Source organism: Cryptomeria japonica, chromosome 3, assembly GCF_030272615.1.
Source record: "Cryptomeria japonica chromosome 3, Sugi_1.0, whole genome shotgun sequence".
Taxonomy (NCBI): Eukaryota; Viridiplantae; Streptophyta; class Pinopsida; order Cupressales; family Cupressaceae; genus Cryptomeria; species Cryptomeria japonica.
In genome coordinates this window covers 417,866,558-417,938,646 of record NC_081407.1, presented here as the reverse complement: position 1 = coordinate 417,938,646, position 72,089 = coordinate 417,866,558, and the positions used below count along the sequence as shown (strand labels likewise).

General features: G+C 36.7%; 1 protein-coding gene across 1 annotated transcript; it reads left to right on the top strand.

Moving 5' to 3' along the window:
- The first annotated feature begins 24,827 nt into the window (after positions 1-24,827).
- Positions 24,828-68,871, top strand: LOC131070463 (nucleoside diphosphate kinase II, chloroplastic). Its single transcript, XM_058006025.2, has 7 exons — positions 24,828-25,208; positions 25,459-25,515; positions 27,619-27,705; positions 27,874-27,954; positions 28,057-28,169; positions 28,315-28,364; positions 68,395-68,871. The coding sequence occupies exons 1-7, from the start codon at positions 24,957-24,959 to the stop codon at positions 68,460-68,462; spliced, it is 708 nt and encodes a 235-aa protein (XP_057862008.1). The 5' UTR covers positions 24,828-24,956; the 3' UTR covers positions 68,463-68,871.
- Positions 68,872-72,089: the final 3,218 nt, after the last annotated feature.

Genomic DNA, 72,089 nt, shown 5'->3' with positions numbered 1-72,089 from the left:
CTTCATCGTCAAGAATGATAGGAATGTGAAGTGTTGGGATCTAGGTTGACTTAAGAATAATATCATATCTTTCTTCCATTTTTTATAAGATTGAAAAAGGGCATCGCTCCTTGATGGAAGAGATTGAAATTGCTTAGGCCAAAAGAAATCAATAGGAACACTAGGGATTCTTTCGAATGGTTTAAATAAGATATGGTTCACAGTTATGATTTTTCCGTTGTGAAGAAATTTTAAACACTTATGGATTGGAGAAGAAATAGTCTTCATGGAAGATAGCCAAGGATAGCCCAGCTTCACACGGAATTGCTTAGAAGAAGGAATGATAACAAAGTTAACATCCATAGATTTAATATGAACTTCAACAGGAAGGGTGATAGAGCCAATGATAGGACAAGAGAATCCATCAAATAACTTCACAACCACATTAGAAGCATCATATGTTGGTTTATGCAGTCATAAAGTGAAAAGATACTCCTTAGTGATGACATTAACCATGCAAGAGGGATCACTAAGGGCACCACGGAAAGGTATATCCTTAACCTTCACAACTATGTATAAAGGACCATCGGGTGCTCTAATGGTCTCACTAGGGTCAATTGTAATACAAGGATCCTTAGGCGTATCTTGTTTTTCTACCATATTTACCAAGTTCGGAGCCATAAAGGTGAATTCCTTATAAGAGAAAGAAGTAAGCACAATCTCAATCACGTTAGAGGTATGAGAAGGTAAGGAATCAATGAAACTCTTAAGATTTTGATTAGGAGGAGCTACTAATTTATTCCCTTTATCATTCACACTTGCCGTAGATATAGTATTATTATCAATCAAATATTGAATCTTATTTTTCAATGCGAAACATTTCTCAGTATCATGACCAGGCTGACGATGAAATTCACAAAATGAATTGTTATCAAAATAAGAGGATGCAAGTTTAGAAGGATCATCTGGTTTTATAGGACGAAGTTTGATAACATTTGTTTGCAACAACTGAGACATAATACTATGTAAAGATTCATTCAAAGGAGTAAATTGTCTTTCTCTTTGGAAAAATTTAGAAATAGAAGGCAAACCTATTGTAGCATTCACATTGTTGTTGTTGATTGTATCATGTAGCATTCACATTGTTGTTGTTGATTGTATCATTGAACTTGATGAAGATTTTTGTTGGTTTGAACTTCGCAAATGGTTGTTGAACACTCTCCCCCTTATCACTCGGAGCCATAGGAGTGGATTGCTCCATTTGACTCACAACCAGTTGATAATTGTGGAGTGTTGCGCACAACTGCGGAAAGGAAGTAAAAACAGACAAAATAAGCTTTTCCCTAATATCTTTTTGCAAATTATAAATGAAAATTCTTTGAAAATCATTATCTAGTATAGGAAAAGAAATTTGAGCACACAAATGCTTATATCTACCAATGAAATCAATCACTTTAAAACCTTGTTTACAATGCATTAAATCGGTCAAAGTGGTTTTAGGACCAATGTTGTTTTGAAATTGTTGGATGAAAGCATTTGCCAGTTATTGAAAAGAAGTGATATAATAAGAAGGCAAAGAGAAATACCATTGTAAAGCCTTATCTCTTAGTGTTCTCGTAAACAATTTTGCAAACAATCTTTGATCATAAACAAAGTCAATACACAAGGTTCAGAATATTTTGACATGTGTAAGAGGATCACCTTTTCCATTATAGAGTTCTAATTGAGGGACCTCAACATGTTTAGGTGACATGACTTTAACAATATCAAGAGAAAGTGGGCTCACAACATCAAAGGTGGGCACACTAAACTTGGATCGACTCGTAGAAACAATTTGTTGTTGTAAGGAAGACACAGTCTGAGCAAGATTGTTAATTGTTGCTTCGGTAGAAGAATTGATGTTAGACATTGTTGATTGAGAAGGTGGTGTGATGTTATTAAAAGAAGGCATGGACTGAGAATAAGGTGGTGGGACATTATGATAAGTAGGTATAGGTGATGATTGGGTAGGAAAAGGGACACTTAAAGGAGGAACAAAGTTATTGAAGGAATTGCCCCCTTGTATCACATTAATTGGTTGAGAGATAATAGGAAAACTCATTGAAGACATAGGTAAAGATGGAGGATTTAATGAAGAAGAGGGATTTCCCCCATGACTAATTGTTGTAGGGATGAAATTTTGAGTTGAAGTAGCCATGATGTTGGAGGTAAAAGTAGGAATAATAGTCATAAGAGTAGTCAAAGGAATAGAAGGATTGACTTGTGTTGAAGGTTGTGAATAACTTAGGATTTCGGTACAACTCTTGATAGGCATGACATTAGAATCAACAATATGTGCAATGCCACACAATATATCAATTCCATTATTATCACTTTGAATCAGGCGCTTAAGGCCCTCAATTAAAGGAAGAGCTTCACTATTAGGGTATTCTTGGGACATCTATTATTGAAAATTATCAAATTGATTGTCCAATGTGGAAAGTTGATCTATAGAGACCCTAGTTAAAATTTATTCTTCATCATGGGATTCATCAATGGGGTAAATAGGTACATGATTAGGATTGGAATAATTAGCATGATCCTCATTAAAGAAGTCACCCAAATTAGGCTCCATCTCCTCAGTAATTAAACCTTGGGAGGCCTTAATTCTAATGCTTCATCTAATAGGGATAGTATAGGTAGGAATAATAGTGGTAAAACTCATGCACTAGAGGAAAAATTTGAATTTTGAATTATAGGAACAAAGCTTACAAAATTGAGTAATGCAAAATTTAAGAAAATAATGATTACACAATTTGAACTTTGTTGGAGAAAGAAAAAGACACACTTTCCAAAGATAATTAATCAAAGGAAATTGGAATTTTAAAAATTAGGGCCAAAGGGATACCACTTTATTTTAAATTTAACAAAAACAAATTTTTTAAAATTAGGGCAGACTATAATTAACCTCTAAATTTTAAAAAAATTATTGAAATTTGAAATGTTGAATTTTGGAGGTATTTTCAATTCTAGAGGGATAAAAAATCAACAAAATCAGCCAATCTTCTAGATTTAGGCTATTAACTATAGTTATAACACTCTCAAAATTTTGGGAAAAAAGTCGAGGACCATGGCGGGAATGCACATGGTCCGACCAACTTTTTTTTATTTTTTTAGGGATGAATATTACGATGATTTCAAATCTAACCCCCAAAACTTGGCAAATTTTATGATTTCTAGATGGGCAAAATTAAGGTTCAAATTTAAAAATAGGACCATATTAGGGTTTTGAAGAAAAAGAGGAATTGAATTGCAAATTTGGAAAAGGTCAAACCTAATGGATAGGGACACCTTGAAAAATGTTTAGAAATCTGAATTTGAATGAAATTGATTAAAATTTGCACAAAATCCAATTAAATTTGAAAATTAGGGAATTGTGACCTAACCACTTAATTTTGAAATTTGAATTTTGGGAAAAAGGAGGGAAATTGAAAACAAGTCTGAGAACAATCACAAATCTAAAAATTAAGTGGAAATCCAAATTTTCCAGAACTTCAAGATGATTTTTGAAAATTAGGGTTTTAACAAGTAATCGCTTATTTTATAAATTTGATTTGCAAATTGAACAAGACAATGAGGAAATTGAATTTGACAAACAAAGCAATTTTTAGATCTAAGATAACCACAAGCAATTTTTACAAATCACAAGTTCAATTCTTTTTTTTTTTTAAATTAGGGTTTTGAATGAATGAACCACTAAGTTTGTAGAAAAATTAAACTTGTAAATGAAAAATATGCAATTTTGTTCAAAGGAAAGCATGCAAGACGTCAGGTTCACCAAAATGTAATGGTGGGTGAAAAATCTGTGAATGAGAGATCAAGAGGGAAGCTACCCTTTCCCTCCAAGGACAGATGAGAGTTTTACTACGGATTTCCCTTCCAACACTTTTCATGCATTACATTGGAAGAGGGGGGGAAATTCACTAGATTCAATCTCCAAAGAAGAAGATAGAATTCTGATGGAAATGAGAATGATAAACCAATCCCTTCTTCTACTCAGAATGGAAAGGAATTGATTGAATTATGTATTAAGACTAAGTGAAAAGAGATGAAGAAATGATAATAACTCAAGATCGGAGTGTGGGATGAAGTTGTGCACCTGGATTTGGCAGTAATATGTCGAGATGAAGCTGCCATACAAATTTGAGGAAAAGTTGTCCGGACCATGGCGAAAGTGTAAACAGTCCTCCGAAAAATCTGTGAAACAGAAAGGGTTTTCCACCTTTGCAAATGGAGTCTGAATCTAAAAGTACTATTGCGCACCTACAACCTACATACAGAAAAGAGAGGAAAAGGGGTTGGGATTGGGGGTTTGCCTTCAAGTCAAATCTCAATTTTGGAATTAACCAAGTAAATGAAAGAAAGTACTTGCAAGTAAATGTAAATGGAAGACTGAAATGTAAATCACCTCAAGGGAGATTATGATAGAAATGTTGATAGAAATGCTTGTATGAAGTTGAATATTGAAATGAATCTCCTCTTCAATGGTTGAATCCTTGACTTGAATGCAAAACCTAGCCTTGAAGGGAGACTTGAGACGCTCAATGCTTGAAAGGGATGCTTGAATGCTCTTGAACGCTTGATCGTAAATTTTCACCTTCTTGAACTTATGCAAATGAGAGAGAAAATGCAACTTTTATACTTGTCAATTAGGGTTAATGAAATTGATTTTCGTCATAGCCTAACATCGAGGAAGTTTTCCTGCTCACTACACAACCTTCAATGCAGACTTAGGAAGGGTCCTGCCCCAAAATAGGGCATGGGACAGGGGTGCCACGTGCTTGTCCTACCCTTTTTTGTAGGACATGATGCAAGTCAGGTAGTGTAGAGGGCAAGGGAGATGCAATTTTTGGGGGTTAAGCAGTCTCTAGTCTCTGATCAAGCTAGGGGATTCAATTTCACATGTGTGAGGACCCTAATGTGGTCAAAAATTGCTAGGGTCGCAATTTTATGACACTACAGAGTCAAATTCTGAGATATAAAAAACGTCAATGTAGTTAGCAACAATCACTAGATATGTCTTTGTGCCTAGTGTCCTCTTCTCCACTAGATGTACTTCTCATCTCTTTCAAACAACTTTGAACATGCCTTAAATCAATGCATTGTGTCGAACCCCAATTTTGTCGATCTATCCTCTCTATATCTTCACTTTTAAGCTTGTGATCATCCACTTTAAAAGTGTTATAAAATATCCTAACATGATTAAAACTTATCAACTCTTCTCCTAAATCAAATCTCGTTGATCACTAAATAAAGGATTTACTAGCTTTTTGTTGTTGTGGATGTATTCCTGGTCATGCAAACCTATTAAATTGCAACCATTGGATAACCCACTTAGTCTCCACCCTTCCCAAGGAATTTGATATCGAATACCTTCTATTGAACAATAGTCCATCAACATAAGTTGTCTTCTTCTACTATCCCCTTCTAAGGAATGACCAATAATAGGTCCCAAATTATTTTCCACATGTCTCTTCCATAAAAATTCTATTTTCTCTCATTATTGATGAACAAAATTTACATTGAACCTATTGCATGTTGGATGAGAAACCACAACTAAACGAGGAAGCCTTTCATGTAAAGGGTTTGCAATAATAACATGTGCATAGTGGCCAATAACATTATTCTTAAAAGAATCTATTATCATATCATATCCTACAACTCCCTCACCAGTTGTCACCAGGAAATGTGATTGACATTGGTGTTCTTCTTTATTTCCACAAAAACCCACCAACGTATCACTTTTTGCTACCCACCTAACATACTTTTTTACAACAATTTCATCTTTAGCAAGTTACACAGGAATTGGGCCATCTATACCATGTTTGGTTTTAAGAGAAGCATACACTTTTTGTATTGCCTAAAAAATGTAGTCATGCTCCCCGGGATGTATGCTAATGACTTTCTAAATTGCCTCAAAGTTGCAAAAATTGAAGGACCATCCAGATTCAAGCTAATAAAGCTATGTACTCGAGGACCTCCCCATAACTTGATCATCTCAAAAAGGGATTTACTGGATGTACTATACCTTCTCCCTACCTTTGGATGCATCAGGTTGTGAAAGATATCCTTGAAAAAATCCAAAAATGCATCTTTACCTTGTAATTTTCCTTGTTTATGTGCCTCACACACATCCTTGCAAAACCTAAAGACATCATTCCTTTCTGTTGATTCAAACAACTTCTCCTTTAGGGATCTCATTCTAATAGATAGTATAGAAACCTTTGTCTTTTTCCACCAAAGAGCTCACATTGTTGATCTTTGGCTAGCATTTGAAACCCTAGTAGTTATTCTGAGTTCATTTTGAGTCAAATAGTCTAGTCTTCTCCCCCTCCCTGTATCCCTCCCATGTCTTTTATTGGCACACCTTGATTCATGATGTAAACGCATCCTAAAGTCATTTCATTCAAGAATCATCTTACAAAAGCTACATGCCAACGATTCAAATGGGATCCCTAACTCAAAAGCCCTCTTGCAATGAATATGCCTAAATGTTTCATCAATACGATATTCATTACCCTCGTAACATAACATCATCTTGGTATGCTTCTCTATGGTCCATAATTTTCCACCCGTTTGATCATCCATTAGGACCTTTGTGTCTAATCTCTCCCTATTTTTATTAATATGGGAATACCAATACCCCCAATATTGCAGCATCAATGGCAATGAATGACCTTTAATGAGATGGTAAAACAAATAATGTACAAATTACAACAAATCATATTCAAAATAAATTTAAACTTGGGTAGTTAACACTTGAAGCAAAAGGATCTGCATTTGTAGAACCCCTATGCAATATAGATGGTGATGATGGGACCAAGAACCTAGTAAAGCTTTGTTGGGACTTATCATTGGTAGGCTTCTTGGGTCTCCCAGCCATGCCACTCCTTAAAATAATTGTATCATGTGAAGCCTCATCTATAATAGTGGTGTGGTTCTTTGATTTCATGTGTTCTTTTAGAGAACTGACAATATTACCACTTGCTAGCACCAAACAAAACCATTTATTGCATAGTGTACATTCCACTCTTACTTCTTTCTTGTCCTCATAGCCTGCAAGTATTGCTTCCACCACCTTGAACAAATTAGGCTCTTGTGTCTTGTTGAAATCATCTTGAAGTTTAATTACTCGATCAATCTCAAATCGATCTCTAACCCTTGTTGTCTTCTTTTCTATGCTACTTGAATGATTTTCACCACTACTCTCCACTAAAATGTGACGTTGATGGGACATTGTTTTCATATGATTATTTATGAAGTTACAAATTGTTTGCACTGCCATGGATACTTCCCATATTCCATAATCATTGCCACAACTTTCACAATAGATCTTTATTTTAGGTTCTCCCTTTTCTAAATATACTTTGAGAGTAAGCTTCTCCTTGACAAATTCGTCCATTAAACTATTCACTTTCTGATTTCAAGATGCCAATACATCAGGATCAACAACTATGCTTTGTTCCATCGACTCAGACCTGTCTCCAACTCTTAGTTGTTTATGCATACCTTCCTCCACACTCTCTCTATTGTGTTGAGGGTATAGTTTAATTTCCACTATATTTGACTCCAATGTATCAACATCCACTGTGCCATGTTTTCTCTTAATGCTTATAAGTGTTGTTGTAGTTTTATTTTTTTGTTATTGCTTTATATTTAAAGGATGTCCAAGCCCACTAACAAAATCAAAAGGATATTCAATGAGTTCATCATCCACAATTTCATGACAGATGTTAACAAGTGTACAACCATTTCGATAAATGATTGTGCCAACAACAAAATTTTCTAACAATTGCATATTTCATATCCACCACTAGATGCATTTCAATCCACATGTACCTATCAGTTGGTTAAGTAATGGATAAAACTATAATAAAAAATTCAAAAGATTGGTTATAATATTGCTATGAAATGATGTGTATGTTCATCCCGGTGCATCCATGAGTAAATGGAAAAAGAAAGCAAGTCAAATTTACACAAGAAGGGGTAAATTTGGAAATGGGGAAATTAAGAATCAATGAAGGTGTTTCTTTTCCTTGGCAATTGCCTCGAGGAACTATTTCTTTTCCTTGCTATTCCAAATGGGGTTATTGAGGCATTATTTATGGGATCTTTTGGTTTGAGATAAGTGTAAATCAACATTGGTTACTTGGAAAGGATGGCATGGCTTTACATGGAACTACAATTGCATTCTGTAAGATTGCAAATCTCCATTTTGGCAGTAGAGTCTACCATCTGTGAGGCCACAAAAAAGATAAGTTTTTTTTTACAATGGAGCTCGATGAGTCAATTTTCTACCATAACTGAAAAGTAATTGATCAAATTCTTTGATCGTATCTATTTTTGTAATCAAAGGTACAAAATTCAAGTTTAAACATAACACCCATGGTAAATGGATGAAAGGGTCTTATCCTTTCAAACAAAATGTTAGTGATCTGCCTAGAGAGACAACAATTGACTGAATATTTGGGTGCACATTTTAGAAATAGATCCCCAAGAGCTATGTTTTGAGATTTATTTTCATTGTTAGGATATGAAGGATATAAAGTAGTTATTCCTTCATCAAGTATGTGTACAAAAAATGGCAAACTCCTTTGGTTTTAAGTGTTTGTGTGTATGCACGAACAATCTCAGAGAATCCCTGGAGGAGTAGATTGTCCGCCTATTCAATGAAGGGAACGAGGAGAAGATGTTTGTGATAAAAATTTTAGGGATAAATTTTTGGGCTAATGGGCATATGTACATGATGGAATTATCTATGAGAACCTGTTCTCCCCCATCGTCTAGATTTTGGGATATACCATTAACGTCTATGGTATTATGCATTGCACAATGAAGGAGGAGAATGTTGAAGGTGTCAATACTGCATTTGGGACCCTTGAGATTGTGTCATAGTCAAAGATCATGCTTAGTTTCTTTGATCTTAATGCAGAAGGCAAAAGGACCAAAATGGCTAAAGCATAGAGGTTATTCAAAGTTGGGGTAGGCTAGAAATACAAGTTGGATGAGTTTGAGGCCTTCATGAGAGATAATGGCGATATGTTTTCTAAAGAGATTGTATAAAGGTTGAAAGTGACTGGAAAGGAGATTGGTTATCTATATCACTGATCTCCCCTCTTATTATCTAAGTAATTTTCTATTTTTTAATATATGGGAGTTGCCCCCTTATGGCAGTTTTTATGTAAAAAAGAACCTTATAGTTTTTTAATATATTATGTTGTTGTGACATTTTTTTTCTTTATTTGAGGTCTCCATACTCTCTCATGTGTATTTTTTCTATGGGTATTGTTAGATATTGTAAAATGTAACAAGTCTTCAATAGCTCTTGATTACATATTAGATGATGTTTCTTCATGTGTTCTTCATCCTAGTTTACTGATTGTTTTGAAAAACAAAATAACGCTTTACATGGTCGACATTACTAATTTAAAATAAATGAATGAGAAGAGTATTTTAATGGAGGGGATACGATTTTTCTAAGTACCTGTATAAGTATTGTTCCATGGTCCTCTTAGACTGTAAATCTTGATAATGGCTTGAAGTTGTAGGTTTCCATGAGTTTTCCTTCCACTTTGTTGCTTAGCCACTTCCTGCCTTCTAAATGAACACTATTTGACTTGAAATGAATATTATCTAAATTCAAATACACATTTATTGCATCCAACTTGTCCTCCATGCTGCCAATTCGTGGCTATGTTGAAATTATTCTTTATTTTTGTCCATATTTTTGAGTGAAATACACTCAACAAAAGAAAGCTCATCAGTGAGTATCTGAGTTTTGATAATGTTCAAATCTCATCTTGCCGACTTGATTATGCATAAGTGGATGCACAAATAAGAAGGGATGACCATTAACAAAATCTTGTGCTATAGCTAAAGCTTTTGCAATACCTTCACGACCCAGCGAGAAGGTTGCAAGTGACTTGGTTGTAGAAAGAGAATCCCACATGGATGTACACATGCACATAGTAGATGGTGAAGATTATTCTCGAAATGTCGATGATGCTTCTCACACGTCCCAATGAATCAACGATGGAGGAGGTTGCCTGACCATGACATACATGTAGGATCCACGTCACCAAACAATGCAAACAAAAGAATGATGTCGAGGGATCATTGTAAGAGATTTTTGACTCTCACAATCCACCGATGATCACATGTGGAAGTCTTGTGTCCAACCCCTACTTTTGACATTTGTCAAATAAAAAATACCTCTTAATATTTATATTTCGATGTTAAATTTATAAAACCCCTGCACCCTTAATATATTTGCAATATATTGCTTTAGAATTTTGAGATGTTAAACCCCCAAATATGAATGCACGTGATATAATATTTCCTAGCCAGTGAAGCCTCCATGGTAGAGACATGTTATTTTCTCATAAAGACCCATTATCATGAAGCCTAGAAGACTCCTATGTTTGAAGGTTACATGAATTTTGTGGCTTGGAACAAGGTAGTGAAGAATGGAAAAGGGTATGGTGGAATAATGGTCTTAGTGAAAGAGAAGAAGGGAGAATCATTTAACTAGAAAGAGAATATTCAAATAAGTAATTTATTTGGTTAAAATTTTAGTAGTGCAAGTTACATTAGAATTTCAATGTGTTATTTTGCTCTAGAAGTTTCAAAATCTTATAAAAACAACGGGCTAGACATCAAGGACCCTTATGTAGCCTTAAAAAAGGATATTACAATGTATTCTTAGCAGGGAGAAGTCATCTCAATGAGATATTTCAATTTTAGAATTTCTAATGAAGAAGCTAGCATTCTATGTGGTAAAGAGGATATCAATCCTATTTTTCTTACGAAAGAAAGAAATCATCAATGGTTAAAATGTTTAGAAGACAACAAGGATGATAAGCATTTTGGGTAAGAATTGCTTACTTTATGTGGTGCATTTGAATTAATTATTTATGATGATTTGGATAAATGGAAGAAGTCTAGAATTCTACCTATAATACCTACAATGGAGTGCGTCATTAATTATGCAATTTACTCACAAAACTTGATTGAAATGAGAGAGGAACTTATGATCAATAAGCATATTTGTGATCGAAAATCAAGCCATAAACTAATTTACTTAAGTTTGTCTTGGGCAGAAAAGAGGTAGCATCAAAAGAAAACATAGTGTTTTCAACAACCACCTTCAAAGGGCTTGAAATTCTTGTGACTTAAGAAAATTGTAGTATCTTTAAGGTAACTTTAGAGAGGCTACTTAAGAAGGAGAAAAATTGATTTCAAGGCCTCAATAGTCATGAGTTAACAAATTTAATTCAAGGAGCACTCAAAAAGTGCAAAAGACGAAGACTAAGAAATAATAAACAAATTGCTTTTCAATTAAATTTTTGGTTTGATGAGGAATGCAAAATTGCAAAGAGAAATTTGAAAGAGCCAAGCAACAAAAAGATAAATGTTAAGTTGTACAACCAGATTTTAAGAATGAAAAAAAGCTGATTTCATGAACACAAGGTATGAAGAGCTAATCTACCTAGGAAAGAATAACACAAAGGTATTTTAGAAGGAACTTTAACTGGGAAAGAAACAAATTGAAACTAACATTACAACTAATCAATGGTTTAAATATACAAGACAACTTTATGAGAAAGAATCAAAGATTGACCCCCCTTGGTCAACATCGCAACAAAAAACTTTTTATTGCATAGGAAGTTGAGATTGGTATTAAGAAATTCATCGAAGGAAAAACAAAGGACTTGATTAATCTTCAAGTAGAAATTATCACATGGGGGTAAAATTTTTGGCATCACACATTATGAAAATATTTAAAAAACATCATTCAACAAGGGTTACCAAGAGATTAAACAACTGACTTAGTGATGCCTCTTTTTAAGAGTGGTGATGTTAATCATCATTCCAATTATAAAACCATATTGATCAACCCTTTGTTTGAAAAAATATTTGGCAGCATGATAGAAAATGGAATCAACAAGTGGGTGGAGGAAAAAGAAAAGTGTGCAAAAGGGCAAGCAAGTTTTAGGTTTAAGCACTCTACAATTGATCATGAAATTACTTTGGAGAACATTATTAAAAAAGTTTAGGGCAAAAGAGAAAAACTTTTTTGTATTTTGTTGATTTCAAAAAGGCTTTTGACATAGTCCTTAGGGTAACTTATGGTATAGAATAGAAGAACTTAGGATTCTTGTGCATCTTATAATGACTGCCAATATGCTTTATGAAGAAGTCAAAATCAAAATTAGAACTTCAAGAAACATTTTAGTAAGAACAACATTGGGTTCAAGAAAACTTGCCCCCTATCCCCTATTCTTTTCAATTAATATATTAACAAACTTGAAGAATGACTAAATTTGCAAGGCAAATATAGTATCCATTTGGGAAAGTTTGTGATAAGGCTTCTTCTTTATGGTAGAGATCTTCTTTTGATTGCTAAGTTGGCTCATGGGTTGCAAGAATATTCATATGCCCTTGAACATTTTTGTAGAGCGACGAGGATGCGAGTCAGTATCAAAAAGACTAAAGTCATGGTTTTTTTCCAATAGAAGAAAGAAAAACCTACATAAGTTCTACTTTGAAGGCAATGCTATTAAAGAAGCAATGGAGTATAAATACCTAAAAAATGATTTCAATAACAAGCTTAGTTGTGAGGGCTGTAAAAAGAAGAGAACTTTGGGAGGATGAAAAATGCCATATGCTCTTCAAAATAGATGTAGAGAGGCAAAGCTATGGGATTGAAAACTACACATTTTTTTAAAGGCTTTTAGTGCTTTCGGTTATGCTTTATGTATGTAAATTTTAGGCCAGCAACACTTCATACTCAAAGTGGATTTTTTTTGAGAAAATCCAAAAGCACTTTCACAAGCAAGTTCAAAATAAAAACTTTGGTTCCTTTTGGTATTATGTTGAGTGAAACAAAAGCAATTCCAATTGAAGTAATTGCTATGATGCGTCACATAAGATGTTTTTTAAAAATTAAATAAATAATAGTAGGTAGATGGCCTAATGTTGTTCTTGTAGACACCTAAAATTGTCATGTCTAATTAAATAAATATTTTATTTATTTAATTATCTAAGCCTAATTCATCTATTAATTAAATAAATCCTTATTTATTTAATTAATTCATTTATCCTCTTCTAGCCTTATTTCTCATTTAAATAAATACATTTATTTATTTAAATTATCATTTTCCTAAATTAAATAAATATCTTATTTATTTAATTGATCCCACTTCTTCTATTAATTAAACAAATCTTTATTTATTTAATTAATTCATTAACCTTTTCTACCCATGACACATGTCATTCATCTCTTAATTCATACACTACCTAGCCCTTTCATTATTTTATTATTTCTTTTACCTACCCTCTAATCATAGCCGACCTCCTTTTACACCTCTCAATCTTATCCCTCCATTTCATATAGTGTCTTCTATATAAGGAGATGCTTCCTTCATTATCAAACCCTAATCATTCGTTCTAATCATCTTTTATGCAATTGACTATACTACGATCCTACTTACAACCACATTCCGTTCTTTGTTGAGCTCTTGTGCACATAAAATCTAAGAGCAAATATATCAAGCAAGATCAATGGAGATAGGAAGAATGGAGATCAAAACCCTATTGGACATGTGATGGTTTAATCTTTGTGATTTCATTTGATTTGCATTGTCTTAGGTAATCTTCATATGTTATGGTGGATCTTTGTTGTTGTTAGGCTAGGGTTTTTGTGGTTGAATCTATTTAGCCTTTCAATATCGTTATTATTGTTATCCATTTTCACCATATACATTTTGGCACGCCCGGTGGGACTCTTGTCCCTTTTGCATTTAACATCCTTGTTGCAGATTGTGTATTTTGAAGTTGCAGATCTGACGTTTTCGGCAGCATTTTGATATTTTCGCGTTTGCACACTTTCGGATCACGTTTTTGATTTTCTGGCGCGTCTACGACATCTAGAGTCGCGTCTGTGTTATTAGCAATATTCTATTTTGTAGGTTCTAGGAAAGCGCGTTTGTGTCATTTAGCCGCGTCTGCGGTGTTTTTAGCCGCGTTTGTGACCAGAATCCACGTCTGCATTTTGTAGTCACGTCTGTGTCTCACAGAACCGCGTCTGTGTTGAGGGTAACCGTGTCTGTGTTCACCAGTTTCAAATTTTGGGTTTTTATTGATTCAGTTTTCAGATTTTGTATTTAGGGTTTGAGATCTAGTTTATTTTGAGCTAACATTTTCAGATCTAGCTAACGAAATTGGTGCAGCTTGTCTGGAAAGTTAAATCGTTTGGTTGAAGGCCCCTATTTTCACAAAGTCTTTTGGGTTTAAAATTTACCTAACTTGTGTGCTTGCAGGAATGGGTAATCATTTGAAACAATCCAAACTACTAACAACTCTTTGTTGTAGGTCTTTGGCAAGGGTTTTTGGATTTTTATTGTGTGCCTTGTTTTCATAGACTAGCAAACACTTCAATTGGTCCACTAAAATTGAATCATTGTCTTTTGTGTCTTGAGCAATAGGCTCTTTTTGTTTAATCTTTAGAGGGCCTGTCTTCCTGTGTGATCATTAGGACTACTAGTGAGAAGAGAATGACCCAAGTGGTAGCGAGGAAAACCCACCTCTTTCGAACCACTATAAACAAATGTATTCATGGTGAAAACTATGGATAACGTGTGCTGATTAGTTCATACTGACACTATGTCTCCCCATAAACCCGTTTGATCAAATTTATTTGATCAATTATAGGGCGTAACCCCTACCGACTGGGAGCCTTCTGTATTTACAGAGCTGAAAGTGCCGCATGTATGGCCACACGAGCGGATGCCCTTACTAGCACCTTTTTGTTTTAGAAGCCCAAATCCCTCTAGTTGTTGGGGCAGGAGGTCGGACCTCTGGTAGCGGCCCACACACATACGGTTCTTAGTAGAGATACAAAGTTCACCACGGGGAGTTTTCATGGGGATTGATGCTTGGCTGACCCGAGAAGTGAGTGCCGAGGGTGGAGCCAGTGAGGTCAAGCATCTAAGTATCTGCTCTGAATAGCGTAGCCTCGGGGGTAAAACCCCATGTGGGATCAACAACTATTGTCTTGGCCAGCCATAAGAATTGTGCTTGACTTATTTTAAACATTCAAACATTCAAGACCAAACAACAAAACATTGTGTCTTTTGTGTCTTCAAGTGTATGCAAAACATTTTTACATCAAACAACACACTTTTCTTGGAGTCATTTTGAGTCTAGACACTTGTAAACATTGAGTCCTCATCAACATTATGTCCTCTTGTCACGAAAAATAGTCAAACAGTTAGATTTGGTCACAACAAAACAACTTCACAGATTGGAAAAAATTGCACAAATTTTACAGAAACGCGTCTGTGTCGGACATAATAGCTCTATGTTGTATAACTGCGTCTATGAAGGGCAGAAACGCGTTTGTGTTTACAGAATCAACATTACTCTTTGCAAAAATCTCAGGAACGTGTCTATGTTGAACAGAGCCACGTCTGTGTCGAGAAACCGCGTCTGTGAAGTATACAGGCGCGTTTGTGTCCAGAATTGAAAAACTGTTATAGTCAAGCAAACAAACACAGTCAGTTTCGAAATTCTTGAGCTTCCTAGGTCATTTCTCTAGGGTTTCATTTAGCATTCAACCTGTCTTTGGGTCTCACAAAGTCCATCATTGCTTCACACCTTACTTTACATTCACATTTGTCTAAACTTGAGTCAAAAGGTCACTTGCTTGTCCTCACTATACTTTGTCAACACACTACATACAACAACACTTTGCTAAGTGGTCCCTCATCAAGGTTTCTTACCTTTGGGTCTCATTTGGTCTTACTTAGAGTCAAGGTCAACTTACCTCATCAAGAGAAACTATCCTCTCTTTGGAAGTCACACCTACTCTACTACATACATACTTGGTCTTACACTTTGGACATTGCAAGTATACCTCAGATTCATTTACATTCCATCCAACTCTTGGTCTTCCATACCTTTTCCATTTTTCATCTAGTCTCACACATCTCGGTCAATACCTAGTTCGTGGTTGAAACCCGTCTTCAAAAATCTAGGAGAGAAACTAAAGAGACTCAAGAGTCCGCAAACATGAGTTCTTATGAGTTTGAGAATGATGTCTTTTTCAATTCCGATCATACTACATTACCTGACATGGATGCCTATAGAAACATTCCAAATGTTGAGAACATGGGCACTACAAACAATAATGATACACATAATGACAATATGGACAACTTTTTTGTACATTCAGCAGATGTGGAAGAATCCATTATGAATCCCCATTTCAATCGATTGGTCGAGGAAATAATGAGGAGGGATAGACAATACTTCTTACAAATGATGGCACAAAGTGGAGCCAAGATACCTCATGATTTTGACATGTCTCAAATAATGGAAAATCGGCCTTTGCAACAACCTCACTCTAACATGGATCAAAGAAGGCCTAATAGTGGAGGCAATAGAGGACCACATATGGTACCTGAATCACCATCATCTTTGTTTCAAAAACCAAAGGTCCCATACACACATGGTCAAGCATATGATACTCACCTTCACAGACCATTATGGAAGTCTTATGCAGAAAGATATGCTCAATCACATACCAATGCTAAGGATCAACCACCAAAGCAATTGGATATTCAAAGGCATGCTCAAAATTTGGACACAAGGAAACCCCGTGTCAAATTTGGGGGCAACACATTAGAACATGACATGCCTGTAGAGTATGGTATACATGGACAAAATAGATATGGCGTTCCTCAACATGAATCTATACCAAGTGGTCCATATACACAACATCATTATAGACCTCCTCCATATGAACATGTGTATGATCAATATCATCCATATATGCAACATGTTCCTCCTCCAATTGGTGCCTCAAACATGGGGTATGGTCCAAGAAGTCGATCTCCACCTAAGAGCAATTTGGAACAACAAATCAAGGACTTACAAAAGAAAATGGAGGACATAAATACACCAAAGCCAACATACACAATGAGAGACATATGTCCTTATCCATTTGACAAGAGCATTCCAATGCCTCCATTTCCTACACACTCTGTGACGCCTAAGTTTGATAGGTATAGAGGAAAAGGGGATCCTAAGGCAAACATAAGACAATTTTTCACAGCTTGCATTGAGGTAGCAGCAGAAGAGACATATTTGATGAGATTATTCCCACAAAGCTTAGGTGATCAAGCTATGGAATGGTTCTCCCAACTCCCACCTGGTATTAAGTCATGGGGTGATCTAGCAGAGGCATTTATCCAACATTTCTCCTACAACATAGAGACAGACATATCAGTCACTACTTTGTGCAACACCAAGCAAAAAGAGGGAGAATTTTTTGCATCATTCTTACAAAGATGGAGAAATCTAGCCAGTAGATGCTCTTGTGAAATTCCACAAAAACAAATGGTAGAAATGTTCACCGAGAATGTTAACAAAGACATTGGTTACGATTTAAGAAAAGCTTGTTTGTCCACCTTTAAGGACGTCATTGAAAAAGGCTTAGCAATAGAAAAGGTCCTAATTGAACAAGGAGCCATTCAGATATTCAAAGAAAACAAAGATGACTTTAAGGGAAAAGACAAGCCAAGATTTTGGAATAAAAACAAGAACACAGTCAATGATGGTGTTGTTGATGCCAACACAGTGCGACCCAAATTCATTTTTTCTGGATCAAGTTCTACAAACAATCAAGTGAATACTCAAACAACTTCCAGATCATGAAGGAAGTACACCCCATTGGGAGAACCACTTGAGTCAGTCTTCAAGAAGCTAGTGGCAAACAAGGTAATCACAGTTCCAGATTTTCCTCCATATGAACCAAAGGTTAAACCAAATTGGTGGAATGATGATGAGTATTGTGAATTTCATAAGAGAAAGGGTCATAAGATAGGAAATTGTCATTGACTGAAGAACATCATACAAGATCTCATTGATAGAGGTGACATTGAGATTGAGGGACATTCCTCCAATCAAGAACATGACATGTTTAAGGAACCATTCCCAAAACATGACAAGGGAAAAGCTAAAGCCACAGAGGATCAAACCAACTATACCAGAGCATCCTACAACTATGATTCAACTATCAATCACATCTCGATGGACAATTATGTCTCTACCATTATCATCAAGGACAAAACATCTGAGAATTCTACCCAGAGACCCAAGATCGTTCTGAAAGGCGTTGGATCTTCTTCCGAACCTACCTCTGAATGTCATGTTACAACCCACCGAGGTAAATTCACTTTTCAAGGTGCTCCAGCTAAAAACACCGCTTCCTCATCAACCAAACCTGAGTATGACCTTGGAGAACACTTAGGGAAGACACCCGCGCTCATCTCCATACTTGAACTCTTGCGTATATCCCCCGCACATAAATCCATTCTTGACAAAATCTTGAGAGAAACTATCGTTCCTACTGATTTGAACATGGACCAGTTTCAAGCCATGGTGGGATACCTTTCCATTCCACACTCCCTTACATTCACAGAAGTCGATGACGCCTTCATAAGTCAGCCACATAATGCACCTTTACACATTGAAGCCTTCATACACAAACATCGAATAAAATGAGTCCTGATAGATGGAGGAGCAGGTCTAAACATTTGTACATTGAGCACAATTAAACAATTGGGATATTTTGATAAAGCTGTGAATTCTAGAAACAAAATCACCATCAAGGCATATGACGATGAAGAATGTTCATCCAAGGGCACAGTCACCTTACCTCTCAGAGTTGGGCCAGTTACAAAGGATGTGGTTTGTCAAGTCCTAGACCTAGATCTCACATACAACATACTCTTGGGACGCCCATGGGTTCATGAAATGAGCGCAGTCCCATCTACATATCATCGATGCATCAAGTTTCCACACAATGGAGTTGAAGTGATCGTCAAAGCTGACCCAAATCCATTCATATATTGCAACAAGTTCCAACCTAGATCAGAAATAATAATCCTAGTCAATTGAGAGGCTATTCCATCTTCGGCATATGTGGATCATGAATCCTTAAAAGCTTCTACATCAAAGAAATTAGAGCTCAAAGAAAAATTCAAGATTAAAGATCTGGGATGTGGTGAGTATATCTTTCATGTTGATCAACTCCCACTGTCTCCTAAGGTATTTAGTCAACAAGAACAATCTACAAACAATTTTCAATGCCAAGGAATTGGGTGTGAACTGCCTAGTGTTGTGGCTACTAAGTCTAAATGCAAATCTCCTCTACCGGTGCAATCATCTCTTGATATCAATAGTCCTAAGAGTGGTTCCAGCAAAGAATCTATTGAGCGTATCGCCAACCCTCTTGAGAACTCACATAGCTTTACCATATCATCCACTCATTCCGTTTCCACTCCACTTCTAGACTTGGATCAACAAGAATTCCAAAAGCCCTTACTTATTGGGGATCAAAAATCAAGCTTTGAAAAGAAAAATCTAAAAGTCAATAATAAAGAAAAGTCCTTTAGTCCAAATCAAAATCAAAAGCTATTGGACTCTGCAAAAATCAAGGTCAAGGATAAAAATCCAATGAAAGAAAAAGAGCAAGAGTTGATCTCCCCTAATATCAAAATAATTGGGGGCAAAAATTCTACAATTGCAAGTCAAAAGATTACTTGTTGATCCTAAGTCTCCATCATGCTATCCTACTTTCACTTATTTTCGCAATCATAAGCCTTCATCACTCATCTACTTGTTCCACACATCCATCCCCTTCTGGCGATACATCATGGACCTTTAATGGAGCTTCCTCGCAGGACTCTGTTATCAGGGATGCCCAAACTTCTTCAGGTGACATGCATACGGGCCTGTGTAGTCCACACACTAGTAATTCTATCTTAGTTCCTTCATCAAGGAAGACAAACACTCAAGCTACACATCATTCAATCAAGGAACAATGCAGTTACAATCACAAAGTCAAGCCTCACACATTTGAGGTAGGTGACTTGGTTCTCAGAGAAAATCCTAAAAATCAGCAAGACAGAGAGAAGAAGGGCAAGTTCGAACCAAATTGGCTTGGTCCTTACATCATTACAGCAACATATGGATCTGGGGCATATCAGCTCTCAACTACAGAAGGTGAACCTTTGAAGGATCCTATCAACAACATGCACCTTCGCAGGTTCTACACATAGCTCTTTGGAGTATCCTAATTCAAAAAATACAAAAAAAAAATCAAAAATTTCAAAAATACAAAAAAAAATCAAAAAAAATTATAAACAAGAAAATCATTACTTGGTGAAAACCTGGCAAACAGGCGCCTTGTGACACAAAAAACATTGAAAAATCAAAAAAAGTAAAGAAAAACATTTCGTCCAACGGTGAAAACCACTTCGGTGGCGCCCTGGGCAAGTACCATGGTGAAAACTGGGTCACCAGTGCCATGTGTAGAGACATTGCTCCTCCCTCCTTTAGGATTCACTTTCATCATTTCACTTTGCACACACTCATGACCAATTCATCCATAATAAACTTACCCATTCTCATCATGGCTTGTTATTGATCTACCCAAGATTGGTTAGCCATTCATAATAAACCTCCCTTTTCACCTCCCTTTCCATCCATAATAAATCAGATCCTATTTGTGGCTAAGGCAAATCCTACGTCTAGTGATGGGTGTGGAACTGAGAACATCACATGTTTTGAGGAGTATAGTTTCTTCCAGCTTCCTTCAGTCTATCCGCGCACAATCCGCAATAAAGCAACATCTGCATCGTCGGTCCACAATAAAACTTTGTCTTCTCCGCAATAAAGTATCGGTTTCATGGATTCAGTCAGTTTCAGATGAGACACAACAACAACAATGAGCTTCAACCAAATCAAATCTTTCAACAGACTCAGACAACATATGGTTCAGTGCTATCTATCCTTTATGTGAAAGTAAACATTGTGACCACAATCAAATAAGACTTATATGAGTGACAAGAGACACTAAACTTGAGGACTACAGTGGATGTTGGTGTCGAGTCTTGGTTTTCTTTTGATTTTATCCTTTTGGTGACATGTCTTTTATCTTTTCCGGGATGTCTTTGACTAGAGATTCTATCTCCAGGATGTCTTTGACTAGAAAGGCGAGGATGGGGTATTGTCACCTATTTGTATTTGTTGTCTGTGGATCGTCTCTTAGTAATGCTATGACTTGTCCAAGGATATGAGGACACTGTGAGTCTAGTATGAACTGGGGCATTCTTTGTTTGAGACTATCTTATCTCCATGCAAACAGGTACAATGACTTTCTGGGTCGAACATATGCCTCGATTGTCATAACCTACTTGCCATAATAAAGCTCAATGATGATAAAGCACAAGAAGCTCTTTCACTTTCATATCTTCTGTCTTCATCCCCCTTTCTTGATTGACTTCCATCATCCTTCTCGAGTCTGCGTAGCCTGCTATCACATGACTGAGTATAATGACACACCAAAAACATTTGCATTTCATGTAGTTGCACCTGCATTACCACATATAAGCATTTCATACATACATATAGATATCACAACTGCACCACATCCTGCACACAACACCTGTTAGCACAATTTACATTTGCATTGTCATATTCATCCACATTTCATACATTCACATTTGCATTAGCATAACATATAAAAACACAAAAGAACAAAAATATTGCATTTCATTATGTACATATTTGCATCCATATCATAAGCATCACATAAGAACATCTCATCACATAGGTACACATGCATATAGCTGCCGCAAAGATGAATCATCTCATATATATAAAGTGTCATGATACAATGATGTCAAAATCATATGGCTACAATCACCCGTAGGTGTCTACATCATCATACAAAAATGATACAATACTGATACATAGGGAGCCCTCTACGGCTATGATAAATTCCCTCCCTCAGAGCCGGCTGGCCTCAATGGAGTCTGAGCCCTAGAAGGACCCGCCCCAAGATCATCTCTCCTGGCCCCTGTGTCCTTTGTAGCCACCCCTCGTGTTGCCCTATCCGGACAAAGGAACCCACTGATAACTCCTGCCAACACTGTTGGTAGTGCTAATCCTGTCCATGTCATGGTATCCCATGCCACATGTCCCACCCTCATCTCTAGTCTTGGATCTTAGAACACTCGTCTAAGGGCATCCTTGTATCCATCTTGATTGTACAGAATTAGCTCCCCATCGATCGGTATCCGCAAAATCCTGTATACATCCTCCAGGGTGACTGTCATCTCCCCCATCGACAAATGAAAAGTGCAAGTCTCAGAGTGCCACCTCTCCGCCAGTGCAGTCAGCAATCCCATGTTTGCCCAAAACTCAGGCGCATACAACACATGTCTCAATCCCATAGCCTCGATTGCAGCTCTCTCCTTGGCTGTCAGCTCAGGTTGCAATCTCTAAGTCGATGGGAATCTCTCCCATGACTCCAGCATAGGCAAATACTCTTGCAGTCACACAAATCAATCATCTCAGTCCTAGTGACACTCACTGTTCATCACAAAGTGTTGCTTTTATCCTAGTGGTACTCCCTGTTCATCACAAAGTACTACGTGTTTGACACTCCCTGTTCATTACAAAGTGCTGCTCACATTTGCACTCACTATTCATCACAAAGTGCTGCTCATATTTTAGTACTCCCTGTTCATCACAAAGTACTATATCTTGGTACTCACTATTCATCACAAAGTGCCTTGATCTATCCTATCCTAGGGCCTTTGCTTGAGTGAATCCTCTTAAGAAGTTTCCTAATTGGCAATGTATGTTCTATCACAGAATTGTCAATCCTAGCCCTATTTGTTATCCTAGTCTTCCCTAGAGGACCTTCTTGAGTGTATCCTCTCAGCAGCTTATCCAATTGACAACGTATGTTCATCACAGAACTGCCGATTTGACCTAGAAGACAAAAATTCACATTTTTGGACACAAACACACTTTCCTAACATAAACGCGCATTTATTACATTACCTAGTATGCATTAATGACAACAATAAATGCATCAAAGCACGATGAGGTTTTGTGGTACTTACTAGCTCTCTTGCCTCTGTGAACCAAAGCCATCGCTGCTGACTGCTGCAGCTCTTTTCTCTCTCTGCACTCTAATCTCTTGGAGGTGTAGATGACAATGAGGATGTATTTTCCCCCGTGGTCTATCTTATAGCCTACCCTACCCCTGACCCTCGTTTCCCAAGTCAGTCTTCATTATCTCGTGGCTCTGTCACTTTATCCGGTCAGTCCATTCTAGCCTCTCTTTCTTATCGAGAGATTGTCTACAATCTTTTCAGACATTTTCATCCAATCTCTCGAGGGGGCATATCATTCCCATCTTGGGGCAACTTTGTATCAGTTCATATTATCTTCTTTGAAACAACACGACAAGCCGCATTGTCTCAAAGAGGGCAAAATGTAGACAACTAAAATTGTCATGTCTAATTAAATAAATATTTTATTTATTTAATTATTTAAGCCTAATTCATCTATTAATTAAATAAATCCTTATTTATTTAATTAATTCATTTATCCTTTGCTAGCCTTATTTATCATTTAAATAAATACATTTATTTATTTAAATTATCCTTTTCCTAAATTAAATAAATATTTTATTTATTTAATTGATCCCACTTCTTCTATTAATTAAACAAATCTTTATTTATTTAATTAATTCATTAACCTTTTCTACCCATGACACATGTCATTCATCTCTTAATTCATACACTACCTAGCCCTTTCATTATTTTATTATTTCTTTTACCTACCCTCTAATCATAGCCGACCTCCTTTTACACCTCTCAATCTTATCCCTCCATTTCATATAGTGTCTTCTATATAAGGAGATGCTTCCTTCATTATCAAACCCTAATCATTCATTCTAATCATCTTTTATGCAATTGACTATGCTACGATCCTACTTGCAACCACATTCCGTTCTTTGTTGAGCTCTTGTGCACATAAAATCTGAGAGCAAATATATCAAGCAAGATCAATGGAGATAGGAAGAATGGAGATCAAAACCCGATTGGACATGTGATGGTATAATCTTTGTGATTTCATTTGATTTGCATTGTCTTAGGTAATCTTCATATGTTATAGTGGATCTTTGTTGTTGTTAGGCTAGGGTTTTTGTGGTTGAATCTATTTAGCCTTTCAATATCGTTATTATTGTTATCCATTTTCACTATATACAGTTCTTAGTGTCATCTTGAGCGAAAGAAAGAAGGTTTGGATAAAACAAAACAATAAATGGATGAGGAAATGAAATATCTACTTGAATACATACCCTATGAATATCAAAGAAATAAAGACTTTTGTTATGGATATAACTTCATCAAGCATACATGGTAAAGTACTAGAGAGAGAAAAAAACATCACATTGAAATGTTCAACCCCACATGCAATCATCATCAAACAGCGTACATAAGGGCAAATATTTCATGGAAAGCCAAAAAATTTATTGTTCAATCAAGAACTAACTCTCATCAACTTTGATGTGAAAAGAGATGTAAAAAGGGGCGGTGGACAAGGCCAAAAAGAAAAATGAGAAGAAAAGGTGTGGATTTTTTGCTATACAAAGATAATGAAATTAGAAAAATAAAAACACTTTATATGAAATGCGATGTCTTTAAGGACTTATCAGACTTGATAACTGATTCTTGATATAAATATTCAATGAAGGAACTATTCAGAAGTTGGAAGAATTCATCATCATCTTGAATAAGAAAACAATTGAAACCCAAGGACAAAAATGACAATGATTACTTTTAACCTCGTATAAATTAAAAAGTTTTTCTTTTCTTCTCATTAACGTGAATATTCCAAACCGTAATTGATCCTCTCGACTCGTGACCTTGTGGGGAATATGGTTGATTGGGCGCATATTTGGATGCTCCTTTTTGTCTGTTCCGAATTCACTATCAAAAAGGTTTTATTTGAAAAGGAAGCTTTACATTTGCATTTGGATTGCGTTAGATTGGGCTGCAAGTGAAGAAATGGAGGCCTCTATTACGAGCACTGCTTCAGCGAGCAGAGGGCTTCCCAAATTAAGTATCAATGGCTATTCTTCATCCGGAGGATCCTTGAGACAAAGCAGCACAAGTAGAAATGCTCTTTCAGCGTTTCGACCACCTGAGCTAAGACTAAGCTCAAGCCTACGCGTGCATTTTAGTGCCAAGGGGAATCTCTCTGACGGAAGAAACCAAGCAAAACCTTTTCTCTTCCTTTCACATCTGGTAGCATCAATGGTAACTTCCCATACTCGATAGAGCTCAAACATTCTATTTTATTGCCATATGAAAAAGCAATGGTGTAATGTCGGGGGCACATTATTGAGGACGTGGGGATATTCAATAATTGTCATAGATGGTTTTGTAGTCGCTGTTTTAGAATCATGACGACATTTGCAATTCAATGCCAGGGGAGAGACATTTCTTTTTGTGAGCTAGATTTTAATGATTAGTTGATTACAAAATCTTTTATCATGTGGGCTTGCAGGAAACTGTTGAGAAGTCATATATAATGATCAAACCTGATGGTGTGCAACGAGGACTTGTAAGCACTCTTTGCTCTCTGTCTTGCCTTTTTCAATGTTTGTTTTGATGGAAACATGAAAATCAATTTTTTCTTCTAATGCATTACTCCTGAATGAATGACCTAAATTTTTGTTTAACATTGGAAAAATACTGCAAGAAGACTGTACAAGTGTAGGCAAAGGTTGAAGTGGGTTCTCAGAGTGAAACATTTCACTTTGGAGCTGCAGTTCCATCAAGTTGTCCCCTGTATCTTCAACAAAGCATCGAATAGATCCCCAACACAGATTATATTAGCTTCAGTTGATTTGTCTTTGAGAACATCATTGGCTTGAATTATACACCTCCAAGCTCTTTGACCTCTTTTCTTGCAGTAATAACATTCAATTTTCCCTTTGTATCTGATATTCTATTATTGCTTCATGAGTATAATGCACTTTTTTTGTCGAAAATCACCTTACATATCTTTTGTATTTTTTCTCATTTCTTCAATTAAGAGAGCTGAAATCATATCTTCTAGTGTTTGAGTCTCTATCTAAGAGTAAAAATGACATTGTTGTAGTCAAATTGTCTAACAAAATAACTTTAGCATTCTCGTCATCAACCGGAACCTTCACTTTTGCTAGTTGTTTAATGAAAACCTTATATTGCTCATGTGGCTTGACATAGTGATTTTGTCATCCATTGTGAATCTAAATATCTGAAACTTTAGGGAAAACTTTGCATTAACTACTTTTGCTCCATAAAACTTATTCAGTTATCCCAGATTTCCTTCGATAATTTTTTCTAGATCTATATGAAGTAATTCAATATCTGATAGAACAAGACTAATAATAGCTTTGAATTTATCATCTCTATTATGCCAATTCAGTAACTTATTTGCATTTATAGGTGATTTCTCACTGTCCTTTACTATTTCTTGCAAATTTTTGTTCACCAATCGCATTTGGATTTTTACTTTCAGATATGAAAGTTGAAGCTAGAATATTTGTCTAATAGAATCTTCATTCTTAAAAAAACACACAAAATTTTATAGAAACTAAAAAATGATTTTAAAATTTTTTAACTTGAGCAACTTCTTCAATTTTTACCCACTTCAGATTTTTCAAATGCATAATTCAAAAATCAACGACCTTTTCTTAAATCCAAATAAATTTTTCAAAACAATCCTTCCTTGACTGATCAAATTCATATTTTTGAAAATATTCGCAACCTTTCATATTTTTCAAAATGCTAAAGCCTCTCAATTTTTTTTTCTGGACTCTAAAAGTAAAAAAAAAATACCCGGATCTATACCCTAGCCATGGCAAAACGTAACTCTGGTCCGCTTTACAGAACTTCAAAAAATTAACAAAAATCACTCGTCAGGTGTTACTGTGTGCACCTTTTTCTTTTGTTTACTGTCAACGCTGCTTCTCTGGCCACAAATCAGCACCTTGCTGCAGCAAGGAAAAGGATATGGCTGGCAGTTGGAAAATCAGCAACATAATATCATTATCACCAATATTTACAGGTTCAAATCTACCAGTTACTTTAAGTGCAGCGGGGCCTACTGCTTATAACACACAACCCTCCTGCCCTCACATTTTTCACTTTGTATACAGCAATAGGACTTCCCAAAATAGCAGGCATAAATATTTTGAAAATTAAATCATTTTTTTCACATAGATAGCGTGAAAATATATAATATTAATGCTTATTCAGGGTCAATTACAATGTATTATGCAAAATACTATGAAAGCATTGTATTTCTATACAATGTCTCCAAACTATTTCATATGAAAAAACTGGCTTCCTACTAACACAAAACTAACAGATCACTAACATTAAATCAGTAAAATGGCTTAATTATAAAATACGAATCTTAATTTTCCAACAATAATTAGATGAGAATTTCTTATTTAGAATCTTGTTTAGAGTTTCAGAAACCAGCTTCTCTAGTTAGACACACATTCTAGGAATGATCTATTACTCAAAGCAATGCTTTCCCATTTAATGCATTTGTTATGCTTAATTAAGCATATAAACTTTTATGACTTTGATATTTTTTAATAACTTTTCTAATGCATGAGATTCAAAACATATAAAAATTTTTTAACTGTTGCTTGTGGAATTCTTCTTTCAGGTAGGGGATATAATTTCTCGGTTTGAGCGTAAGGGATTTGTTCTCAAGGGTCTAAAGCTTTTTCAATGCCCCACAGAGCTAGCAGAGGTTTATTTCTATCTTTAAGCACCTTCAAGATGATTTTCTGCTTGAAACAGTGAAGGTTGTCTGTTTCTTTGCGGCTGCATTACAAGGATCTGAAATCGAAGCCAAAGCATTGTCAAGACCCTCTACTTATTTGGATGCAGGCCTTGAAGTTTGTCTGTTTCTTTACAGGAGCATTACAAAGATCTCAAGTCCAAGCCTTTCTTCCCAAAATTGGTCAAGTACATCACCTCTGGTCCAGTGGTCTGTATGGTGTGTATTCTTTCTTCTCCCAAGGATTCTTTAATTTTTAATTTTTTTTGTTGTTTTCACTAGTTTGAACTAACTTTTCTGACAATGCCATGCTTGGACAAGGCCTGGGAAGGTCCTGGTGTTGTAGCCTCTGCTCGTAAGCTTATTGGTATTACAAATCCTTTGCAAGCTGAACCTGGAACTATTAGAGGCGATTTTGCAATTCAAACTGGGAGGTTAGACACTGAATATATCGGTTATTTAGCACTGTACTAGTTTGGGCTTAGTTTTTTTATTTCTTGGTAGATGACTTCTGTTTCTCGTTTATCAATTTATCTTTGATCAGTCTTAATGGAATCTAAAAGTTGATTTGGTGGGCAGGAATGTTGTTCACGGGAGTGATAGTGCAGAAAATGGAGAACGTGAAATAGGTCAGAATTTGTTAAAAATCTCTTAATATAAAGTAGCACACTTTGCCATATGGTAACTTGGTAGAGTAGGTAAACTCAGAGCAAACTTTAGCTACATGCTATGGAAAGAGGCTATTATGTGCAGTCTTATTCATTGCCTTGCCCTAACAGATTACACTGAATAGAAAAAAAGAAAGTAAAATTTATATTTTTATTCAAGAATTGCATTAATTTCCCCTCATCTACCTCATTCTTATTCCTTACGAGCCAAATCTTGTCAGGCTTTTTATGTGTCCAAATTTTACCAGCCTCCTCAGAACCTTCCTTTATAATGGGAATGTGCTTTTGTCTGTTATAGTCATAGCCAAAAGAACTGAGCATTACATCATTGAACTATGCTAATTTGGTACCTGTAAAAGATGTCCATAGTTCTTGCTCTATGTTATACTCTGGCTAAGCCTACCTGGCAAGAAAGAAAGACAAGTTATCTAAAATATAGATGAAGAGGAAGAAAATAGGTGCACGATTTCGTCACTGTGTCTTATCCTTGCAATTCATAATGCATGTAATGACCTTAAGATGTAGGTAAGAATTATAACAATGTCCCGTGTGAAATATTTTTTAATACTTATATATGTCTCTAGCTTCTATCGATCCTATATAATTTCTTTCAGTCTTGTTAGGGATCTCAAGTTCTTTATCTGACTAGTTGGTATGTTCAAGCTTGAGCTATGGACTCAAAACCTAATTGTCACAATGCTCATTTGAATCCTGTAAGAAAGATGCTAGTAGATAGCATGCTAATGGCCATCCAGTTAAAAAAGAATAGTAGAATCTTAAATGATAAATGGGGCTCAATTCTTGTGCAGATCACATATATACAAGTGTCTCTTTGTTTTTCTAATGTAGATAAAAAAAAAGTTAAACAAAAGAGAAATGAAATTACAATGTGAACAAAGCTCCTACTAATATGAGAGCGCTATGCAGAATGATTGTAATATCTGCAAAGTGCTTTCTTCAGAACTAGATTGCCCCTCCTCTATGAAGCCCACCTCAAGATAAATGTGCAAATACATGAAGATATTCAAAAGAGGAAGATGAAGTGCTCTGCTTTGGGAATCAAAGAAGTCATTGGTTAAGGGTGGGTAAGGATAAATTGGTTTGGTAGATGCTTCGGGAATAAAAACTGTCATCAATTATGAATAGATAAGGATAAATGGGTTTGGTGGACAAGAACAAATGTATTTGTTGGCTATGTCAAAACTGAGGACTTAATTGTAGTAATTTCAAGCCCTTTGGGATGGTTTTTTGGGCCAAGTTAATGTAGTTCTACATGCAAGAAGCTTTCTGATGCCTTGAACAAGGTCTTTTTGTCGTATAGTTGCAAAATTATGACCTTGGAAAGCTAGCTATCCTTACTAACACTATAATGTTCTAACACAAGTCAATCTCCCCTTCTAGAGAAGCAATGACCTTCACTGTGTCAAATTCATGGACGAAATTTGGGAATTATCCATTTATATGATTCTTGTTGAGCCACTTTCCCAAGGGAGATGAGTTGCTTTTACAATATATGATTCTTGTTGAGAAGTAATGACCTTCACTGTGTCAAATTCATGGACGAAATTTAGGAATTATTTATTCATATGATTCTTGTTGAGCCACTTTCCCAAGGGAGATGAGTTGCTTTTACAATATATGATTCTTGTTGTGCCACTTTCTTTAGGGAGATGAGTTGCTTTTACAACTCGATAAAGTGGTATTATTTGGTTATGGGTGCACTTATTCTTTGTGTTCATGGACTAAATTTGGGAATTATTTATTTATATAATTCTTGTTGAGCCACTTTCCCAAGGGAGATGAGTTGCTTTTACAATATATGATTCTTGTTGAGCCACTTTCTCTAGGGAGATGAGTTGCTTTTACAACTTGATAAAGCGGTATTATTTGGTTATGGGTGCGCTTAGTCTTTGTGTTCATGGACTAAATTTGGGAATTATTTATTTATATGATTCTTGTTGAGCCACTTTCCCAAGGGAGATGAGTTGCTTTTACAATATATGATTCTTGTTGAGCCACTCTCTTTAGGGAGATGAGTTGCTTTTACAACTCGATAAAGTGGTATTATTTGGTTATGGGTGCCCTTAGTTTGTGTCTACTATTTGATCTACTTTCAATAGGGTCTTTGGTGGGGACCTATCTTAGATTATTTGAGTCTTTAGTCAGTCTATTGCACTCCATCTTTGCAACTATGTAGGCTAACTGTTGAATTCCTCGCCCATTGAACAAAAAATTCTCTGAGCTGGTTGTTTGTGTCAATGTAGCATATAAAAAACCTATCAAATGTGCTCTAGATGCTCCTCTTCTATTTACTCAAAATGAACATGTTTTCCTAGTAGACAACTACAAAGGATCTTGTAAATGGTAGAACATTGTTTACCATTCCCATTACAATGTCAGTGCATTGATCAAACCAAACAACATGATCAACTACTTAAACAATCCTTCTTTCTCCTTTAACATTGTCTTCCACATCCCTGTTAGCTTGATGGAACTTGGTGATATATAAATTAAAAACCAATATTGATTGTTATTGTGCATGTTTGAGTTGCTGTAACAAATTACTAGTTGAGGGAATTTAATATTTGCTTTTTACAATGATTCTGTCAAGCAAATGATCAAAATGCAATAGAGTCAACAAGTTATCCTTTTTACATATAATATGATCGAGCTTACGTTGGGTAAGACACATTGTCGGATGTGGCTCCTACGTGTCAATTCTTGTGTTTGCTGTGTGATCTTGTTGTTCTTTAAATCATGATGACTATATAAAGGTTGTTTGATAGGGGGTGCCAAACATGAGGCTTGTTGAAGGCTTTGCCTAATAGTGTAGCGAACTCTTGGGAGTGTTGTGGGGATGTTTTTATACTTTGCTACCGTATGATTCACCAATCTTTGTTGTACTATCTAACAATATGCAAGAATTTAGTCAATTACATGATCGCTTTATTCCTGAGCTTGATCATGCAAAGCACAATTTTTTAGTATGACCGATCACCTTTTTCCACTATTTGGATTAAAAAAATTTGGTTGTAGAATGAAACTTTGGTATTCTATGAAGTTTTTTCTTTCAATGTGGTGACACTTTGAGGTCTTGGCTTGTAGATGCAATATTGCATCTACATGTATGGTTGTTTGAGCCATAGTTGTAAAACTCAGACTCGACAATTATTCAGTAGGGCCAAAAAATTTCAGTTCAATACATATCATAAACCAAAAAATGAGTTCAACCTATGAATACATATGAACTTCAAGTTTTACTATCATGAAAATTATAAATCATAAATTTCATCTATGATTATAGTGTTAGCAAGAGACTTTGCACAGATCTTTAGGTGTTGTCATTGATGGCAACCCAAGTCAATTATTCCATCCGCAACATGTGATCTGATCCTACTGGAAGTCAAGTTGGAGATTGGCTTTAGTTTGGTGAGCTAGAACAGAGTATCCGACAGAGTTCAACATTTTGGTTGATACATCTTTTCATGTCATCATTTTGTGTTGCGGTGTTGAGACAAGGTAGATGGATGTCTGGAAAGCCTTATTTCAGAGCTTCAGCCTCCGGTGATGTTTGGTTCATGAGTTAGGTGATCCGGTATATCAGTCTTCAGTGTAACGGTGCAGTACAATAGTCTCATATGGATAATCCTTATGCGGATTGTGTGGATCGACTTTGATGACCAATTTCATGGTCCAGATGTTTTGGTAGATTGTTTTGATAGTGTGTGGACAATTGTTTTGGTCCACATCGGTTTAGAAGCTCGGATTGAGCTGACTATGTATGCACGTTTCATTATTTGTTAAGTGTTCTTGAAGCCGACATGTAATAGACCTAATTTCCTGTTGCAGATATATAAGGTCGATTGTTATGATCATTTTTGATATCGGTGGTTATGTGAGAGATGTTCATGATCGATTGTGCGCAGTTGCATGTGCGCAAGTTGAGGATTTATGTCCGGAATATTGCAAAACAGTGGAACATAGCAGTTTGTGGCAGAGTGTGAAAAGGTTGTATATTGTGCTTAACTAAAACTATACCTAGGCATTTGTAGATGCTGTTCAATAGTTCAAGTTCTCTTGTAATCATTTGTAACTCATTTGTAAGGTAGTGAGCCTTCCTAGGGTTGTAGCCCTTCTTTGTTTTGAGCAGTGAGCTCTAGGCAGTGTGCCTGATTGCATGTGCATTCCATTGTAAACATTATATTTGAGTATACTCATTTGTAGGTCTCATCCCCACCGTGGTTTTTCCCTTGACTGGGTTTTCCACGTATAAAATCTGCGTGTTATGGTGTTGTGGTTGATTGCCTTGTGTTTTTGCATCTTTCTTTTGGTTCAATGTATTAAGTGATTGAAAGAACAATTTATCAAAGTTAAAACTTGCAGAACACTGATTCACCCCCCCCTCTCAGTGTTCCTTGATTCCAACATAAAGCTCAAATTTTTTTGTTGTTGTTGAAGTGGATGGTATAGCTGCAGTAACCTCAATAGGTGTTTCATCCATGGTGACAGGATCAAGTTGTGTATGTGAGGAACCTACCCCTAATGGCTCACCAACCTCGCCTTCTGTTTCATATGTTGGTACATTCGCTTCCCATTCGATAACCTCCCTATTCAAATTAGCTAACCCATCATTGGTTAACAATGGATCCACATCAACATCATTAGGCTGAACAATCCAATCTAAATATGGATCAATGTCATCAAGGCCAAGTGTTTTATTTGAAATCTACCCTTGTACCTTTTTTTTCATGCAACTGAAGGTTGTACTAAACATAGACAAGGTTGTTCAAGTATTTTTGAGTCAACATAATGCTCTTCTTTGTGTGAATGGCTTCAAAAACAATACCATTGTGCTCACACCCAGAAGCACTAGAAGGCTGGCATAAATTGCATATGGGAAGCTTGTGAAGGTTAGGCATTGTGGCACCATAATCTTCCCACTGCAAATCTGCAAGGATGGCAATTGTCATTTATGACTTAGTGAGATTTTACTAATCTTAAAGATTAAAATAAATAGTAAATTAAAATTAAATACATGCCTTTTTAACCTGCCTGCAAAGTGGCTCTCCTATGAATGCAACAATTTGAAGAAAATAATGCTCCATTGGCCTTCTTATAACTCTATATCTCATTAAGTATGAGGTCTCGAAAGTTATCATTATCGACTAATCTCTCAATACATATGTTGAGGCCATGAGGCTAAGAACAACCTTTGCATCTACTTTGAAAGGATGAAAGAAATAAAACTTGGGGCTCAAATAGTAGGCAATAGCATGGATATATTGGTGGAGTTGTCAGTTCCACCTCTAATCAATTAGGCACTGTATGGGTTCATATTTGGTCTTTTCCGATCCATATAAATGCTGAATTGTCTCTTTGGCATTATCCATGGCCTCATATAGATACCTCATGGGGTTTGATCCCCATCTACCAATTGTAGAACCCTAACCAACGGTTTTGACACCTAAATATCAAAATTTAACAAAATCAGCAAATTGTAACATTAGAAATTTAAAAAGAATAGAAATTGAAGTTAAAAAACTTGAACTTATGATCTCCTCCATGACTTTGGCAAATCTATCATTGAAAATGGTCTTCACCACTTCTCTACTTTAGCCTTTCTACAATAAGGACTCTCTAACCATCTTTCACTCACAAACATGTGCTAAGATTGGGCATTGTAGCTAATACACTTTTCAAGGTGAGAAAATTAGTGGCAAAGTGTGTGACTTCAAATCAACATCCTTACCATCAATGTGCTCTCTCATAAGATTTAGGACTCGTGTGGTTGTAGATGTACTTTGTGATATTCCTTACTGAAACCACATTCTTCTCCAACTTAGTTTCCCTATGTCCTCAAGGAGTAGATCAAGATAGTGGGTAGCACAAGGGCTCCAAAATAATGTTGGGTGTCTCGCCTCTAGAATTCTAATGGTTGTCACATATGTAATTTGTATTTTTAGTCACTATTTGAACGACATTTTCCACTCCCACCTCCATCACCATCTCATCCAACATGTTGCACAAGTTCTCTGCATTTTTTATTTCATTGGAGGTATCGACTGATTTTAAAAATAGTAGTTGTCCCCTTGAAGCCACCAAAAAGTTGACGAGTTACCTATTTTTGCCATTGTCTGCCCATTAGATAAAATGGTGCAGCCTTTCTTTTACTATTTTTTCTTTTGTTCGTCTACTAGTAGGTGTGTGTTTTGTACCTCATCTTGCAACAATGGCCCACTCAATTCACGATGACATAGGGCCTTGAACCCCTTACTTGCCATGGTCAATGTATTGACCAGTTGTTCCTAATAAGGACTTGAAGCAACATTGAACGGAATATTGTTGTAGTACTAAAATCTTGCACATGCCAACTTTGACTCATATTGCGATTCTCTATTCCATGCTCTACCTTCCAATGAAGGTTGCACACTAGGAGTGTTACGAGGAACAAACAAGCTATAACTACGACTGCCCACACTTCCCGATTCTTGTATCATTGACCTAACGGAAGAAGAGTCCCCCATATGTTCCTGCGAACCTGTAGAATTGAAAATTGGGTTTGAGGCTGCCATTGCCTCAGTTCTCTTTTTTCTACTTTTCTTTGCTCATTTGCTGCAACAAGTGATTTTACATCCTTCTCAAACTCTGGACCAACTACAATACATGGCATGGCATATTGGCAAGGGATTTGTACAAGGTGATATTTGAGTCGATTTATGCCATTGGTCATACCCTTACTGCCATGGGTACAAACTAAGTCACAAGGCTTGTTGAATTTCTTTCTTGAAATTCAAAATTTATCAAACTTCATCAAAATTCATAAAATTTGTAAAATACGCCATTATATTTGTACAAAATAATTGGATGCCTCTATTTATGTATTTTCGAATCCCTAGCCTTGGTTCACAATCAAATGATTGGTCAAGTCCAACACGCTGAACAATGATTTGTCAAATTGAGCTTTTAATATGTATGTGATTGATGAGTCCCTATTGGCCCTATTTTACTTTTTCGAGTTGCACTCACGGGTCGAAAGGAAATTAAGCATTGAGTGGGTTTTTTATTGAAATATATATTCGCAAAGTGTAACATTAGGTTTTAAAACTTATATTTTTGCCAATGCATCACCTGAACATAGGAACTAGATCAGAAATAAAAATTATACAAATTTAAGGGATTTGATTTTAGATTTGTTCACTATCACTCTTTGCTCAAACATACCTCTTGAATTGATTATGTTCACCCCCATTTTATTTAGTTTTGTTTTTATATTTATTTTGTCTTCTTATGGGATTTTAATATGATTCAATTTTTACTTTTAATAACAAACATTTTTTAATGCTCAAGTATCATTTAATTTAAATTATTTTTAATTAAAAAAGTAAGATTCATTATTATTTTAACAAAAAATATTATTTTTTAATGTTAACATTTAATAAATCAAAATTTTAATAAGGCTTTTTATTTTTATTGAAGATTTTTTAATATAGGCTTTTTATTTATTTTTTGATAATCTTGCATATATATTTCTTATATATAAAAAATTCAAATCTATATAAGGCGAATTTAACCATGAATCTCTTTCTAAATTATTTCCCCTTACTGATCTTCATCTGAATTTTATTGTTGCCAAACATGAACACAAATTCAAACCTTGTGACATAGGGTAAAATAAATCTCTCCTCGCACTACTCTTGGTATTCCATATTTCCAACAAGAATTCCTTGGTTTGCCACCAATTCTTCTATTTTCGGAAGCCATAGTACTTTTAGAAAAATAAAAATGAAACCTAGCAACGAAAGGGAGACAACATGAAAAAATTAGTAATAAAAGATTTCATAGGTTAATTATTCAACAGAATGTTGGTTGTGGAAAGCTATATAATTTTTTAAAAATTTGTTCGTATTGCAAATGTAAACAACCTGCAAGTTTTAATTTTTACATTTATAATCGTGAAAATTCAAGCATGCAAGTCATTTAACATTTTAAATAAATTTGTGTTCAGATTGCAAGTTTGAATTTTCACAGTTATAATTTTGAAAATTCAAGCTTGTAGCTTGTTTAATAGAATCTTGATTTTGGAGATTGGAATCTATATGATTTTTAATTTTTTTGTTCATATAGTAAATTTAAATAACTTGCAGGCTTGAATTTTCACAGTTATAATTTTGAAATTTCAAGTGTGCAAGATGTTTAAATGAAATTTTGTTTGTATTGCAAGTTTAAACGACCTATGGGCTTGAATTTTCATAGTTATATTCGTGAAAAATTCAACCCGCAGGTCATTTAGTTGACATTTCATTTGTAATTTCATATTGCAAGTTTAAACGACTTGTAGGCTTGAATAATAACTATGAAAATTCTAAACTTTCATACTCCAACATAGAAAGGAATCAAAGAATATTAAATTGTGAAAAGAAATTTCACAGCTTGTAGGTTGTTTGAACTTGCAATTTTAATTTTTTTTTTAATTTTAAAATTTCTGATTTGAAGCAGAAAATAATGAGATATTTTTTTGGAACAAAGTTAAGTTTGCTAAGATCTTTTCTTTTTTTCTTTTTGTTCAATAGCTTGGTCATTTTCTTTACACTACAAATTCATGGCATATTAGAATTGTTATTTTCTAGTTCAGTTTCATAACAAAGTGTGGTACTTTGAAGTTTGGATAATGGATCATTTGTTGATCCTTCTATATAATTCACATATAAAATAAATGCAATATGTCCAGCAAAAGAATAATTATAGTATTCCAGAAGTTGAAAAAATGCATGCATCGCAACAATATCTGCCAACAGAGAGAATATAAAAAAATAGTGAAAACTTGTGATTCATGTTTTAAATCACATCTGAAACTGTATAGCTGTTGTGTGCCTAAAGCTCTAGTTGCTTGCTGAATGGAGAGGAAAATGAAGTGAAAATTGTATATTTTTTTTATAACTATATATTTATGTACAAGCTTTTAACACAAAAATCACAATTTATTCCTGTTAATTCGTGCGTTTTTTATGTAAAAATTCTCATGAGTTTTACAAAAACTCGTTAGCGAGTTATTGGGCTAGTAACTTGTCAACCTAGTTGGCTTGTGAGTTTTGTGAGTATCTAGCAAGTTTGCAACTATGGTTTGAGCAATTTATTACAAACTTCAAAGGGTGCCATGTTGTATGGCACTTCATATTGTAATGAATTTATTGCATATTGAGGCTAACCTATGTTGGGAAAGGTTTCTCAATGTTGCATCCTAATGTTAAGAACAAATGTGATTTTCAGGCTATAGAACACTAAAGTGCAAATTTTAAGGCTTTAGTGATCAATTTTGGCTCTAAAAAATGTCGAAATGGACCTTGACTAAAACAAGCTAGTTACGATGACTTGGACCTCTTCTAGATCTACAATTAAAAAAAGGAGACTCAATTGGCTTCCCAGACCAAAAATTATAGCCTCTGAAAGTTGGGGCTCCCACATTGGAAATGTAAGAGCATTTATCACTCATAGAGTGCTTTAAGAGGGAGTTACACTTGTTGACCAACTTATGCATGTTATGAAACAAAATTGAGTAGAGATAATGGAGCCAAAATGGAGCTCCCAAGTTGGTGAGCAAATAATGATGATGTTATGGCAACTTATGTCAGTTGTAAGGAATATACTATTTTTAGCTTGTGGACTCATCTTGGGATTTGGGCATCGGATTTTGACTAGGAATTTTGGCACTTCATTTTGGGTGGTATCAGCTCATGAATTTCTAATAACTATTTGATGGTTTCATTTTGTAGGTATTTTTTATGTTGCCAAAGTTACTCCATATCTCTTGTTGGTGATACTCTTTGTAAAGACTTAGACTCTGCTAGTATATTGTAACCATTGACAACTAAATAATAGATTGAGTTGCTCTTTGAAGTGTGAGGGTTTTCTATCGAAAGGATTTTCCTCACATAAATAACTATTTTGTGGTATATTGCTTTTCTATTTATTTCCTTGTAACTATATGGTCGATTTAGTTTTTGCACATCCCTCTCATAGATTAGTGTAGGAAGTGTATTTTGCACCTCTACTTTGTTTCATTTGGCATCAAAGCTTGATCACATCAGTTCTTAGGTGTTAGAGGCAAGGTTTTTTTGTACCAATCTTGGATTGAGTGGGAGCTTATGCAGAAGGGGTTTTGTAATGTGCCAAATTTATAAACAAGAAATGAATTAAATTCATGACAAGTAAACAAGATATAAATTTTTTTTGTAAAGAAGAAAGTAAATGCTTCAAGTGAAATTGAAATTATTTAACTAACTAACTGATCTTCAGCATAACTACATTTAACTAACTTCAAATGAATAAGGAAATGCAAGAATGTAATCCTTCGTAACTTAATCAACATTTAACATCCTTAATTTCATAAAAAGAGAAAGGGTTAGAGATTACTGTTCAAACACTCATTACAGCTGGAAATTACTCTTACAAGTCTCAGCATAGCTGTGAAGAGGGAGAGCATCATCAAGGGCTATACCTCCAACCGTAGACTAGGCGGTCCCCCGCACACCTTCCTTTTGAAAGTGGCCCTACCCTTCATGAGGGTGTAGACCAAAGATTACGACTAGTTGCTAGTTGAGCTTGATGTTTAGAATCTACATAACACTTGTCGGTCACACACTATAGGTACCTCCTAACTAGTATGACTGTTTTGACTAGGGTGTATTTGATTCATGTGAATTGATGGTCGCCACCTTGTCCAGGGTTTAAAAGTTGCAAACACAATTTACGCGCTGTCGGTATTCACCACCCTTGCTTGACTTGTACTTTCAAATTCTTGAGTCCAACTGACTTATTGGTTGCCAACCAACTAGACAAGCTATTTCTTAATGTCTACAGATATCAACGGTCATAACGACCATCTTAGGTTAGTAACATACATCCGAGCCCAATTGACTCACTGATTAATTAACCAACTAGCAAGCCAACTGCTCAATGTCTACTGACATTAACGGTCATTAACGACCTTCAAGGGATAGTAACCTGCTATTGCCAACTGCGTAATGTCTACTGACAAAAGCAGACACCCCTACCATTAAGGAGAGGTTCTAAACCGAATAGTTCTCTTCCAGCTGAACACAGAGGAGCCAAAATGAATGATCACAGACCCACTATATTTTCTAATCAGAAATCAGATATATTGTTTTGTTTAATTGATCAAGGCAACTAACTGTTCAATGTCCTTAGACACTAACGGCCCATAATGACCTTCAAGGTAAACATACTCCACTACAAACTAACTGCTCTATAGTTACTGACCATTTGATTACCCTGATCTTTAAGAGTTCTTAACAGTTAACTAACTGAATGATACATTAATAACCATATTCACAAGCAGCTGAACACGATTGAACCCCTACTGGCTTCCTAGACTCTTTTGTTAGATTTAATGGCAGAGCATTGATTATTTTAACCAGTCATTTGTTTTTCTCTTATGCTGTAAGTTAATTAAGATTAATCTGATGCATTTCTTGACCCATGAGACAGTTATAATGCCATAGATATCTTGTGAAGTAATAGAACATTAAACCGATGACTCTTTGCAGAATTATGAGAACTCATAAGGTACTGGTTAACAATTCTGACTCTATCTATATGTAGAGAATTTACATGTCAATCTCTTCACTGCATTATGATAATATTGTTTATATATATATGACTGAAACAGTGGTCAATCCAGACCAATCCCACTATGGCAATAGCTATCAATGAATGCTCATAATTGAACAGTGATCGTTACATACCGATCACTCTAGGGCAACAAACTTTCAATGAATGCATGCATATATGTTACAGTGATTGATACATACAGATCACACAATGGCAATAGGCTATCAATGAATGCATGAGTATTTGTTACAGTGATTGGTTCAAACCATTCACTCTAAGACCACAATCCATCAATGAATGTATACATTTATAACAATGTTCAATACATACAAAACACTCTTCTATCATGATTAAGCAGAATATAGTTCGTATGCACAATCATCTCAAAGCAATGAAGAAAGATTTCTCTATAGACATCACCGCCTGAAATTATCTTTTCAAATGTGTAAAAGACAAGGCCACTTGCCTGATTACTAGACTGTTATCGATTCTTGCAGAGGAGGCCTTAGTCTTGTCCTTTATCGATCCCTTCAATCATCAAATACAATAATGGCAGAAATCACAACTATGTTGCTTCGGTTGTACCAGACATTATTCATTATCATGAAAGACTTAGTCGATAGGAAGTGTGAGTAACCTCCCCTCGAAATAGAATAAGAGTTTATAGTCGTCACTCCTGTTAATTTTAGTACTTTCAGATTAGATGAAACTCAGAAAATCAGAATTTGTTTCTAACTAGGTTAATTAGATTTATTGGTTTTCAGATTTAAGCATAGTAAGAAATGAATGCAAAACAGACAAGACAAAGTTACCCTGGGAAAACCTCCTAGGAGGAAAAACCCAGCCAGAAAAGATCCTCAGATCTGATTATGGTTTTAGATTCAATTGACAATTACACACTTATCTGGAGTATAGAAGTTGCAGTCACAAGGAAGATGATATAGAAGACTACACAGCTAGTTTGTTGACAGTGATCATGATTTACAGTCCTTCTAACTTGTTTTGCCGTGCATGCACCTTTCAACTAGTTCACAGTCCTTTGCTTGAGCCTTCAATGGAGATCCCTGTCTTTGATGATAACTTGTGATCACCAATTAGATCTGCTGCACATACATGGAGTTCACTGTGATCACCAATTAGATCTGCACATACATGGAGTTCACTGTGATTACCAATTAGATCTCCACAACATGGAGCTCGCTGTGACCTAACTGATAATCTGCTGCCTATGAATGAAGTTCGCTGTGATCTGCTGCTTGCAAAGGAGTTCGCTACCCAAGAAGGATATATTTCGCATTTACTTGAAACTGCGTTATTGATATTGTGAGAGGTATATGTCCTATTTATAGGAGAGCAACCACTCCTAATCAAGTCGGCTTATGATGAATTAATAACCTTTAATTTATTTGCATCACTTTAACCGAAACCCTTTATTAGATAGGGTCGGCCCTATTCATGTAAGCATGTTATCTTGCACGTAGCGTGGTATTGAGGAGTAGCGTGGTGTTAAGGAGTGCGTGATGTATAGGGCCCAGCCCTAAGAGTGGCATGTGGGATGAGAAGGGCCCAACCCTAAGAGTAGCGTGTGAGAGGAGAAGGGCCCAGCCCTTGGCGGATTCCAATGTTGCCTTAAGGCAATTGGAATCCGCATTCTACCTAGTTACAATCAACACTCCCTCTTAACTAGGGAGAAAGATAATCTTACAACCTGGTTACAAGATTAGGGCCCAGCCCTAAGTAATACATACAATGTTTAAATTGTAATTTGAACTTAGCTGTCAACTTCAAATATTCCTGAGAGAGGATCACAACAAGTAGCCACAAATAGTAGCCCATAGTATCCATCTTGTACTGCCTGTGGAGAGTGGATGCACACTTGCAAGTCATGAATACATGCACAATTATTCATGCACATCATGGAGTCTTTCCATGCCATCAATCGCGTATATCCATCATACATTGTCTTTACCTTAGTCTTTTCCCAAAGAAGAATGTAACATCATAATCTTCCATATTGCACCCAAGCATAGAGTGGAGATACATAATCATTGCTCTCCATAAGCATGGAATGAAAACATAGTCCTCCATCTTGCACACAAGCAAAGAATGGAATATACATAATCGAAATATTTTAGTCTTCCATCTTGCACACAAGCATAGAATGGAACTACATAACATAATCTTCCAGTTCGCACACAAGCATAGACTGGATCCACCTTACATTGCCCGCAGAGGGTGGAGAGGATCTTTTCTACCATCTTACATTGCCCGCAGAGGATGGTTAACAATTATACTTCTCCCTGAGAAGATTACAATACCATCTTACATTGCCCGCAAAGGATGGTTACCAATTACACTTCTCCCTGAGAAGATTACAATACCATCTTACATTGCCCGCAGAGGATGGTTACTAATTACACTTCTCCTTGAGAAGTTTACAATACCACCTTACATTGCCCGCAGAGGGTGGTTGATACAACACAATGTATCACAGAGGTTGAGACTCCCTCTCAACCAAGGGGGTGTTCTCCATAGCTCCAAGTCTATCTCAAGCTTCAAGAGACTTGGTGAGAACATCTGCAACATAGGATTGTCCTGCCATAAAACACTGAATTGTCAGGTATCACTATACAATTCTGATAATAAATTAAAACAGCATAACAAGAATTTTGAGAAACCACACTGCTTCTCTTGATGCAACACTTGCAACAATGTATTTAGCTACAGTAATACTTAATGCAATTGAGGACTGTCCCTGTAGGTCCAAGAGATCGCAGTGGGTGAATGCTTGAAGTGTTTTCCTTGTCCGTAACACTTCTTGACCAATCTGAACCTAAGCAGCTTCAGCCCATAATCAATTGTGTCTTGCAAACATCAAAATATGCTTGCTTGCAACAATATGCTTAGCTGAAGCACTCGCCAATCAACCTGCCTCTATTCAGATGAATCTACAAGATCATAGTTAGCTGCAGACATACTCAACTTCTTCAAGTTAGTTTCCATATAAGTTTATAATCCATAATTCTGACACAACAATAGAAAACTTGACTTAGAATAATTTCATTAGATCCTTGCCACACTTCTAACCTAGAAGTAATGCATTTTAGGTTTAGATTTTCTATCTCAATCTGAGCTAATTCTTTCTTATATTAAATCATGAGACTATCTTTATGTCAGAGTTTGATCATTAGAATTAACATTTCAAATACTTTAAGGAACAAGTTAGAATCTATACAAAAACCCTAGGCTTATCAAATACTCTTTCATACCAAGAGTTTTATTGAAGGTCATAGGGCTCCCTCTTAATCCTCAATATTAGACTGATAGCCAAGCATCATAGATCATAGTTATTCATAAACAAGGAGGAGAAATGCCAACTTCACCTTTTATGAATTGGACCCATGGTGCAATTATGATGAGGACATATCCTCAAACTTCTTCTAATTGAGTGAGAAGATCCTTATGCCTTACTTCAAAGCTCCCTCTGAAGTCACATCAATCCAAGCTTATGGATTTCTGATATCAGTAAGGCCTTGCTCCTCGACTTACATCACCTACTATATGAGGTTATATAAAAATGACCTTGGGTGAGGATCACAACATTCATGATAAGTTAGATGTGTTCCTTTTAACAGTATAACCAATGATCCATAGAATGCTGAGACAATACTTATATGACACAAATTAAAAGAGCCAGCCTGTAACACATAACCTTGAAAACTTGTACATCACCATACTTCACACTTCATGATAGTAAATACTCAACTGAAAAGTCAGTTTTATGTAACTATTATAGAATCATTAATGAATACTTCATTTACTCAACTAGCAGCGATACTTATGTAACTGGCTTATTTTCCCTTACGCACATAGATAAAGGCACACACAAATTAAACGAAGTTCAAAACAGAGAGGAAATATTCAAGTTTGCAATGTCTTTACAAATATATGAAGTTCAACTTTTCTTCTTTGTTTTGATCTCACTCATTGGAACAATTAAGCACTAGATATTTAATGTGGGCATACTTCCATATTTAATTTTAGTATTTAATTGATCAGGTCACAGACAGGCACGTACACAAAATTTCCCCTACTAGGTTTAGGTCTGTTTTAACCATAATTTAATCTATTTCAAAATACATATGACTTCAGTTAATTTATCAATTATTGATAAGTAAATTGTTCATTTACCATACTAGAGAACTAATTATATCATACTAGATAATTAATTTTATCATCCATAATTCTTAATGCAAGAGTCAACCTACGTTACTACTTCAGTTCTAAGGAAGAAGGGGATGGCTATGTTACCAAAGCACTCAGAGACCAAGATACAATAGGCTCCCTCAAGGTTTACAGTTCCAAGCCCTTACCCTATCTTGGGAATCATCCTATTGATTGGATTTAGACTGCCCCTCTTTGGAAACAACTCCATTCTTAGATACTGACAATAGTAACAAGTATTAGGCTATAAGTATACTAACTTGTCATGTATTATGAATGAAATTAAGTATAACTGTCATACATATTGTAGTCCATATTAATATTATTATTAAATTCTGCATAAGATCATTATTAGGTATATATTAAGCATGCACTAAGCACATCCCCATGCATACCACCTAGAACAAAGATGTTACTACCTGTAACTTAAAATAGTTATGATCCAATCCGATCCAAGGTGATATCACTGGATGCTTTGATTTCTTTCCTTTATGTCTCTCAATATGAGGGAGAGGTCACACCTCCTCATCATGTATGTTCTTTGGCAAGAGACACACCCTTTCACAATCAGATCTGCAACTCTTATTTAAATCAGATCTTAACCACTACATAAAGTTGCAACCAAAAATAATAAGCCCTTAACAACAATCTTAATTAACCAAGCATCCTCTTATAATATTTGGTTTAACAAGGACTAAAATAGAAGATTAGCTCATTTAATGTTTTCATTGTTATCAAATTCGTCTTATTGAGAGATCCTTATATTTACAAACATTTCATCAAAGAAGGTGTTGATGAGTATTTTGTACACTATCAAACACAGAATAAAATACCCAAGGGTACCTTATCCTCTCTTGAATAAAGCCTCTGAATGCTGAAGATGTCGCGAAAAGGTTCAATCGGGATGACTTCAAGGTTCTTGTATGTAGGGTCTCTACGTGTGGATAAGCACCAGTGGTCGTTGTGAATGCTGTTTCATCAAGGGGCCTTACATTTGATGATTGAACGTCTGATCTGCTTTGAATATTTGCTGGAACACAGGATTTTACTGCCTTAGATTTGAAAAAAAAGAAAAAAAGACAAGGGCGAGGAAAGGATCTAATCCTAACACTAAGAATGTAAGAGCAATGAATGATCTTTGATGGAATTCTAACTAAGTCTTGTTTTGACATCATAGGAACATCTCCACAAGGTTAGTGCGATCTTCGAAGGAAAGCTTTATGATGTTCAAATCATCACTGCAGGCATAGACACCATCAGGTTGATGCATATCAATGAAGAAGTGACAATTGAAGTTAAGCTTAAGCTGAATGATTCCAGTTGACTACACAAGGCAAGTCTGCAATCAACAAACTGCTAGTAGTATGGATATACGAATTCCACCATCAATCAAGCACATTTCTTCCACTCATCTAATAACATGAAATCAAATATGAGAAGTATAGAGACCATGCAAATTGTCGAATCGACCCATAAATTTCACCATTTCTTCAATGAAGTTACAAGTCTTTTACAACAACATCTTGGCAACAATCTTTGCCTTCTCTCTCTACTCTACTCTAATTGCTATTCTATCAACTAGCTAATCACCTTCTAACTACTCTCTATCTGTCTTCTATTAACTGCTTCTAACTATTCCCTTTACAAAATGAAGAGCCGGGGCTTATATAGTGCCCACAATACAATTCGATGGCTAAGATCAATTTGAGATCAATGGCCAAGATTCAATAATGAAAACCCTAATTAGGGTTTGTTACAACCATTACATAACATTTAATGCTCGACCAATGAAATAATTGTATTGCTTGGACATATGTCCTTTCTGGAAAATTCCACCAATGGATAGCCGGGGTAGGTACATCGAAGTTTGTGCTACCTTCCATAAGTTAGGTACATTGAATCTGGACACGCTGAGGTGGACCAATCTGACTGGAGAAGTGATGACTAGGATGCCACCTCGTCTGACACTTGTAACTTGGTAGATATTCAATTTGATGTTGTTGAGAAGCTAGCTTTAATTAATTCATCTGGAACTATTTGCTTCTTCAACGAACCCTTTGCTCTGACTTCTTTTGTCTCTGATGTGCAAGATGTTGATGTACCTCGCCTTGTAATGCTGGATTGGAAGAGGTCGCCCTTGATGACACTTGACTGAAGAAGGCCGTCCTTGTCAATGCTAGACTGAAGGAGGTTGCCCTTGTCCTTGCTTGATCGTCCTTGATGAGAACCTGCCGACTTGTAGATCCTCTGGGCTTTGGAGTCGCCATTTTGATACCTACACAACATTTCAAAATTAGTAATATATCTTGAAATCAAAAAATTAAATTTTAAAAGGAAGATTCAAGATTTTAATTAGGAAACTTTGAGTTATCATTTCCTAATTAACCATGCAATACTTAGACTTTTCTAAAAAATGTCTAAAAAAAAATCAAACCTTGAATAAGGGTGTCAAGATGATTTTGCCATACCTCCTCTTGAGAATTAACTCTAAGAAATGATGTAAAAATAGATGAATTTTGCTAGGCAAAATGTAGATCAAAGCCTTCTCTTGAACAAATTGTGCCTCCTCTAGCTTGGAAAAGAATTCCACCTTCCGCTAGCTTCCTCAAGATCTGGAAATTTGCCTTCAAATGTCTTCAAAAAATCTGGAAATTATCCTCCAAACTAGCAAGAAATTCGCCTCTCCAATAGCCTTCAAAATGAATTTTGCACACCTTAGTCTCCACACTTGGTAGAAATTCGTTCCACACAAGCTAGATTTCGCACCTTCAATTTGCTCTCCAATTTCGCACTTAAAGGAATGATTGAATGATTTAAATTGTGAAAAAACACCTCCAATATATAGAGCGCTCACCTTCCACTTACCCATGAGGCCGACCTAGCAAATAAAAGGTGAAATAATAAATAAAAACCCGAAAGGAGTAGGCCTTGTCAAATAAAGGCAAATAATGCCTTGTGTGCTCCACATTTAATTTTTTAATTTAAAAAAATTAAATTTAAATGCCTTTATAAAAGAAATTCGATTTTTTGAGGCCCAAAATTAATTTATTAAATGCCAATTTAATTAATTTTTTCAAATATTCCAAAGTTAGCAATTTGGCATCTAATGCGATTTGGAGGATATTAACGCCCAAATATGGTAAAAAATAATGAATGCCATTAACTTCGCTCTGGTCCCTTGGAGAGGGACAGGAGCACTTTTCTCAATCTAGGCCTTGCATTCCTCATTTTCACGTTCAAAACTTCATCTAGGCATTTAAAATGGCATTTTTGATTGGAGTCTTGCGTTTAATTCACTTGATCTTTAGAAGGAACGTGCCTTAGGACATTTTCGCCCTGGTCCCTCAGTGAGGGACAGGAGCACTTTTTCACTTTTGTCCTTAATCCTTCACCTTTCATTTGTCGATTCTCGTTGTGGAGTAAGCAATGATCTCTTTTGTCCACTCTATGCATGCTTAACTTGTTTTTGCAAGGCAAAATTGATTTTCCAAAGATTTTCGCCTTGGTCCCTTGGAGAGGGACAGGAGCACTTTTAGTATTTTAGGCTAGGATTCTCAAATTTTGAAGTCAAGTCTTTGTTCACCATGCTTTAGAAGATCCTTCCTATCTCACACAACTTTGCCTTAGCATAATCTCGGAGGGAATTTGTTGTTTCATAAAAAGCGCCCTAGTCCTTCAATGAGGGACAGGAGCACTTTTGAGTCCATTGCATGAATTCTTGATCATATCAACTTCAAATTATCCTCCAGGCGTAGAATATCACATTTCACTCCATCTTGAGCCTTGGTAATAAAAATATCATTTCAAAATGCAAGGTAAATGGTCATATTTGGAAATTGTGCCCTGGTCCCTTGGTGAGGGATGGGAGCACTTTTGCCAGTTGTCGTCAAAATTTGCAACTCTCGCATCTCAATTCCACTTCAACGCATTTTAAACACTTTTTCAAACTTGCGCCTTGGCCTCAATTTGTCCAAAATTGGTGAGAAAGGCTAGATAACATGTTAAGTGCTCTGGTCCTTCAGTGAGGGGCAGGAGCACTTTTTCAATTTCAATCTTATCCGGCCTTTGGTAGCTTCCCAAATTATCTTCAATGGGCTAATCATGTCCTCTTCCATTCATTTCAATCACAAACTTGCCTTGTCTTTGCAAGAGATTTACACTTTCTTGGAAAATCGCTCTAGTCCCTTGGAGAGGGACAGGAGCACTTTTTGGAAAATCGCTCTGGTCCCTTGGAGAGGGACGGGAGCACTTTTTCATATCTTGGTGTATTTCTTTGTTCTTTTAAACCTTCAATCGCGTCCAAGGCATAAAACATCATTCGTCCTTCCATCCAAGTCAAGTTTTGCCATAAAATATCAAACAAAGAGGAGAAACTTGAAAAAGTGGCATGGTCCTTCAGTGAGGGACGGGAGCACTTTTTGTCATTTGGGTTGATTTACTCCTTTGTGAACCGCTTAATTTATATTCAATGGACAAAACATGCCTCCCTTAACCTCTTCAAATCATAAAATCACTTTAATCTTGCAAAGGTAGTGCAAATTTGAAATTTAGTGCTCTGGTCCTTCAGTGAGGGACGGGAGCACTTTTTGCCTTCTAAGCCAAAATGTCTCACTTTTCACCTTGAAATTCCTTTGCTAGGGAAGATTTCATCTTACTTCACACTATGAATAAAAGTTAATGTCCAAAAGAGGTCTAAAATTGTGCATATAAAGAAAAGTGCTCTGGTCCTTCAGTGAGGGACAGGAGCACTTTTGACCTTCTAGGCAAAAACTTCATCATTTCATCGTTTTCAATCAAGTCTGGATGCTCTATTACGTTCATTTCGTCCTTCACTATGCCTTTGATGTTTCAATTTGACCAAACAAGGCGAGGAATGGCTCAAATAAGTCTTTTCGCCCTGGTCCCTTGGAGAGGGACAAGAGTGCTTTTGCCTTGGTCCTCCTGAGAGGGACAAGAGCGCTATGCGCTCTGGATCCTCAGTGAAGGACAGGAGCGAAATTTGACTTTTCGAACTCTCCGACAGGATAATTTTTATGGAATATAATATTTAAGTATTATACTTTAAGTTATATTCCATATATACTTTCAGGATGTTTGAGAGTGGTTTTAGACCTCCAGGAGTTATATTGCAAAATCTAGTTTTTTGAGGTTTTTCAGTTTCCAGACTTAGTCAAATTTCAGGATCAGGACATTCCAGACTTAGTCAAATTTCAGGATCAGGACTTTCCTCAAGCAGACCTGCTATCCATGATCTCCCCGATAGCACTCAAAAATGCAAAGGCCAACTGACAAAACCCTAAAAGACCTAGAAAACAAACCCTAAAAGCAAAAAGCAGGGGTCCCCATTTGCAATGCGGCGATGTGTGAAAATGTCACAACAGAAGGAAAGGACAAGAGACTGAAATTACATAATTAAATCTGATCGCTGGTTAGTACAAACCTATCTCTGATATTTCCATCAAGCCTATCTTCAACTTCCAGCCCCATTAACCTGACCTGTGAATGAGACAACAATCTGGAAATAAAGGAGTACTAATTCTGAAAATTGAAAGTTGATCTAGCCTATAGCTCTGATACCATGTTAATTTTAGTACTTTCAGATTAGATGAAACTCAGAAAATCAGAATTTGTTTCTAACTAGGTTAATTAGATTTATTGGTTTTCAGATTTAAGCATAGTAAGAAATGAATGCAAAAGAGACAAGACAAAGTTACCTTGGGAAAACCTCCTAGGAGGAAAAACCCAGCCAAAAAAGATCCTTAGATCTGATTATGGTTTTAGATTCAATTGACAATTACACACTTATCTGGAGTATAGAAGTTGCAGTCACAAGGAAGATGATATAGAAGACTACACAGCTAGTTTGTTGACAGTGATCATGATTTACAGTCCTTCTAACTTGTCTTGCTGTGCATGCACCTTTCAACTAGTTCACAGTCCTTTGCTTGAGCCTTCAATGGAGATCCCTGTCTTTGATGATAACTTGTGATCACCAATTAGATCTGCTGCACATACATGGAGTTCTCTGTGATCACCAATTAGATCTGCACATACATGGAGTTCACTGTGATTACCAATTAGATCTCCACAACATGGAGTTCGCTGTGACCTAACTAATAATCTGCTGCCTATGAATGAAGTTCGCTGTGATCTGCTGCTTGCAAAGGAGTTCGCTACCCAAGAAGGATATATTTCGCATTTACTTGAAACTGCGTTATTGATATTGTGAGAGGTATATGTCTTATTTATAGGAGAGTAACCACTCCTAATCAAGTCGGCTTATGATGAATTAATAACCTTTAATTTATTTGCATCACTTTAACCGAAACCCTTTATTAGATAGGGTCGGCCCTATTCATGTAAGCATGTTATCTTGCACATAGCGTGGTATTGAGGAGTAGCGTGGTGTTAAGGAGTGCGTGATGTATAGGGCCCAGCCCTAAGAGTGGCGTGTGGGATGAGAAGGGCCCAGCCCTAAGAGTAGTGTGTGAGAGGAGAAGGGCCCAGCCCTTGGCGGATTCCAATGTTGCCTTAAGGCAATTGGAATCCGCATTCTACCTAGTTACAATCAACAACTCCCAACGCTTTCCAAGTCTTGACTGTTACAAAGGGGTGGTGCGGTGGCATCACACCCGCCACCCTCCTCTTAATAAGAAGCATTACAATATGATAATAGTCTTGGCTTAATTTGCCGTAGCCTCCAATACTACTTACACTTAAACATATCAACTTAGATATATAAATATGTTTATATATATATGTGTGTGTGTGTGTGTGTGTGTATGCATGAATTACTGAATTACTTGAATATATATATTCTTATTTTACACAAAATAATTAAATGTATTTACTATTATTTTGTTTAATTAAATTATCTCAAGATATAATTTTAGTTTTGATTCCTTCTTAATAAATCATTAAGACAATTATGAAATAAGAGCCAGAACTAGACCAAATAACTGACAAGGTCACAACTCGACTTCCTGGGCTAAGGAAACCACAACCACTAACCCAGGCCAACTTATCTGAAGGTTCTAGGCTTCGATGGCAATTTTGTCCTCTTCCAAGGTCTACATTCCTCTCCTTGATGATACTCTCCCTCCCTCTGAGGGTGTTAGCTATATTGCATCCACTTAGACACAAAAAAGGTTGTTAGGCTGAATCTATCCATCCATAATTCCCAATATTAAATAAAAACATATGAACCAATCATTAATATAAATATACACGCCAAAATTATGCATCCTTCTGATGTACATATCATCAGCAATGTAAGAGGGATGCAACAGGTTTGTTGGAAAATGGCAAGTATGTGGAGAATAGAGATGGAGAGACTCACAGACACTAACTTTGAGTTGTGGAAGCTCAAGATGAAGGATAAACTTTGAGATCGAGATCTATGGATTTATTGTATCCAAATCCAAGTTCTTTGCAATGTCAAAAGTTGACTAGGATTTATTAGACATAAAGGCAAAGGGCCTCATTAGGCTTTGCTTGGCAGATTCCATTTTCTTGAATGCAAATGAAGAATTCATCACACAAGCTCCTTGAAAGAAGTTGGGAGATTTGTATTAGGTTAAATCCTTGGTTAACAATTTTTTTATGAGAAAGAAGCTATACACCTTGATAATTGATGAAAGTGGTTTTGTGGTAGAGCATTTGAATGTGTTCAATATGATTATGACCCAATTGCACTGTATTGGAGTGAAAATGGAGGAGTACCACTACATTACACTGTTGTTATTTGTCAAACTCATGGGATCACTTGGTGATGGCAATCAGAAGCACTATTTTGAAACTCAAAATAGATTAGGTAGTGGTTTGGTTACTATTAAAGGAGTATGGTGGAAATCTTTCAAATCTACAAGGAAGCCCTAGTTGTTCGTGGAAGAGCGAAGGAGAAAGAAAAGGAGGACAACAAAAAGAAAAAGTCTAGATCCAAATCTCTTGGAATGTCCAAGGCAAAGTCTTGGATTGCAACAACATTAGGCACTTCTACAAAGATTGAAAAGAGGAAAAAATTAAAAAGGAAAAGAAAATTGATGTATGAATCCAAAAAGTCTTCTCAAGATTGATACAAATTCCTTTGTCATGGCCTTGGCAACTCATGCATTAGAAGGTTCATGGTTGATAGATTCTAAAACTTCCTTCCATATGACCTTCCATTGGGGTTGTTTTAGGAAGTATGAAGAATATGATTGTAGGAAGGCCTCGGCGATGACTCACTTGAGCATAGTTGGCCATGGTAGAGTGCAAATTTAATTCCCTAATGGATGAGTGAAGGGGATCAATGGTGTGGAGTGCATCCTATGTTTGTTATGAAACTTGGTAGTTGTTAGAAAACTTAATGATGTGGTGTGTGGGTTGTTTTTTTCTAGAGGGTGTAAGATAGTGTGAGGAGCTATGGCACTCACAAATGGTGTTCATGTGGGTATTTGGATGCATGCATTTAGTGCAATAGTTCTTCTATTCGTGTAGTGAAGAAACTTGTAGAGTACACACCTTTACCATTGAAATTGGCAATAAAGAGGAGTGTTGTGCCGACAAATGCTTGTGCTTTTTGTTTACCTAAGTGAGCTCTTGCGTCAAAGAGCAAGTTACTTGCAGAGAAGAAATTTGCATAATCTATTCGTGTAGTGAAGAAATTTGCATAATACACACCTTTACCATTGAAATCAGCAACAAAGAGGAGTGTTGTGTCTACAAATGGTTGTGCTTTTCGGTTACCTAAGTGAGCTCTTGCTTTAGAGAGCAAGTTACTTGTAGAGAAGACAATGCTAAAACGCTAGAGAATGGACCGGTCTAAGGACCCAAAAAACTAAAAGTCTTGTTGAATGGATAAATGATTGTACTCTTGAATTTGATTTTGTGAACATTGTATATATGAAAAACAAAATTGTGTTTAAGTTTTATTCTAGTTGTCACAAATCTTTTTGGGTGTTGGGACTTGATTGATTTAAATGTATTTGGTCTTGTTAATGTTCCTTCAATTTCTAAATCTTTGTACTATGTATCTTTTATAAATGATTTTTTAGGACATGGGTGTATTTCCTTAGAAGTAAATTTGAAGTCTTTAGTCAATTTAAGGAGTTGAAGGCACTTGTTGAAAATGAGGCTAGTAGGAAGATTAAGATTTTGAGGATTGACAATGGTTGTGAGTCTTGTTCAGCAAATTTTGATAGATTTTGTAAATAGTATAGGATCAAGAGACATAAGACAACTCCATACAACTCCATATACCCCTCAACAAAATGGAGTTACAAAGAGAATGCAAATGACATTGATGGAGAGGTCTAAGACTATGCTTAATGGAGCCATCTTGGAACATAAGTTTTGTGTAGAAGCAGTTGGTACAACTTGTTACCTAATTAAAGTTCTCCTACATCAACTCTTGTTAACAAGACCCCTATAGAGGCATGGATGGGCAAAAAGTCCACATTACAACATCTTCAAGTTTTTGGTTGCGATGCATTAGGGAGAGGTAGTCAAAGTTTGAGATCAATGTTGTGAAATGTATCTTCATCATCTATGGTGCTAGCATGAAAAGGTATAGACTTTGGGACCTCATGGCCAAAAATGTTTTGTACATCATAAATGTTATATTTAAAGAGATTAAGCCTTCTCCCATAGTGTTGCTTCCAAAAGAGGATGGGAATTAAAAAGGTTCAACTAACCCAAAAGATGAGGATGGTTGAACTAGAAGCTTGTGAAGGACTTGAAGAGGAGAGTTTAAATAGATCTAAAGAGGATGTCGAACCTCCATCGCAACTCTTGAGGAGGTCCACTCAATAGAGACAACAATTAGAGAAGTATACTCCTTATTGGAGATGTTTTTTGGCTTTGATTATTGATATCAATCAGCCTAGAACTATGAAGAAGGCAATGGAGATGGGTGATTTTGAGTCGATGAGAGCAACTATGGATGAGGAGATGGCTGCTTTGAGGAAGAATGACATGAGACTTGATACCATTGCTAGAAGGAAGAAAGTCAGTTGGATGCAAATGGGTGTTTAAAAAGATTAGTTTAGATTCTGGTATTGAAAAGTAAAAGGCAAGATGGTTGTGAAGGGATATTCCCAAGTTGAGGGGATAGACTACCTTACTTCCTTCACATTTGTTATACTTTGTTTATTCAAGGTCATGTGAACAGATGCACCTGAGTTGATCAACGATGCATTCTCACCTGCACGAATGACCAAAGCTGCATTGAATGCATCACCATCTTCTTTTTTAGACTCCAAATCAAAACCAACTTTCTTCTTTTTCTTTTCTTCTTTGTGCTCCTTATAGAAGTGATTAGGCTTGCCACAGTCCCAACAATTGTCTTTGAAATTTTCAAGAGATTTAGATCTCCCTTTAGACTTGGATTTCAATTTGTCATGTTGCTTGTTGTTCTTCTTGCCTCTTTTGTTTTTCCTTGAACATTCAAAACCTCTTGAGAACTTAGAGAGACCTACCTCCTCATCTCCTATTAGAAAGCCAAGAACCAACAACATCCTCTACCTTCAAAGTGACAGAAGTGCTCCCAATGGCCATGACTAGGCTATCACACTAGTCTAGCAACAAACATAACAGATTTGACATTTTTCGTCCTCATCCATCTTTACACCCATAAAGTTTAATTAAGCCACTGACATTTTAAATGCTTCTAGATGTTTTGCAATCCGTCCACTTAATTCCATCCTTAAGAAATAGAGCTTCCTCAAGAATATTTTGTTCACCAAAGATTTGATTTGATAGATTTCTCCCAATTTCTTCTATAAAGATTTTGTAGTGGGTTCTTCTTGGACATTTATAAGAACAAAAACTGCAAGGTACAATTTGATTTGTGTTCCATTACATCAAACTAAGATGCTTGAGTAGCATCCATAGGCTTCTGATCATTTGCATCAACAACATCTCACAAACAGTGGTCAATTAATAGATCTTCCATTTTTTAGTTTCCACATCTCAAAATTTGTGTCTGAAAACTTTTCTACCTCAATCCTCCTTGGTGGGCATGCCATCTTTAGTTCCTACAATAAAGATCACAAACTTCTCCTTCTACACAAGCTCCCACTCAAATAATGATTAGCTATAAACCTCCTTGGTGGGCATGCCATCTTTAGTTCCTGCAATAAAGATCACAAACTTCTCCTTCTACACAAGCTCCCACTCAAATAACGATTAGCTATAGAAACTTTTTGCCCAAAAACTAGGACCAAAGATGATCAGGTTATGAAACCACTTGCAAGGAAGCAAGGTTTGCAGAAAGAACTTCATACACTAATTTTGAAAGGAGTGATGTACAAAAAACATAAAAAAATGATTCAAACTTATCATAGAGAATAGAGAAACGCATTCATAAGCATATAAAGAATGATACCATAACATAATGATTTAGGTGGAGAAAACCCTTCTGGAAGAAAAAACCGCACTCTGAAATCTGCACAATTTATTAACAAATCTAAAAGAGGATTTCAATACACTTGCCATGCAAGTCTTTACATGAGTATTTTACCAGCAATAAACTTGGAAGATTTTGACACCATTTCAACAACACCTGTGTACCTGCAAATTCTCATTATCAAACCCACTTTCCTAAGTACCAATTTATAGACAAATGTGCAAGCTGAAAACCATAAAAACCATGTTACAAAACCCCCAAAAGATGGTGCCCAACTTGGGTACAATTTCCAGTGCCACCCTTAAAAATTCCTTACAACCCACTAAAAATAGTATATCAATCAATCCTGTAACTTCCAATTTGACCCGCTCAACATGGGTGCCCAACTTGTCATAACAAACCATCTCAAAATAGATATTATATGACAATAATAATGCCTGTCATAGCTGGTCTAGATTTCAAAATAACTCCCCCTATTCTTGGCATTTATGCGTCGATTCTATCATAACTTGTCATAGAATCCCACAGAAGAGGGGCATTCCAAGTCTGCTAAATATATCCATCTTATGACAGCATACAGATACAACTAATATAACAAAGTACTGACAGATGGCATCAAATGCCTTACACAAATTTCAATGCTGCATTTTAAGTGGAATACATTTTTTTTTGATGGAGGATTTTGTATCATCCACAAAGAACTTATAGCTAGAGCACAAATAGAAATTAAAATACATTATAAATTGTGTCAATAATTATTGAAAAATGGCAAATAATAGTAAATAAATAAAATAGGGTACTTGCAAATGTTGAGACACCTTAATTACCAATACATTGCTGTATGAACATGGATAGATGTGTTGACATTCAAATTTACATGGCCTTTCTTTTAACAATTGAAATGGTTCTTCATTCCACAAAATGAACATGGATAGATATATCAACATTCAGATTCTATATAGCCCCTTTTTACAATTGATGAAAATAACAGAAGGCTTATCTCTTGTATACCTTCATGGGCTGACCTTATGCTTATTTGCACAAGTTTAATGGGGTGGAATGCAAATGAAAGAAGATACCAGACTACGAAGAACAAAAACCAATAGAACACGTATTGTAAATCAGGCAATCCACAAGCTGCTTTTGTATTAATCTTTGTAAAATGAATAACAGTACTTCAAGAGTTCACAAGAAAGAAGTTGCATAAAACTAAATTATCTAGCTAAATGGCCTTGAATCATCAATTCGCGGAACCTCAAATGGCCTAAATTCTACAACTTATAGAGTTTACCCTACCTTCTGGGAAGGCATCATGCCTGCAAACTAGGATTACAAAAAGGAGGGAGTTGTAGTCGACATGCAAGTCGCTGCCTGTGAACTCCAGTTAAGTGCTACTAAACTGGTACTCAATGTCCACTTCTAAAATGGTGCTCCAGGAGCAAGAATTTCGAACCATACAAATATAACGCCCAAAAAGCAAGTATGAGATGCACCTCCAGTTGACAGCTCAGTAGTGGTAGTGGTGACGGTGATCCAGCATGCATTAGTCTTTTTACAACTACCTGTTCATCATTCACTTCTTCTTATGGTTCTGGTAGTCGTTGATAAAGTAGTCCAGGGAAGCGGTAGGTGGGTCAACAATGTAACTTATCCTGAATTTTGATACTTTAAGTATCTCTTTTATACTTTCCACCTTGCTGACCATTTGATCCATTATTGTCTCAGCTTCTTGACACTGGAAAATTACATACATACCTATTCATTGTGTCCATAGTAACCTCTACAGTCTCTGAAAAATGATCAGCAACATATGAATCCCACTTGCTAAGTACTGCCTCTTGATGCAACACTCCGTCTTGCTTAAGGCTGTGGCCATGTCTTCCCAACAATTTAACCAAGAACTGCTCATACTGCTCAAGTGCATCAAGGAGTAGAGGATATTCTTTAAGAACCTTGATGCGGCTTTGCTCCATTACTTCTATCTTCAGGTCTAAAATATCTATACATGATTGCAATTTATCAATAGTCTCTCCTCCCAATAAATTCTCTTTTGTAATCACTTCTTCTTCTAACCCTCTGCTTTTCTTTAGAATCTTATGCTGTTTGGACAACTAAAAAAGATGTTCCCTTATTGTGGAACAGTAAATAAGAGCATTTTCATTAAAATGAGCTTCTTCAACAATTTTCATTGTATTTTGCAAGAATAGTTTTACTTTATTCAATTGATCTTCCGCCCAAGTCTTAACTGTTGTAGCCACTTTCTCATCTCATATAATGCCTTAATATCACCCTGCGGAAGCGATGAAGTAGATGGCAAAGCATCGTCAGTTCTAGAATCAAGAGGCTTGGCTATCTCCTTGATTAGTTGTTTATATTGCCTTTATTGTGTCATGACCTCTGCCTTTGTTTTATATTCCTTCTCCATTCTTGTTCGGACAGTGGAAGTCGCAGCAACTAGAGTATCAATTCCCCCCACTTAGTTTGCCTACCCAAATTAACTTCTGATACTTGGTACCTAGGGGTGGCTTGGGAGGTTTCCTCAGAATTTTGAGCCGGTGCTGCTATGCTAGCAATTACATCTCTTGAGTCTGTAGCTGATCATCTCAATAATTTAATCTGAGTGATTTTCCATGATCCTATTCGGATCACTCATGGAGGTTGCAAGCCTATAAAGCTTTGAATGAGACGACTGTGAAGATCTGCTATACTCTTTCAAGGTTAGAACATGTAATAGACTAGATCTGTAGTGTGAAGTTCTTCAACAACACCTATCTCAAATTGGGATACCAACAAATCCTATTACACCTATAGATATTTGGGAGACAACCTTCTTTGGCTTTAGTAGTGGGCCCCATGACATTCACACTAATGATGAACGAGATTCATGACTTAATTCATTTTAGTCTATCTTGATGACATATTTATTTTTAATAAATAGGGTGAGATCTACATCATATTCAACCAGTTCTCAGCACTTTGCAAAAACACAAACTGTATGCAAATTTGGAGAAAAGTCCTTTTGATATGAAGGAAATATACTGTTTAGGATATATTGTTGATGCACATGAATTACATGTGGATTTGACTAATATTCATGTTATTCAAGAATGACCTACACTAAACACCCTTACAGTACTTAATATTTTATCGGGGTTGGCAATTTTCTACAAAAAGTTTGTACTTGGTTAAAGTGTTTACATACTTGCGAGTACTCGCTGAAAATTTTATGTAGTGAGCAACTCGCAAGTAAACACGCGTACCCACAACCCTTGAAAACTTGCCGAAAACTCGCCAAAGAACTGCCAAAAATCTGCAGGAAGATTTACATGGCTCAAACGTGAAAAAAAAAGGTAAACGTGCGTTTTGTCGCTCTTTTCCTTAAAACCAGTGTTCCACGGGCGTTGGGGACGGGGGGACGCGTTTCCGGGATGGGGGGACCAAGGGCCTAAGTTTGGGGACGGCGGGGGGACGGTGGTGGGACAACGATGGGGGGTGGCGGGGTGGTGGTGCTCATAGAGTTATACATATACATATAGTACTTGAAAAACTAGTTTTGAAAAGATGTATGACAGTATAACAGTATAAGAATTAGATTTCAAATGAAACTATAGGAAATACCAAGATTACTTAGATTAGTAATTGCTAAATGCTAAATAAAATTTGGCAAATGAAATTGTCAAATTGGAGATTTCTATTATATCGAAAAAGGAAAACGAAAATATGAATATCTGATGCCATTGCAAAGTCTATAATAATAAAGATGATTACATGATTCATCATTACAATGAGTAGCCAAACACAAATACGTGTAGCAATAGCATTACAAAAGAGACTACAGTCAAAGACAAAATGACAAAACTCAAAATGTAGCTAATGGAGGCCTCTAATCATCTGCAAACTCCTCCTCACTAGAACTGTTGGACTCTTGAAGATCAAGGTCCCTCAAGCTCACACCAACTAGCCCTGCATCTGAAGTGGTAGGATCATCCTCATCAATCTGTGAAGGCTCTTCTGGCTCTACATCCCATCGTGCCGCTGGACTCTCCTTGTACACAAGTGTCTTGCGGTCCATGAGACGCAAAGCACTGTGTACAGCCACAAGCTTCTCTGCTCTCTTAGAGGTAAGTCTGTTCCTCTTAAGAGAGTGGATGAAGCTATATGTAGACCAGTTCCTCTCAGCAGTTGAAGAATTGGAAACCTGGGATAGCAGACGGATGGCTAGAGTGGTGGTCAAAGATTTTGGGCCATGACAATTCCACCACAAAAGTGGGTCCTCCTGTGCCATAGTGTCTATATCCATCTTTGCCGCATCTGAATAACCTCTAAGAGTGGCAAATTTTCCCCACTCACTGCGCATTGTGCCGGCATCTCTGGAATCAAACATCTTCTCTATGCACCTAAAGAAACCCGCCTTCACCTCATCATCTTGAATCGGTGTCACTCTACCTGGTCTAGCCTTGTACCACTTAGGATTCAAGGCAAAGGCAGCCATATGCAAAGGAGTGTTCAACTTGTCCCATCTACGTTGAATGATAGGCCAGATTTTCTCATTGTAGAATGCTAGAGAGGGGTCCTTTACTCGCACAACAACCCTCATCTAGTCAAGCATAGAGTCAATGCACTCATACACCTCTCCAAGGTTAGGTGCATCCCCATCCCCATATTTGATCACCTGGAATATTGGAGAAATGATGGAGACAATGTATTTCGCATTAGTCCAAAACACATCACTCTTCACTATCTCCTTCACCCTTCTCCCCTGCTCTGTCTTGGCCTCAGCCCACCTATTCCACTCATTAGTCATAACCATGAGTTGCAATGCCTCTTGCAACTCAATCATTCTCTCCAAGAGAATGAAATAGGATGCATATCTAGTCTCAATTGGTTTCAAGAACTCCTTCACGAAGGTCCTGAAGAGTGCATGTGAAGTGTGGTGGTTGTAGATAAACATCTGCACATCTCTCGCATCGGTGACCACTCCTCTAATCCAGTCAATCTTCCCCATGTCCTTGAGTGCATTTTTCATGGCATGCACACAACATGGGGTCCACCAAATGTGTCTATAGGCTGCCTCAATGAGTCTCCCTGCTGCTCTGCACACATGGGCTGCATCTGTCACTACTTGGACCACATTTTGTGGCCCAACCTCCTCAATAGCCTCCCCGAGGACCTGCAATTGGAAATCAGCATCTTTACGATGCCCTATACAATCAACTGCTCTAAGGAAGTATGGGCCCTCTGCACATGTGACCATGACGTTGATGAGTGGACGATGGCTAATGTCCGTCCACCCATCCATAACTATGCTGCACCTTGATGCCACCCAACATGCCTTTATCTTCTCCATCAAAATATTGATCTTGGAATAACATTTATCTAAGATCGAGGTCCTCATTTTCGTCTCCCTTGGTGGCACATAAGATGGTCCTCCCTTGGCCACCATAGCCATCATCTCCCTATAATAAGGAGACCGTGTAACATGAGATGGAATGCCATTGGCAAAGAAGAACTTGCCAATGGATTCATCTATCTCATCTCTTAGCTGCACATTAAACATATCAGCAATGGGGTTGCTCTGTGGTGTCTGCAACCTACGTTTCCCAGCCCTGGCAGCAGTAGAAGTGGAAGTGGATGGAGATCCAAACATCATTCATCCTGTCTGCAAAGCATGAGAAGTATGTGGCAGATTCTGGTTGCCCTGAAGTGCTGCCCTAGCAGACAAAGTAGTAGGCATTGAAATATTTGTGTCATCTGGAACCCCCCAAAGCCTGTTAAACTCAATTTTGTACTGTATATTTTTCGCTTCCTCCAAAAACTTATAATGTTTCACGCCTTTTCCTCTCCAAAATAGAAAGTGTGCATTCACCCTACTAATGCTACCGAACCATTCAGTGTCACAAATGTTGCACTTCCACTTCCTTGTTCCCCCACTTGAATGTGATGTGCCTTGTATTGATATTCGTGAAGCAAACTGTTTTAGAGGAGACTTAGGATCAAAATGACCCCTAGCATATGGTGCCAACAACTTTGAAGGGCAACCTGTACTAGCTGGTGCACTCGCCATAGAACTAGATTGGGCTCTAGGATCAGCCCCATGGTCACCCCCCTCATTTTCAGGTTCATATTTTGAATCATTCTTACTATGAGAATGGATTTCCATGTCATCTTCACTCATGCCTTGGGAGCTCATTGTGAAATTGACACTGCATTTCACAAAATAAAAATAAAAATAAAATCAGCCTAGTTTAACAATATATTTTTTTTCCTATTCATCTCAAAATGAGATTTGATGTTGAATCTTGAGGGCAAAATGATAAATGAATCAATGTTGAATCTTGAGGGCAAAATGATGAATGAATCATTCATCATTTTGCCCTCAAGATTCAATATCAAATCTCATTTTGAGATGAATAGGAAAAAAAATCCAAAAATGACATAGAACAATGAAAATCAAAATATAAAACCAAAAACAAAACAAGAAAAAGTTGAAAAACCCTACCTTGTGCTTGAAAAATCTCTCCGAAATGCAGAAGAATCTTCTTCCTCTTCTTCTTGCTTCTTCTAGCTCCTATCACGCTTGCAATCACTTTTCTCACCCCTTCAATCAATCTTCTTCAAGTTTTTCCTCCTCTTCAGCTTGCTGGAAAAAAAACCAGTTTTCCAAAATGAGAGTGGAATCTAAAAAACATGGTTTTGTGTTGTTTTGGGTGAAAGGGTGGGGCCCACGTTCAATTAGGGTTACCCCTTAACCCCCCAAAAAGTCACATTTTTATTAAAAATTGCCTTTTTAAATTACATTTGGCGTGGGGTGACGGGGGACGTCTGGGCGTCTCCCCGTCCCTCGAGAGACGTGCAGACGTCTCTCGAGGGACGGGGAGACACCCAGACTTACACGTCTCCCTGGGAGACGTGGAGACATCTCGGCGGCGATTGTGTGGCGGTGGCGGGACGGCGGGGGACGTTGCGTCCCCGTCCCCCCGTCCCGGAGACATTTCCTCCTAGGAGACGTGGCGAGACGTTTCCACGTCTCCCTAGGAGACGCGGAGACATCTCGGCGACGATTGCATGGCGGTGGCGGGACGGCGGGGGACGTTGCGTCCCTGTCCCCCCGTCCCGGAGACGTTTCCTCCTGGGAGACGTGGCCAAAAAGGGGGGGGATGCATCCCCATGGAACACTGTTTAAAACCCTAGCCGCGGAAACACAAACCACAGAGCAGCGACGATGGGAACAGTGATAGTGAAGTGCAAACAGTTACAGGCTTCCAGTGACCACATCTTCTCCGACAATATACTCGACACCATTTTTTTGTTAATCTCAAAAAGAAAAATTTTGCAAGAAAAATCTAATCCATTTTGTAAAATCGATAGCATTCTATGAGATTTCAATTGTAAAAAAATATAGATAGCATTTGTTTCAGATTTCTGTAGCATTATTTGGATGTACAAAAATATAGATTGTGTATTGTTTTATGTAATATACCCCTTTATTTTTTCCATTTTTTTCCACAATTACATTCAACACAACACTTGTTATGGTTAGGAAATGAAAACCAAATGCTACTGAGAGTAACCCTCCACTTTCTGATCACTGAGAGCCCAATCTGGGAGGGTGAGAGCATATAGTGACGAGGGGATCGTTAGATGCCAATAACTGAAAATGATTACAATCTTCGGGCGGCAAGCCAGCCCCTTTTGCTTATACAGCGGGATATTGAAAGCAATGCAATCACTTGGCGGTAAACCAGCCAAGGACAAGCCAAAGAACTGAAGAGTGCAATCACTCAACCGCTTGTTCAGCGGGAGGACTAGAAATGAAATTCAAATCAACTCTACCGCTTATGCAGCGGGAGGACAGTATTACAATATCCCAAAATAGGCGGCAAAGCCAGCCTCTTCCACTTATGCAGTGGGACTTAAAACAATAATCCAATCAGATGGCTGTTAGTACTACTAACCAGCTTACAATGCATAATATGGATTACAAACTAAGAGAAAATCACTATTCCAAGATAGGCGGCATGGCCAGCCTCTTCCACTCATGCAGTGGGACAAGAAAGAACAATAGGAACTGCTGTTAGTACTACTACCAGCATTACAATATGAATCATAGAAGTAAAGAATGGAGGACCAACAACTGCAAACAATAACCAAGTTCCTTCTTTTCACACCAATAAACTTACACACCCCAAAATCAACTCCCAACACCAAAAAGCTCAAGGCACACCAAGAAAGCTCTTCACACAACCAACTACAAATTCTGAAATTAACAATAACAGATTGAAAATACGCAGACCAGCAAGCTACGGACACACTAAAATGCTCACAACTTCCCCAAATCAACTTCGAATTGCACCAAATCAAAAGCAAATGAGAGATATAACATAGACAACGCAAATAGAACCTCAAACCTGCACCGCGAACACCACAAACAATCAGCACACAACCTGAGGCAGCAATGAAAAAGATGTCCCAACTGAAAAAGTTCGATTTGCAGCAATAAATCCAAATCAGCAAACTTGCGGCTGTAAATTGGTAGACCTCATCGCCTTGGTAGTAGGAAACTTCAGAGCCAATACCCATAATGATATAATCAACAGGCAGGGAGATATGAATAGAAGATCACTTCAGCCACACCAAAAACCAGCAACACTGAAATCCACACCACACTGAAAAGCTGAAAATGCACGCTAAAATCGAACCACACATTCAGAAGATCCAATCACAGCTAGGAGTGATGTCTCACACTCGAAGTCTGTCAAGAGCCCTAGGAGGCATTCACCCTCGAAGATTGTCTAGAATCAATCTGACAGCATAACAGTGTAAATTGTCTGAGATATCAAAACAAGAGCCCAACACACTTATTTATAACTTTTTGGAGCCTCAAATTCAAATTGAATTCCCTCCAAATTGCCATGAAATGAAATGAAATGGCATTACACTTGTGTCCAAACCAAAATAACTTTAACTTGGCAAAAAATATATTTTTCCCCTTAGTGTCTGCCCAAATAATCAACCATCAAATGTAATGTAAAGTTGTAATTCTTTTTAATAAAAAATACCTCCATGGGCGTCCAGACTTAGGGAATAAAACATTAATCTATCCTCAAAGTGGTCATCAAAAGCATAAACAACATCACCATATAAATCAAATGTATCTTTTTTAATTCAATCCCTTATCTCTCCATAGTGGTGTCAAAATATTCAACCATAGGCTAAAGTTCTGCTAAATATTTCCAAAATGTGATGCCAAATTAACACAATTAATTCAACAATAGAATATGACGCCAAAATAAAATATTAACTTAAGTCATTTAAATGATAAATGACTAAGTCCAGTAAATTGCACTCTGGCACCCCATTATGAAGGTAAAATATTTCGCCAAATAGACTTAGGATAAAAATATTATTTTCTCTTTTCTTTTTTCCTAAGTCGTCCATCCATAAAATAATCAAATATTAAAACCTTATGCCTAAGGTAGTAATATGATAAAAATACCTTCACCTCAAATACTGATTATTGCCAAATTGAGCTGAGGATTGAAATGCTAGAAATTACCAAAACTGAACTGAGTTGGAGCTTTGAACTGAACTGCTAAAAATAGTCATTTGAGTGAACACATGATCCTACCAAAATACTGCTAGAAATAGCCACTGAGATGAGTTGCAGAATCCCTGCCAAAAGTAGCACTGCCAAAAATAGTACTTACTATAAATAGCATACTGCTAAAAATAGTAAGTGTTTCCAAAGTGATTTTTACCTATAAATAGCATACTGCTAAAAATAGTAAGTGTTTCCAAAGTGATTTTTACCACATTCTGAGTAGCTGCAAAACTTACTAAAAATAGTAAGTCCTGAAGAGGTCCTCAGATTGGTTTGCATGTTATACCATCGCAGAGCTCTCAAAAAACCCAGAAAACTCAGAGACCTCAACTGCTTCTGCCTCCACTTACTAAAAATAGTAAGTCAATCAAACTCCAAAACTTGCTATGCATGTACCCTCACTGCGAAGCTTTCTGAAAACCCAGAAGGAATCCAAAACCCAAATTGACAAATTCCAACACGCAAGCCTTCAAAATTGCAGAAACATCCTCCCAGAGGTAGGAAACCCTAATTTTTGCTTCCGACTAGCCTACAGGTCTCTTAAATAGGCTGACAGTCAGTTAAACTGATTACTGCTGAGAAGAGGACATTACATTTTATTATTATTAATGGTTTAATATTGTTTAAAATTTTAAATGTTTATATATTTAATATTTTTTAAAATTTTAAATATATATATTTATTGATTCAAATTTTAGTATTGTTTAAACTTTAAATGTATATACTAATTAAATTTAAAAGATATATTGAATTGTTCATAATATAGTTTTTAAATTGTTCATAAATTGTTTATAATAATTGATTAAATTTAAAAGATTCAAATATAGTTATTAATATTTATTATAGAAAATTTTAGTACTTTTTAAGTTGCCGAGTACTCTTTGAGTCCAAGTATGCGATCTATGCTTGGCTTCTCATAGATCACTTGGATCCTAAGTAAGTTAGCAAAGGTAATGTTAAAGCAACTTTCAGTTGGTTTGTCATACAATATAAACATTTAACTGAAATTCAAATGCAGATTCTATTTTGTACTAATGCTCAGGTTATTTGATCTTTAACAACCATCTTGATTGAGATTGATGCATCAGATGTTCACTTGGAGCAGTCATAAACTCAATTTTATCATCTCTAATTGCATACCATATTGAAGCTTTGCAGCATTTGACTGATGGGTTTATCCCATTTATCTGAGAGCTTTATGCCTATGTGTTTGAAGTATTATGTATTGAGAAGGGAGATCTTTGTTTACATGGATTGCAAACACTTGCAGTTCTTGTAGACATATTTGAGCAAGAGTGACATCATAAGGATCTAAATTTCTTCAATACTTCCACTTCATTGGACATAATTGTGCTTAAAGCATGTGGGATTGAGAACAACTCTGTCAGAATTGTACAAATTGGTTTCAGCTTTTGTAAAAACTATCATAAGTTGCATAATGGTAAGACAACTTGAGAGCGCTACTTTCGAGATGGACTCTCGTATCATTTGGAAAACTTGTGTACCACATGAAGCATAAGGTTAGAAATTGAGCTGAGAGGCTTATTTCAACAAGGTTGCAAGTCCTTCCTTCAACCCCCTTACCGAATCTCTATCTATTCGTCCGGTTTGGGTTCGCCTCCCCAATCTCCCCCTCCATTTCTGGGAGCCTTCTTGCTTTGAGGCTATCGGTAACTCCATTGGCAGTTTCCCTGAAGGTTGACGATGCAATGACCTCCATGGGTCACTCTACCTTTGCTCGCCTATTGATTGATATTGACACATCTCTAGCCCTCTCCAGGGATGTGTTGCTTATGGTTGGGGATAAGCCTTGGGCTCAACCGCTGGATTATGAGGGCCTCCCCTTTTGCTGTCGACAATGCTTCTCAATGGGACACTTGGCTTCAGCCTGCTCTCTCTCTCGCCGCAGAGGCACTGCTACTTGGTGGAAGGACTCTACTGAAGATCACTTGACAATTAATGCTTCTGACTCTGTCTCGGTTGAATCCTCTCGAGATGAGGTGCCCCTTACTGCTGATGATGCCTTTGCTGAGGCTACTACTGTTGTAGACTCTTCCGTCCCCTTGGCTCCTACACCCGTTGCTCCTGATCCTCAGCTTCGCTTGTCCCCTAGCAATTCTGTCCTCCTTCAGCAGCAATCTGACAGTGTATTTGCGGGGTCTCCCCCGCCTGATTTGTCTTTGAATATTCCTAATGATAGTGTTGCTTGGACGGTTGTTTGTCGCAGGTGGAAAGGAAAATCTACCTCCCTTCCCCAGCCCCCCCTTCGTCAAGGTGTGGACTCTCCCCACTCTTGAGTTGGGTTGGTTTGTCGATGGTTTGACAGTGGGTTTGTTTACCCTGTCTAACCTTGTTTGTTTGGGGTTTTCACCCTTTCTTGGTTCGTTTTTTTTTTCAGTTAGCCGTTCAGCTTTGTAAAGGGTCACCGCCCTTGTTATCACTGCTTTATTTATCAAAAACAAGGTTGCAAGTCATTTTGGAGTTGTCAACTTACTGAATTAGTCAAATTATGTTGAGTGATGAAACATACTTGTGCCATGGCCCATGACACAATTTGGTCTAAATGAGATGCATTTTGTGAAATGTACATGCAAATTAAGTTTCTGTAATGTGCTAGGCCAAGTGTACAAGGTGGAGTTTTGCAATCTGGAGATATCTAGGAGGAGTTAGGCATATCATTGTCATATGAGGCCCTAGAATTCTGTGTCATATTCTGTATGGTGTCTGATTGTTCCTCGTGTGATTTGAATTTCCATTTTAATCCCCATGGAAGTTTGACAATGCATAATAATTTATCTAGCATTATTAGTCCAGGTCCCATCAAGTTTGGTTTGCCTTTTATCTAATACATAGCAAAATGTGAAACACAATTTTACTCTCTTATGTGTGAGGTAGTAACAAGAAAGGAAGATATGATTATTAGGAGAGATAAGAATGTAATATATATAAAATTATAAAATGTTTGCCTTTTTTAACACATGGCATGATGCAAACACAGTTTTATTTTATCAGATGTAGAGTACCTAGTAGCTGGAAATGGTTGATTATGTTTTATGAGTATATATATGCTACATTTGTCATGTAAGATTTATATGAACATTTAAAAAGAAAAGTTTTGCTACTTCATTTCTAACTCTTGTTTGATTCTGCAGGGCTGTGGTTTAAAGAAGGCGAACTTTGTGAGTGGACACAAGATATAACACCTTGGCTGAGGGAATAAATTTTCAAGCTAAGATTCCTGCAAGAAATTTTGTGCAAGTGGGAATTTCACATCTTTTTGCAGAATTTTTATCTTATTCTTTGCCTTTTGGAGAAAATGCAATTCAATTCAGTGTTTGGTAATGCGTATGGAATTTCATAGTCAATGTACTAAAATATCTATAATCTCGATTCTAGTATTTAGGAATTCTTAATCAATTTCAATGAGAGTGCATTAGTGTATGCACAGCTAATTTTCCTTTTTATAAAGATCAGTGATAGATAACGATCACAGAGCTTTATTGTGAAGAGGATGGAGACTCATGGTTCTCTAGAGTCTAAATGCATGCCACAAACAGGGATTAACATATCTCTTGTTATGTTACATGCCTTTTTAATTAATGTTTTTGGATGTCAAATGTTAAGATTCAGGGTTTGTTGTTTCTTATGTGACGTTCATATGTTTTGCAGCAGTTATGAATTCATATATGCAACCTAACAATCATTCAAAATGCAGACTTTCCATCCTGTCTTATTCAAGATTTAGTAGAAAAATATGATGTTTGCTCACAACTCATATTTGAAAGTTAAGCAACGCTTCATACTTTGAGAGACATTTTCGTCCATATCACTGCTCATGTGTGAGTTTGTTATCTTGATTGCAATACTAGTTCAGTGTCAAAGGTCAACTGAGGTAATTTACAAAGCATTTTATGCACAAACGCAAAATATGACATTTTCAATTGCTCTTTGTGTTAGAAGGGTAGGAAACCATTGGATGTCTCCTTCTCACAGATTCAGGTTCTAGCAATGCACATACAACAATTACAAGCAATCTTTGTATCGGTAAATGATAAACACAATTAGTAAGGACTGCTTGAAAACAAAATAATCTATTTGCATATGTATCATGCTAGATTCCCTAGGAACAATGTACCATGCTTATAAATAGATGAATCTATCAAAGCTTATGAGAACCAACCTTTTCAAATACGCAATCAGTATAAGAGACTTTGTTGTGAGGCTTGATATAGATCTATAAAGAGTGTTAATGTGCAAGTTGGATGAAACAAACAATGTGCATAAGACAAGGAAGTGCTTACATAATTTGACACTTGTTTGTGCATAGATCCTCCTCTTGGGATAGAAGAAACAATGTTTTGGGTGAATTGTCTTGAGGTGAGGCCAAGGATAGGTGAATAATGCCCACAATGTCAATCATGAACAAGATCTTCCAAAAATACAACCCCAAATCTTTTTAAAAAAGAAAGCATTATATGATGGTAACACGTCACCCACACATTATTTTTTATTGTCACACTCAAAACTACTTAAGGGCAAACATGCACAAAAGGGAGTATATCAACAACGTGCAAGGGAATGGAGCAAGTGTAATGAGTACATGGTGTATAATTAGGTTGTGCACATCGCCATGTGGTACACTTTACACAATGATATAAACCCTATGGTGATGATAAGGCATTAATGTGTTTAACATCATAAGAAAGTGACATTCCCATGGTGATCACACATATTCCAAACATTAACTAATACTAATTTATTTGAATGATTACAATTTAAGCAATGATCATGGGAAATTATCAAGGATCTTTAAGAAAATGGTGCTAAGTGGTGCATGGGGGTGTAGAGGTGTGAAGGCACTTGCAAAATTGAGGAGCAACCTAGGAAGATAGGTGAATATTGATTGGTTGGGCAATGCATCTTTAGACATCCATGCCTTTGCCACAAGAGCTAATGCCATTCCACTTGGTGTTGGGAGATCGGGCAAAGAGTTTGTGTGCAAGCCATATGTCTAAAAACACGTGCAAAAGGATACTAGGAAGGGAAACAACTGGATTGGGGGGTTTGGGTATAGAGATGCAAATGGTAGAGTGAAAGGATTGAGCCTTGTTCATTAAATGGTGTGGAGAAGGATGCTCTAGCACAATAATTATGGAATGGTGGAAGAACAATTTCAAAGGTAGGGTAAGTAATAGGTTCGTCCTGAATGATTTTTTTTTATTGAATGCATTGATTCTTCCTTGAAACAAGAGATACTCTATGGCAACCCTCTTTTTTTTAGGGCACTAGCTTTCATCGCATAGATTGGGCTCCCTATTTTGATCCAATGAAATGTAGCATCTTGTGGGACCGTGTAGAATATTGGAACATTGATGCCCTAATTAAGATTGGAGATGCCTTGGGCTCATTCTTTGGGGTTGAAGAAGATTTCCTTAATGGAAAGGTAGGATCTATGACAAAATTGTATGTAGAAATTGATTTGGAATCCAGGATTTTGGAAACTAGAGATCATTTTTTAATGTGGAAGTTGGTTCCAGAAGGTAGTCAAAGAAAGGGGCTAGACTATTGGTAGGTGCCTTTTAAGGAAGACCACTGAAGTAGGTTGCTCAAGACTGGAAGTTGAGGCCAAATGTGTGCATGAGAAGAGTAGTTCGGAGGCTTCAGAGGCAAATGGTGGGCCTACGATGGAATTGGTTAACCTTGAACAAACAATTGAACTAGAGCAGTGCATAGAAGAGGAGAAGGTTGAACAAGGCATAGAGAAAGGGAAAGCATTGATGGTAGAGGAAGAGCCAAGAGGGATCTCAAAAAAATGTAAACATCTAGATTCATTAGACTTGGTGGTCAAGAACCCTAGAGATTCTAGAGAAAAGATGCTCGTCCCTAAGGAAGATCTTGTTATAGTCGTGGATGATTGTCCAAATTTTTCTTTGAGTCTGCACTCAAAATTGGAGGACAATGAGAACCCAATGGATGCAACCAAGAAAAGTACTCAGCTAACGAAGATAGCATGTGATCTGTTGGATCACTCGAGGAACTTGGCTATTGGTCAAGGAGATGAGTCTCTTGTTGCCAATCGAAACCTTGTTTTGGATGAGGATCTACAATTAGCCTTACTTGACGCTGAAGAACTTGTGGAAGAGGAACAAGCGTTATTATTCAAAGACCCCATGTACTTGGAATCAAAAAGATATGGAAGGGAACATAGTAAAATTGGGTATCAACCAAAAGACTACCAAAAAGACTAAACTAAACTGTTGAAAATGCAAATGAATGGGAAGGAAATAGAGAAGCAAGCATGGGATGGTGAAGTGAAGGGATTGACCAAGATTACAATGTTGCTTAGATTTGGAAAGGGAGCTCCCCTTCTTGAGGGGCCATGAGGTTCCTATCTTGGAATGTTAGGGGCTTAAACACTCCTAACAATTAATGTGTGGTCAAGCGAAGGATGGAGATCTCAAGAGAAGACATCTTTCTAGTCCAAGTAAGTAAGCTAACCCTCTCTATGCTAGAATTGTTTAGGAGGAAACTTAAACTTTGACTATCTTTTGAGGTTTATGCGATTGCGGCTTTAGGAAGCATAGCTATTTTGTGAAGGCCTCAAATTGTGTGTGTAGATCTTCTTGTGAGTGAATCCAACTAGCTGGGGTGTAAGGTGAGAAGTATCTTGAATTCGCAATTTGTACTAGTTAATATATATAGGCCTAACTCCTACATTCACAAAAGGGAACTTTGGATTGAATTGGATCGTTTTTTTAGTCTCAATCCCAATTATTGCCATATTATTGGGGAGATTTCAATGCGATTTTGGAGGATGATGAAAAAGAGGAGTTTTAGTTGGATTGAA

Excerpts from the sequence above, each read along its gene's own strand:
- LOC131070463 (XM_058006025.2), top strand. The coding sequence starts at position 24,957 with ATGGAGGCCTCTATTACGAGCACTGCTTCAGCGAGCAGAGGGCTTCCC. Across the intron at positions 27,955-28,056 it reads CTGGTCCAGTGGTCTGTATG|GCCTGGGAAGGTCCTGGTGT; the intron begins GTGTGTATTCTT and ends TGCTTGGACAAG. Across the intron at positions 28,170-28,314 it reads TTTGCAATTCAAACTGGGAG|GAATGTTGTTCACGGGAGTG; the intron begins GTTAGACACTGA and ends TTTGGTGGGCAG.